At 65.2% G+C, this 62,056-nt stretch overlaps 4 protein-coding genes across 4 annotated transcripts in view; 1 reads left to right on the top strand and 3 right to left on the bottom strand.

The window, feature by feature from the left end:
• Nucleotides 1-1,379: 1,379 nt before the first annotated feature.
• On the top strand, nucleotides 1,380-27,454 carry LOC119245760 (uncharacterized). Its single transcript, XM_037511718.2, has 25 exons — nucleotides 1,380-1,383; nucleotides 2,061-2,154; nucleotides 3,980-4,122; nucleotides 5,572-5,698; nucleotides 5,788-5,917; nucleotides 6,892-7,076; nucleotides 8,100-8,233; nucleotides 9,186-9,209; nucleotides 9,880-10,015; nucleotides 11,084-11,186; nucleotides 12,246-12,327; nucleotides 13,215-13,288; nucleotides 17,572-17,670; nucleotides 19,709-19,806; nucleotides 20,808-20,929; nucleotides 22,786-22,909; nucleotides 23,491-23,623; nucleotides 23,709-23,887; nucleotides 24,731-24,846; nucleotides 25,398-25,424; nucleotides 25,573-25,709; nucleotides 26,076-26,269; nucleotides 26,627-26,744; nucleotides 27,023-27,101; nucleotides 27,186-27,454. Exons 2-25 carry the CDS (start codon nucleotides 2,079-2,081, stop codon nucleotides 27,246-27,248), a joined length of 2,703 nt encoding a protein of 900 aa, XP_037367615.1. The 5' UTR covers nucleotides 1,380-1,383; nucleotides 2,061-2,078; the 3' UTR covers nucleotides 27,249-27,454.
• Nucleotides 27,455-28,086: 632 nt separating this feature from the next.
• Nucleotides 28,087-30,815, bottom strand: SLC25A6 (solute carrier family 25 member 6). Its single transcript, XM_037512757.2, has 4 exons — nucleotides 30,627-30,815; nucleotides 29,279-29,765; nucleotides 28,803-28,943; nucleotides 28,087-28,580 (listed from the first exon to the last, which is right to left on the bottom strand). The coding sequence occupies exons 1-4, from the start codon at nucleotides 30,735-30,737 to the stop codon at nucleotides 28,423-28,425; spliced, it is 897 nt and encodes a 298-aa protein (XP_037368654.1). The 5' UTR covers nucleotides 30,738-30,815; the 3' UTR covers nucleotides 28,087-28,422.
• Nucleotides 30,816-37,934: 7,119 nt separating this feature from the next.
• On the bottom strand, nucleotides 37,935-50,701 carry ASMTL (acetylserotonin O-methyltransferase like). Its single transcript, XM_037511717.1, has 13 exons — nucleotides 50,606-50,701; nucleotides 48,580-48,711; nucleotides 46,139-46,186; nucleotides 44,956-45,020; nucleotides 44,727-44,788; nucleotides 44,448-44,556; nucleotides 43,788-44,082; nucleotides 41,980-42,142; nucleotides 40,625-40,791; nucleotides 39,366-39,498; nucleotides 38,848-38,991; nucleotides 38,362-38,484; nucleotides 37,935-38,146 (listed from the first exon to the last, which is right to left on the bottom strand). The coding sequence occupies exons 1-13, from the start codon at nucleotides 50,696-50,698 to the stop codon at nucleotides 37,935-37,937; spliced, it is 1,746 nt and encodes a 581-aa protein (XP_037367614.1). The 5' UTR covers nucleotides 50,699-50,701.
• A 7,145-nt stretch (nucleotides 50,702-57,846) lies between these two features.
• The window catches only part of P2RY8 (P2Y receptor family member 8), a 12,107-nt gene continuing 7,897 nt past the window's right edge, over nucleotides 57,847-62,056 (bottom strand). Inside the window, exon 2 of the mRNA XM_037511716.2 lies at nucleotides 57,847-58,971. Coding sequence (XP_037367613.1) covers nucleotides 57,847-58,923 — 1,077 coding nt within the window. The 5' untranslated portion in view covers nucleotides 58,924-58,971. The remainder of the gene's footprint in view (nucleotides 58,972-62,056) is intronic.

Raw genomic sequence — 62,056 nt, 5'->3', positions numbered from 1 at the left:
TCCATTTTGGATATATTGATTATCCATCTAATAATCACCTAGACATCGATCTGTCCATCCATCATCCATCATATGTCTGTCATCCATCCATCATCCATCATCCTCCATCATCCATCAATCATCCATCATCTATCACCCATCCATCATCCATCCATCATCCATCCATCATCCATCATCCATCCATCATCCATCCATCATCCATCTATCATCCATCATCCATCATCCATCCATCATCCATTCATCATCCATCCATCATCCATCCATCATGCTCCATCCATCATCCATCCATCATCCATCCATCATGCTCCATCCATCATCCATCCATCATCCATCTATCATCTATCATCCATCCATCACTCATCCATCATCCATCCATCATGCTCCATCCATCATCCATCCATCATCCATCATCCATCCATCACCCATCCATCATCCATCCGCCATTCATCACCCATCCATCATCCTTCATCCATCATCCATCATCCATCCATCATCCATCCATCATCCATCTATCATCTATCATCCATCCATCACTCATCCATCATCCATCCATCATGCTCCATCCATCATCCATCCATCATCCTTCATCCATCATCCATCATCCATCCATCATCCACCCATCAACCATCATCCATCCATCCATTATCATCTATCATCCACCCATCCTCCATCCTCCATCATCCATCCATCATCCTCCATCCATCCTCTATCCTCCATCCATCCATCATCCATCATCCATCCATCATCCACCCATCAACCATCATCCATCCATCCATTATCCATCCATCATCCATCCATCATCCATCCATCATCCATCATCCACCATCACCCATCCATCATCCATCCTCCATCCATCATCTATCCATCCTCCATCCACCCCCCCGTGTATGTATGTGTGTATATATCCATCTATCTATCCATCCACCCATCCATCTGTCCATCTCTCTATCATCTGTCTATCTTGTCCACCCTTCCTTTTTTTTAAGATCTATTTATTTACACACATAAGAACTGGGGCCCAGGCCAGAGGTGCGGGGGGTGAGAGGACTCCCCAGAGACAGAGTGGGGAGCAGAATAGGCAGACTGACTGAAATCCACTGATGAGAGGGCAGCAGGGAGACAGAGAGGTCTGCTGCGCCCTGTGAGTAGCTCCCTGGCCGGGGATTAAACTCGTGCTGCAGCGGCTGTGGAGAGCCTCATAGGTTGCATCTTAACCCCTTGCACCACCAGGGATCAGCTTCTGGCCTAAAGTCAACACTCATCCAGAACTGCACCCCCTCGCTCTTCACTAGAGGACACCCAGGCGCCTCCTGGACCATCTGATATCGCTCAAGCGCGCTCGGTGGCTACGAGGCAGAGAGGAGGCTGGGGACAGAATTACGAGTAAAAAGCAGAAGCTCTTGTGATTAGGGTGTGATATGTTCCGCGTGATAAGGGCTCGGGGTACCCTCTGGAAGAATCCTTGCAGCCTAGCGACGCACGTTCAGATATTTATGGCTCATCGTCGGCCTTGGCATTGGCTTCAAACGTGTGTGGGCGCCAGGAAAGTGCAGGAAACAGAATGGGGGTGAATCGTCATCGTTGCATGGAGACTACGGGGTCTACACAGCCCCCACGGAGACTCCAGGGCAATGCCCATGTGCTCTCAGACCCCTCAGAGCTGGGCACGACACCAGAGCATCCAGGGCACGAGACCAGGAGCTTCCCGGTCATCAGAGGCAGGGAGAGGATCAGCAGGGGTCTCTGGAAAGACCCCAGGGGTTCCCAGGCCCCCAGAGAGGGTGATTTGGCTAAGCCACTTTGCAACTGGCTCCGTGTTGGAACAGACTCGCCCCCAAAAATACTTGACCCCATCATTGCTTGAGTTGGAGACCAGGGACCCCAGAGGGTGATGTTGGCTGCAGTGAGTCAGCAGAGGTGCAAGTGTCCAACACCCCGATCTTCTTGATCCTGGAGGAGAGTTGGGTGATGCTTTCCGGGAGCCCCAAGTGCAGTGGGGTCGTGGTGCAGGTCAGAGGCTGGTTCTGCCTCTGACCCCAAGTCTGCCTTTCCACGTGCAGGAGCCGCTGGGCTCGGCCATGGTGACCCTGCTGGACGTGGCCTGCTTCCTGCTGCTTCTGAGACCGGGGTGCCGCGGAGGACACCCACAGCCGGGTAGGTGTGGGGACACCCAACACAGGGGGCTTCAGGGGCCGCAGCTCCAGCCCTCAAACAGGAACGCACCACACCCCAGCCAGGGGAACTTGGGTACTTCAGACCAAGCCAGCTTTGGGGTGAGGAGAGAGCTGAGCACGGGGCCCCAAAGCAGCTGGGGTGTCTGCTCTTCTGCCTGTATTGGGGACAAGGCGTTGCTAGTAACAGAGTCTCTTGGAAAGCAGGGAAACCTCCTCAGAGGGGGAGGAGACATAAAATGGGGAATGCTCTGGAGAGGTGGCACAGGCAGGAGGAATCCCAGGGGTGATGGGGCACCCCCTTCCCGCAGATGCAACCAGAGGCTGGGAGATGGCCCCACTGCCTGGCGTCTCCTCTCACGGAAACTCCAGGCCCCACATATCACCCCCTGGATCGTGACAATTGCCAAAGAGGTTGTGCAGGTAGAAAAGGACAGACGTGAAATCTGCAGGGAGAGGGTGTCTGCAGGTCTCCTCTTATCCTCCACGCCCTCTTGGGGACGCCCCTAGAGGGGGTCTCACAGAGCTTGTCTGCACCCCCCGCCAGCTCAGAGAGGACCCCCAGAGGACACCCCCCATTCTGAATGCCTTGGAAGGGGGAGCTGTCCCATTCAGCAGCCCAGAAGGACCCTCTTTTGTCCCCACCAGCAACAGAGTCACCCGTCTCTGCACGGCTGCTCCAGCGATTATGCTGCGGCTTCTGCTTCGTTATCAGAGCCGAGCTCGTGGGGGACGTGGGCGCCCCTCGTGGTTTTGATCCGCTTGTTCCCTGCCGGCCGGTGAGGCTCCTGCCTCTCTCCACAAAGCTGTTAATGTCCCTGAATGGTTCACCTTAAGATCAAGTAAACGGTCAAAACTCAAAACCCTCAAAATGGATCCGCCATGTGACCCAGCAATTCCGCTCCTCGTAATCTACCCAAAGGACACAAAAACACTCATTCAAAGGGAAACCTGCACCCCTATGTTTACTGCAGCCCTAGTTACAATAGGTACGACTTAGAAACAACCCAAATGCCCCAAAATAGAGGACGGGATCAAGAAGATGCGGTCTGTATACACTTTGGAATACTACGCAGCCATGAAAAAGGTGCGCTCTTGCCATTTGGGGCCACGTGGATGGAGCTGGAAGGGATGCTGCTCAGTGGAATCAGTCAGGAGGAGAAAGGAAAATACTGGATCGTCTCACTTACAGGAGGAATGTAGGGAAGCCCAACAGAGGGTCAGGAAAAGACAAAACCTGTAGGGTGACCACCGATCTGAGCAGGGAGAGGGGTCATAGCAGGGGAGGGAAGAGCACCAGGGACCATGGTGATGGGTCACGGGTGATTTGGTGGGAGATTCCTGGGGACCACACCTGAGGGGAGAAATCAAAGGTTGTGCAAACACGAACAAAGATGGAAGAACATGAAAGAAAAGAAACAAAGCGTCTTGGCCATCCCTGGAGCCCCCACCTCAACCCCAGAAGCAAGGAACCCCCCACAACAGCAGAGGCCAGTCAGCCAGCACCTTCTGGCTTACTTCACGGCGCCCAGGCCTTTCCAATTCCACCCACGTTGCCGCAGATGCCAATAGTTCGCCTTTTTCATAGCTGCGTAGTATTCCACACCTGCCTCATAGACTCAGAGGATGTGGATTTAGTTCAAAACTCAAAGCCTCCAAGTGGGAGGCCAAGAGCCGACATCTTGGACCCGTAGAGTCTCAAGAACGCGTTTCGATGCATGCTGGAGGCTGCTGGTTCTGTGAAAATCAAAGAAATCAGCAGGCGGGGGCCCCTCGCTCACCACTGCTGCATTGCTCTGTCCTTCCAGCCCCAGGGAACGTGTCCCTCATCTCAGACATGAAGCTGGACGCACGGAAGAAAACCCTGACCTGGACCAGCCGCTGGAATGTGACTCAGCAGAAATGCAAAATCGACACCCCCCAGGACCCGCCCACCTGCGCGGACCCCCAGGTGAGCCAGCCAGGTGGCACCCCGGCCCCCCGGGAGCCTCACACTCGCTTTCCGGTCCTTGTTGGGCGCAGGGATCGCGTTACTCTCGGGGCCGAGGGCCGCAGCCAGCTCCCTACCTGTCGGGGAAGAAACCCACGTCTCTTGTATACGCTTGGGCTCCGTCCTGGGGACCCCCCAGACCCCGTGGGGACAGAGTCACAGCTCTCACGTGGGGGGCAGCCTTCTCCGCGGCATGGAGCGTGGGGGTGCTTTAGAGCGAGCCAGGGGCGCCCTCCTGGATGCATTTGGGGCCGAGCATCCCAGCCCGTGTTGAACAAACCCCAACGGGCAATTAAAAGTCCTGGGTTTCCCAGAACGGCCGCCCGTGGGCGCGCCCGCCGGGAAGGAAGTCACCAGGCCGGTGCCCCGTAAAGCGCCCCCCAAGGGGGACCCCAGGGCCTGTCAGAGTCATTCCGGGCAGCTCCAAATTGTCTTTTCGCATCCGTTCATCTTCGTCTCCAGCTCAGAGTCTTCTTTGTTCCAGAGTCACATCTTGGGGCGCATTGTTTGGGCCTTGAGTAGACAAAGGGGGCTCCGCTGTGCCCCCTGCACAGGATGTGACCCCGGGGGCGGGAGCTGCCTGGAAGCGGGGCCCCGCGGGGGTGATCGGGGCGCCTGCTGGCTGCCGGCCACCCCACAAACGTGGCCTTTCTCGGATGCCCAAGGGCTGCCGCCCTCTGGCCTGTTCTTACGGGGCAGGAAGTTGCCGCTTCCCCTCCGGGCTCCGGGCGTCGGGCAAACCACCCAGCCGCCGAGTCCAGCTGCTTCCGTGTGGACAGCTGACCTGCGTGCGGGTTCCAGTCAAGGGCTCAAGGGGGGCCTGTGTCCGGGGCTGGGACGGGGAGGGCCCGGGGCCTCATGGGCACAGAGAGGGGTCCCCCCAAAAGGAGGGGCCTCCCAACTGAGACCAGGTGCTCTGGGCGGCTTCTCCATGGAAAGCTCACTTCTGGTCAGAATTCAAATCCTAGGTGAGGGTCCCCCAAATTTCATTCTTCTAGGTGACTTTGGGGTGTCTCACGAAGTCCTGAGACTCCCCTGAGTGTCCAGGGGCTCGACTGAGTGTCCAGGGCTCGATATGCCAAAGAGACAGGACTTGGGGGGCCTGTTCTGAGCATCTTGGGGATCTATTCTGAGCATATTTGGGGTCTGTTCTGAGCGTCTTGGGGGGCCTGCTCTGAGCATCTTGAGGGGTCCATTCTGAGCACCTTGGGGGGCCTGTTCTGGACATGTTGGGGGTCTGTTCTAAGCATCTTGGGGGTCTGTTCTGAACATCTTGGGGTCTGTTCTGAACATCTTGGGGGTCTGTACTGAGCATCTCGGGGGCCGTATTGAGCATCTTGGGGGCCAGTTCTGAGCATCCTGGGGTCCGTCCAGAGCCTCCCTTGGACTCGCTCCTGGCCGTCTCCCCAGGACTCCGGCAACAACACCTTCTCCTGCGCGTTCCCCAACTCCGTGCTGCACGCCGGCGCCACCCTGACCGTGACCGTGTCCGCCGACGGGCAGCAGTTCCAGGAGGTCCTGCCGTTTCACAACCCAGGTGCGCCCCCGCAGCCCCGCATCCCGCCGGCCCGCACGTGCCCCTCGCCGGAGCCCGCGGGCGCGGCCGGTGACCCCCGGCGTCTCCAGGCAGGGCGGGCTCCGGCGCCGAGAACTTCTCCTGCCTCATCTACGACACCAGCGCCATGAACTGCAGCTGGGCCCCGGGGCCGGCCGCGCCCGCCGACGTGCGCTACCGCCTGTTCGTGTGGGCGTCCCGGTGGGTGTCCCGGGCACCGCGCGGCTGCGCCCCTCCTCCGCCTCCAGCTCCGGGGTCCTCCTCCGGCCGGGGACCTTCCAGGGCCTCAAAACTGAGAGAACTTCCCCAGGCTCCCGCCTCGGGACGCCACAGATCAAAGGGGGAAATGCTCTCCCGGCCCCAGATCACAGCCCTGGGGTGCTGACTCCCCGCCCAGCCGTGGGGTCCAGGCCCGGTGCGCTCGGACGCCAACCACGACGGCAGGAGGAAGAGAATTTTCAGGGAGTCGAGTGCTGGGGAGGCCGGAGGAAGGGTCACCTCTGCCTCCCTGGCTAGCAAAGAAAGGGGTTGCCCTGATTTGGGGGAGCAGGGCTGCTTTGGGGGAGCAGGGCTGAGCACACAGCACCGATGTTTTATTGCCTAAAACCCAAGTCGGGCAGAGGCGTGCGAACCTGGCTGAGGCCACGGCCTGCTTCCAGGGAGACGGGTGCGAAGCTTTCCTGCAGATTAACGGGGCGACCGAGCCTCTTGGGTGCACCCCCGGCCTCTGGGGAGCCCCCTCCTCTGTGTCTCTGATCTCCCGGCTCCGGCCGGCCCGGGCCTCAGCTCCAGTCAGCGGCTCCCGCGCCTTCCCGGGCCCAGCCGCGGTGACGAGCGGCGGACTCTGCCGTGTGCTGAGCGCCAGCCTCGGGGAGTTTAGGTCCGTTGCCGGGGTGTCCTCGGGGACCCCAACTCATGTCGCAATGAGCTACTTCGTCTTCCGAGCGAGAGCACCGCCGCGGTCCCCCCCGTGCTGTGCGCGCGGCTGAGAGGCTCCCCAACTTTGCAGTCGCTGAGCTGATCCCCGGGCTCTGCACACGCTGCCCACGTTCCCGTGACCCCCGAGTCTGTCTCCTGCCGTCGAGGCGGGTCTCCCGGGCGGGCCGGGTTTCCCCGGGGGGCCCTCGCCCCCAGGACACCGTCCGGACTCCCCGGCGGGGTCTCGCCTGCTGCAGGGACGAGGCGGAGGCCGAGTGCCCCCAGTACCTCCTTAGCCCCGCGGGCACCCCCGTGGGCTGCCATTTTGGGGAGCTGGCCGCGCCCACATCCGCGGACAACTACTTCTTCCTGCTGAACGGGACCAGCAACGAGACAGACGTGCGGTTCGTGGACTTCCCCCCGTTCGTGGCCACGCAGATGGGTAAGTCGGCTCTTCCCGCCGCGTCCCCCGAGGGAGCCGCCTGTGGCTGCGGCAGAGCCGGCCGGGCCCTCGGCTGGTCAGCAGGAGAGAGACACGCGGTTCCGGGCTTGGACAGGTTGTAGAAACCAGACTCGCGGCCCAGAAGACCCGGCTCGGTCCCCAACGAGGACCCGCCGACGAGCCGCCGGCCGCGCAGACGCCGCCCCGGAGCCCAGGGGAGGGGCCCGGCCGAGCCCCCAGCCCGGGCAGGGCGGGCGAGGCCGCATCCTGACTGTGCAAGCCCGTCCTCACGCTTTCCTGGCGCCCGCGTGTGCACAAATCACCCCGAGAGCAGCCTGAGGGCGGTTTGGGGCCCCAGGGAAGTTTCGGGGCGCAGGCAGATTTGCAAGGGTGGAATCTGGGCGAGGAAGGGTCTACCCCGGGGGATCTGTGCCGGGTCTCCAGGCAGTGCAGCTGTGACCTTGGGCACGTGGGGACCCCGCCGGGCACCCCGTTCGTCCGCAGGGGTCCTCCAGTCCCGAGCCTCGGCCCCCCACTGGGCACCGAACCCGCCCCGTGTTCCTGGGCCCCGTGAGGGCGATTCCCGGAGCCGTGTCCCCTGCGCGCGCCGCGTCCCGTGGCCCGGGCGGCACCTGCTGGGTTGGGATTTTTATGCAGCCGGACACGCCAGCGACTTGGGGGTGACGGAGCACGTGGGGCACCCATGCAGGTGCTGGGGGTTCCTCGCCTCCGCTGTTGTGGGGGTTCAGGTGGGGGCTCCAGGGGCGGCCAGGGGTAGACCGAGGACTCTCCCCCCTGCTGGCGTCTCCGCCTGCAGCGCAGAAACGCCACAGAATGGCGCCGGGGGAGGCTGCGTGGCCGGGTGGGGGCTCCCCAAATGCACACTCACCCCCAAAGCAGGGACTCCTCCTCCCGCAGCCAAGAAAACAGACCCGGGAGGCGCCGTCTGCTCGGCCCGGCGGCCGCTCCCGGGCGGGGTTTCTCGCCTGGCGCGTCGTCGTGGCACCGTTTTCCCTCCCGCAGAGAAGTACAACCCCCCGGCCAACCTCTCCGCGCGCTTCAACGGCTCCCACCACCTGGTCCGCTGGGACAACCCCAGGACGCGCTTCCGGCTGAGCAGCCACATCCTGTGCTACGAGCTCCACCTGCAGCGCGAGGTGAGACCCCCCAGGCTCCCCCTTTTCAGCTCATTTTGCCCTTTTATTTTTCTGTGATTTCTTTGGGGACCTCACGGGCGCCTCACACGGGCCATGGGCGCCTCACACGGGCCACGGCCGCCTCACACGGGCCACGGGCGCCTCACACGGGCCACGGGACACAGGTGACCCCCACAGGCGCACACTCAGACTGCGTGCAGGGGCAGGTGACCTCATGAGGTCTCTGCACACGGGAACTTCTGCACAGGTGGCCTCACCTGGGTGGCCTCACCTGGGTGGCCTCACCTGTGGCCTCACCTGGGTGGCCTCACCTGGGTGGCCTCACCTGTGGCCTCACCTGGGTGGCCTCACCTGTGTGGCCTCACCTGGGTGACCTTACATGGGCAGCTGTGCGTAGGGGACCCGGCACAGGTCACCCTGCCCAGGCGTGTCCCCACAGGTCATTACACGCAGGTGACCCCACACAGGCAAGTCCCCGGGAGTCACACAGGGGGGTCGCTCGGGGGAGCTAACCCTGGAGCTCAGCTCCGTCCTGGGCGGGCGGAATCGGTGGACACAAGACAGAGCAGCAGGAGGAAAAGGTCGGCTCCTGCCCTGGGGAGCTCGGAGTAGAACGGGGTGCCCGATGCCTGCCAAGCTTCTCAAGGAAGTGGGGTTCCCTTGGAAGAAGGACCCGGGTTTCTCTGACAAAGACAAGCAGGTTCCAGGGGACCCACGGGGTCGAGGAATCTGAGCTGTTTCCTTGATGCAGCCCCAGGGAGCTCTCAGCCCTCCCTGGGGCACCCCAAGTGGACAGTTCCCCCTTCCCAGCAGCTCCCTGCTTTCCGCTTCTGTGGGCCCCAAATACCATCTGCTGAAATCCCCACCTTGCCAGTTCTGGGGGCCCCACGGGCCCCGCATTTGCACCACGGCTCAAACAGGCCAGTGACCACTTCCCCGCTCTCTCCTGCAGGGCAGCCTGGCCGCGCGAGACCCCGTAAGTCGCTGCTCCCTCGCCCTGGAGCCTCGGTGACGGTCACGCCTCCGTGGCTGCTGGGGGGCTCGGCCTGGCTCCCGGGCCTGCTCCCGGGTGGGGAGTCCCATGGGCGGAAGCCCCACTGGAGGTCACTTGCGGCCCCCCAGGACACCATCGAAGCCCCGCGGAAGGATGAGCCGGGCCAGGGCCGTGGAGTCCCCCAGCGCCCACCCTCTGGAGCTCTCCAGGCCCCTCCAGCCCCATGTCCACGTGGGGGACCCGCCCGGGCCACCAGAAAGGGGTGCAGGCGGCAAGAGAAGGGACCGCACTCCCGGGCAGGGAGCTGAGTGGTGCCCGCTGGGCCGAGACGAGGTGCCCTTTCGCGAGTGGACAGGACAGGAGAGGACACGGCCCCTGTGCATGTCCCTAGGCCCGCTGACCCTCTCCTTCGGGGACCCCCGCCCCTCTGCACGCTGCAGGCCCCCCAGTGCGGTCAGCGCCCCCTCCTGAGCTGGGAGCCAGGGCCGCAGGCTCTGCAGAGCTCCGAGATGGACACCGTGTCCGGCGCGGGGGGCGCGGGAGGGTGGTGGCCGCGGGGCGCGTGCAGAGCCCCTGGGGCGCAGCGGCGGGTGAGGACGGGCGGCCCCGAGCCCCACGCACGTCAGGCCCCTGCCCACAGCTCCCCCCGCAGATGTACCGGAGGGGACAAGACGAGAACGTGCTGCCGCTGCCCGCCGCCGCCGTCCCCGCGGGGAGCTTCCTCCGCGCGCGCCTCAAGCACGCCTACGCCGGGGCCTGGAGCGAGTGGAGCTCGCCGCTGCACCTCGGTGAGCCCCCGACACCTGCGCACCCCAACACGCAGCCCCCCTGGTTTGCATCTCGCTGCGTGAGCTCCTCTGTCCCTTCTACGGGTCCTGGGGTGCAGACCCGTCTGGGGTCCTTGTTGCGCCAGGCCTGCCCGAGCCGAGTTTGGGGTTCAGGACAGGGACATATCTTTGGGGGGGTCATGGAACATTGAGGGGCCCTTGCAGCAGGGGGGACATTGCACAGTTCTCTATGCTTCCCCTGCCCCCTCCCCCAATATCTGAGGGTCACCCCATGAGGAGTCCCCTGGAGTCTCCGGTCACTCTGGCCTCCACCGTCCTGGGGTGTATCTAGGATCCAGGCTGCTGAGCACCCCCATCGCAGCAAGGTCACTCCCAGGGTCAGCAGGGACAGATGACTCCGCTCCACACTGGGGCTCCCTGACTCCCCAGAGACCCCGCCATTCCCTCCTCCTTTATGGGGGTGGCGAGGGGCTCCCCCAAGGGACTGCCCTGCAAATGGACAACCTCATCACCCAGAAGAGTCCAGTAGGGAACCCAGAGGCTGCCCCGAATCTGGGGTGACGGACTCCCTGCTGCTCCCCACTCACCTGCTCGGCAGGACGGGCAGACACCTCACAAGATCGGGGTTTGCCCAGTGCCTCTCCGGGGGCCCCTCCTCACAGTCCACTTGGGGACGGCCAGGACGTGAGTCTAAGTGAGCCCTGGCTGGACGCCTGAAGCACCCAGGCCGCCCCTCCCCGAGAGGAGCAGCTGAATCCACGGGTTCGCGGCTCCCAGAACCAGCCCGGACGGACGGGTCAAGCCTGCGACCCCAAAGGGAGCCCCCTCTGCAGTATATGATGCAGCGAACCCAACTGCACCCCCTTTCACATTTCACAGTCACGCATTCGTTCCTTTGGCTGTGCTGATGTCGCCTTGGAAACAGCACCACGGAAATGGCCTTGTGGGTCCCCTCTGGGCCGCGGGGTGTAGAGCAGACGGGCCGGGGCCGAGGGGTGGGGATGCAGCTTCCAAGTGGGAGCCTGGTCAGCAGGCCGGTCACTCCTGAGCCCATGCTCTGCCCACCAGGTCTCCCCGAGTCGGACCCCAGCGGCTCCTGGGTGCACCGGGCGGGCACGGCGGTGGGGGCCACGGCTCTGCTGGGCACGGTGCTGACGCTGGTCTGTAGAAGGTGAGAAGCGGGGCCGGCTCGGGGGGCCAGGGCGCGCGGCGAGGGGTGCACAAGAGACCCCACGCGCAGGGCTGTTGTGAGGGCAGGGCGGGGCGAGGCGGTGCCTGCGGTGGGGCGGGGGGCGCCTGCCTCGCTGTGCACACCCAAGGGTCGCCCAGGGGCAGCTGTTCTGCAGCTTGTTGGGCCAACTGGGGTCCAGGAGTGAGAGGGGGGCTGGTTGGGGCTGTGGAACTATGTGTGGGTGTGTGGGGAGCCTGGGGTGCTTGGATAATCTCAGGCTCCTTAAGGAGTGCTGGGGTGCTCAGAGAGTAGCCTAGAGGTTCTCAGAAACTCCCAGGTTGTCCTCAGAGAGACTGGGGGCCCTTGGAGAGGTTGGGGGCCCTTGGAGAGATTGAGGGGCCCCTGGAGAAGCAGAGGGGCCCTTGGAGAAGCTGGGGGCTCTTGGAGAAACTGGGGTCCTTTGGAGAAGGTGAAGGCCCCCTGGAGAGGCTGGAGGCTCTTGGAGAAACTGGGGGGCCCTTGGAGAGGCTGAGGGAGTCCTTGGAGAGGTTGGTGGCTCTTGGAGATGTTGGGGGCTCTTGGAGAAGCTGAGGGGCCCTTGGAGAGGCTGGGGGCTCTTGGAGAGACTGAAGGGTCCTTGGAGAAGCTGGGGGGCCCTTGGAGAAGCTGAGGGGTCCTTGGTGAGGTTGGGGGCCCTTGGAGAGATGGGGATCGTTTGGAGAAGGTGGAAGTCCTCAGGGAGACTTGAGGGGTTCTGGGTGCTTGGTGAGTTCCGGAGAGCCCTGGGGTGCCTGAGCACCTCCTGAACTCACATGAAGGGTCCTGAGGACACAGCAGCCCCCCAAGGCTCTGAGCAGAAAACAGAGTCTCAGGGGAGCCCTCCAGCACCCGGATGGGGGGCCGGGGGCCTGCCGGGCAGCCGGGTGGACACCCCGTTTTCCCCACAGGAGGCAGAGTCTGTCCCCTCCCAGCCAGCTGCAGGCACTGGCGTCTCCCCAGGGGAGCTGCTCCCCACCCCGGCCGCGAGCTCCCCACCTTCCCTCCCTCTGTCTCCGCCAGGTTCTCCCTGCAGCAAAGGCTGTTCCCGCCCATCCCGCAGGTGAGCAGCGAGGTCGCCTGCAGCCTGGCGTCCGGCCCCCAGGTGAGTGTCCCCGGCCCTGCCGGCGGGGAGTCCGGCCTCGGCCAGGCGCTGCGGGGACCGACACCGGCCGGGGCTGGAAGAGGGGTTCCCTGTCCCCGGCAGCCTCCCCGCCGGCCCCGGGGAGATCACTGAACGCTGCAAACACGGTCTCTGCTGCCGGAACATTCTCCTGCCCGGAAAAGCAGACCCGCCCCGTGAGCGGCCACCCCAGCCCGAGCACCGCAGGCCCCTTGCCATCTGCGGACTGGCCTGCTCTGGACACTTCCTCCCCGCCCGCCCGGTCCGTCCCTCTGTGTCTGCCTCTGTCCCTGGGCCGTCCGGGAGGAGCAAGCGGCGGGCCCTCCTTGTTCGGGGCTGTGTAATAGTCCCTCGCGTGGCCAGACCGCGTGTCCCTCTGCTGGTGGACACGTGGCTGTGTCCCCGGCCTGGCTGCTGTGAACTGAACTGTTCTTTGCTGCAGATTTCAATTTTTGAAGGTTTTTAGGACACACCATGGATTTCAGGGGTGCAGGATGCAACGTGGCATTTACAGACGCCCCCAAAGCTTCCACCCTCCGCCAGGAGTCGGCCCGTCACCCACTTACCCCACTGCTGCCCCCTGTGGCCACTGCCGAGCTGGCCCCGAGCCTGAGACTGTCCATTTTATCTTCGTTTCTGCCTCTTGCCCGAGGGGTGCACCTGGCGTCTGTCCCGGGTCTGCTGAGGCCACTGAGCTTCAGCCTCGGGGCGCGTGCACCCTCTGCCCGCGGCGGGATTTCTGCTTTCTTGTGCTCACCTGTACCCCAGGGTACCCCAGATGTGCCGCACACCTGCGGGTGTTTTCTTGATGGTAGGACTCCATGGGGCATGGGGGGTGCTCTCAAATCACCCCATCTTTTCTCTTTTAGAAGCTCTGGGATGGGGGATCCCCACCAGTGGGCTGGCTGGACCCAGAGGAGGTGCTTGTGGTGCAGGAAATGTGGTGATTCTGCAGCGGAGGCCCGCAAGTCCAGGCCGCTGCAGCAACCCCCCCAGACTGCTCACACAGACACCCCAAGATGCTCACAGCAGGCTCCCCAGATGCTCAGAACAGACCCCCAGATGCTCAGAATGGACCTCCCGAGATGCTCAGAAGGGCCCCCCAAGATGCTCAGCGCAGACCCCCAAGATGCTCAGAGCAGACCCCCAAGATACTTAGAACAGGCTCCCCAAGGTGCTCAGAACGGACCCCCCGAGATGCTCAGAATGGACCCCCCAAGATGCTTAGAACAGGCTCCCCAAGGTGCTCATAAGGGCCTCCCAAGATGCTCAGTACAGACTCCCCGAGATGCTCAGTACAGACCCTCCGAAATGCTCAGAAGGGTCCCCCAAGATGCTCAGTACAGGCTCCCCAAGGTGCTCAGAAAGGACCCCCCGAGATGCTCAGTACAGATCCCCCAAGATGCTCAGAACAGACCCCCCAAGATGCTCAGAACAGGCTCCCCAAGGTGCTCAGAATGGACCCCCCGAGATGCTCAGAAGGGCCCCCACGATGCTCAGTACAGACCCCCCAAGATGCTCAGAACAGATCCCCTGAGATGCTCAGAGGGCCCCCCAAGATGCTCAGTACAGACCCCCCAAGATGCTCAGAACAGGCCCCCAAGACATGTCACCTGGGCACATGCATTATTTTGAGTGAGATCATTCGAGGGTCTCATAGAAGGAAATTGGGGCTCCCCCAGAATCGGGGTTTGCACCAGAAACAGCCCTTCTGTGGGGAACCTCTCCCTATAGCAGGGAAGCATCTCACCCCAGAGCACCTGGTCTTGGGGGCGAGCCCCCTCCTGCGAGCCCCCCACCCCACGAGCCCCCCTCTCCCCAGGAAGCCCCACCCCCCTCACCCAGAAGCAGGTCCCCACACTCCTGAGCCCCGTGCAATTAAACCGGCTCTTTTCTCCTCAATCTGGTGCTGAGTCCTCTGTCCGCTGCTCCCCAAGCCCCTCCTGCACCCCGTTCCAAGGTTGACCCCCACCCGGGGCTCCGATGCGGGCGGGTGTCGACAGCGCGGGTGTGGACGCCGGGGTCAGCGCTGGCCAGCAGGCGGCCTGAGCTCCGAGGACACCGTCCCGGGGCCCCCAGGGGAGGCGACAGGCCTCAGGACACCCCCGGGGCCGCCTCTCCCGGGCCTGGGGTCCACCCCAGAGTGTGTCCGGGGTGCAGCCCTCCCGAGGGGGGCCAGGAGCCACATCCCGGGCGTGGCAGGGCCCAGCTGGCGGAAACCACTGGGGAAAGAGGAAGCTTGGGGACATGGGGTACACGGGCGGGGGTGAAGTCCCAGGGCCGTGGCCCCCAAAGGAGGCTGTTTCCCTCCGGCCACCTGTGCTCCGGGGCGACCCCCCCAGGCCGCAGCCCGTGCCCTGCTTGGGGTTCGCTGCAGTTTCTTTTCCTCTCCCGCCGGGCAGCTGCGGGACGGAGTGTGGGCGGCGCCCCATCACCCTGTGACCCGCGGGGAGGGCCACGCGGACTCTCGCTCTGTGCGGGGCCTGCTCTGGTCACCGGGCTGAGGAACGCGGGGCCCTCAGGTGGGAGCTGGAGTGTGTCCCCAGGACGCTCAGGACACGCGGGGCTGGGGTGCAGCGGAGTGCGGGGCCTGGAGATGGGAGAAGCTCTGGGCTCCCCAAGTTCTCCCCTGGCCTCCCCACAGCTGGGCTTCTGCCCTTACCCTGCCCAGAGACGCCTCCTGAGAACAGGCCCCCAAAATGCTCAGAACAGGCCCCCAAGATGCTCAGAACAGACACCCCAAGATGCCCAGAACAGGCCCCCAAGATGCCCAGAACAGTCCCCTGAGATGCTCAGAATGGGTCCCCCAAGATGCTCAGAACAAGCCCCCAAGATGCTCAGAACAGGCTCCCAAGATGCTCAGAACAGGCCCCCCAAGATGCTCAGAACAGGCCCCCAAGATGCTCAATACAGGCCCCCCAAGATGCTCCAATCAGGCCCCCAGGATGCTAAGATCTGACCCCCCAAGATGCTCAGAATAGGACCCCAAGATGCTCAGAACAAACCCCCAAGATGCTCAGATCAGACCCCCCAAGATGCTCAGAACAGACCCCTCAAGATGCTCAGAACAGGCCCCCCAAGATGCTCAGAACAGCCCCCCAAGATGCTCAGAACAGGCCCCTCAAGATGCTCAGAACAGACCCCCAAGATGCTCAGAACAGGCCCCCAAGATGCTCAACACAGGCCCCCCAAGATGCTCAGATCAGACCACCCAAGATATGCAGAACAGGCCCCTCAAGATGCTCAGAACAGGCCCCAAGATGCTCAGAACAGGCTCCCCAAGATGCTCAGATCAGGTCCCCCAAGATGCTCAGATCAGACCACCCAAGATATGCAGAACAGGCCCCCAAAGATGCTCAGAACAGCCCCCCAAGATGCTCAGAACAGGCCCCTCAAGATGCTCAGAACAGACCCCTCAAGATGCTCAGAACAGGCCCCCAAGATGCTCAACACAGGCCCCCCAAGATGCTCAGATCAGACCACCCAAGATATGCAGAACAGGCCCCCAAAGATGCTCAGAACAGCCCCCCAAGATGCTCAGAACAGGCCCCTCAAGATGCTCAGAACAGACCCCCAAGATGCTCAGAACAGGCCCCCAAGATGCTCAGATCAGGCCCCCCAAGATGCTCAGATCAGACCACCCAAGATATGCAGAACAGGCCCCCAAGATGCTCAGAAAAGACCCCCAAAATTCTCCAAACAGATCCCCCAACATACGGAGAACAGACCCCCCCAAGATGCTCAGAACAGGCCCCGAAGATGCTCAGAACAGGCCCCGGGGCGTCCTCTTGACCCTCAGACTGAGGCCGAGCTCCCCCACCGTGTCTCTGGGTCCCCCCTCTGGGTCCCCCCTCTGTCTCCACACCCCAGGCCCCGGAACAGCAGCCTGCGGGGTGTCTCACGCGCCCCACGTCTCCTGCTCCCCTGCCGAGGAGGCTCCGCATCCACTTCCAAGTCCACCCGTGGCGTCCAGGGGCCCCCGTCCTGACTCCTGTCCCCCCGCCAGGCCCCCCTCCGCAGGGCGGCTGCAGACGAGAGTCAGGGTGTCTGGGGGGAGCTGGTGCTGCCCTTTCTGGGGTCCCACCGTCCAGCCCGTGTCTGTCTCTTCTCTGCTGAGCCCCAGGTGTGGGGGTTTTGTGCGGGACAGGGAAGTCCTCTGGGCTCCTGCACCCCCACTTCAGGCATGCCGGGATGGGGGTTCCAAGCCGCCTGGGCGCCCCATTCCTGCTGCTCCCCATGGCCGTGAGGACCCAGTTTCTGGGGTCCCCTGGTGATTAGTCTTCTTCTGCCTCCAGGGGAGTCTGGGAGCTGGTTTGGGGCCCTGGGAGAAAACAGAGGAGACGGGAATCTCCTTTGGAGACCACCCCAGAGACTTGGGGGGCCCCGGGGGGCCCCGCCTGGTGGGGCCGGGGGCTCAGTCAGTCCTGGGGTCCAGGCCATGGACTCAGCCTCCCCGGGAGCCCGTCGGGCCGGCGGCCACGTCCCCCAGCTGCCCTCTGAGGCCCCGGGGCTGTGGCCCCATCTGGCAAGGGCGGTCGCCTTATACGGTCCCCCCCAGGCGTCCTGGCCCGTCTGGGTCAGTTGCCACGTGCCCAGCTGCTCCCCAATAAAGTCACGTGCTGGGCCCCCAGCTGGACGCCCACTGGGGGGTCGGGGGGATGCAGTTGAACCCCGAGGTCAGTCCCGGAGAAGGGGCTGCCCCCGGGGAGGGCAGAGGACGCCGGAGCCAGGCCGGGGCTGGGGAGCAGCGGAGACCCCAGGCCTGAGGCCGGGCACCCCAGAAGTGACCGCTCAGCGCTGGGGGCACAGGGCCGCTGCCGGGCGCCCGGAGCGTGGGACAAGCCGGGCAGCGCCCATCGGGGCCGGGGTCGGCCCCGGGGCCTGTGGGACTTTCCGAGGGGCGCTGGGGGAGCTCGGGTCACTCTCGGGGGTCACGTCCCGGCTCAGGATGTTGCTCAAGGACTGGGCAGCCCGGGGGAGCAAAGAGGAAGGAGCTGGTGTGAGCAGAGGAAACGGGGTTTGGAAAGCGGGAGGGGGGGCCGGGGCCGGGCAGAGACAGACAGAGAGACAGACAGAGACAGAGACAGAGAGACAGAGGCGGAGGCGAGCGAGGGCTGGGGAGACCCCGGGTCCCCCAGCGGCCCCCCCAGCCTGACCCCCGGCTGGGTGCCGGGTGGAGCCGCCGCGGAGCAGCTGCCGGAGGAAACAGCCGCTTTCCCTTCCCAGCCCCGCCGGCATCACGCGCCCCGCGGAGCCGCAGGGGCCCCGGACTCGGGCCAGCAGGACGGCAGCCGCAGGGGCCCCCCGCCTGGACGGGGCGTCCAGGTAAGACCGGCCAGGAGGGGGAGCCGCTGGGGCCTCCCCAAGCCCTCCGGCTCCGGCGGCAGAGACCCAGGGCGCCCAGCTGCTGCCCGTGCGGGGCCCGGCCGGAGGGCGGCGGGGGTGTCCACTCCGGGGCCCGCTGGGGGCTGCTGGCCCCAGGGTCCTGCCGGCGGCGGGGTCCCCTGCGAGGCGCCCGAGGCCACCCACGTCCACGCCGCCCCACCTGGCGCTGCCCCTCCGTCCCCACTGGACGTCCCCAGAGGTGCCTCCCGATGGACACCCTTCCGCTGCAGCAGCCCAGGGTCTCACTGCTGCGTGGCACCCCCCGTGCACCCCGAGAGCCTCAGCCTGTGGGTTTGGAGCCCCCGGTGTGGGGGGGTCTCGTGCGGGGAGGAGCCAGGGGCAGGCTGGGCTGGTCAGGCAGCTCCTGCCCCCGGGATCCCAGGACAGGCCCCCTCACCCCAGGCAGGCGGGGGTCCTGAGCCCCTCTGCTGACCCCATCCCCAGCCTCAGGGGCTTCTCCACGGCACCCCCCACTCAGAATTTGGGGTGAGCAATTGGGGATGGGGGGTGAGGTCCTGTGAAAAGCTCAGGGCCTGGGGACGTCCACTCTGGACGGGGGGGGGACCCCGTTCAGCCCACGGTTCAGGCCTCCGAGCCCCTGACCCTTTGGGGGTCCACTGGCCAGACTCCAAAGCCCCTGGGGCTGCAGGGCAGGGCCGGGGAGCAGCGGAGACCCCACTGTGTAGGGCAGCACGGCCCCGAGGGACCAGAGAGGCTGGGCCCCTCGCCCACTCCCAGCCCAGCTTCTTCAGGGGACCCCTGGAGGGGGCGTGATCCGTGGGGCTCAGTGACCCCTGCGCAGGGGCTGGCCCCAAGGCTAGGAGGGGTCGAGACTTTGCTGGGGCGGCCGCCCGCTGGCCCCCGAGGCACAAGCACAGTCAGCACCCCGAGTTTGCAGCTGACGACGGGGAGGGTCCATGCGGGCGCCCGCAGCCGTGGGTGGAGACGGTGGGCCCTGGGGGGCCCCCAGAGCTCCCCAAGGGGTGGACGCAGACAGAGCTGGCCGCAGGGACCCCAAGCGGGGCCCGGGGGGGTGTAGGTTTCCCCCCTTTAATTCAACTTCCTTCCAGGGCCTGCTCAGGGCATTTCCTCCCGCTGACCGCGGCCGGGGCCAGAGCCAGGCCGCGCACACGCCCGGGAGCTCGGACAGCCAGTCTGGCCTGCACACGCGCGCACACACGTGCACATGGACACAGGTCTGCGCGTGAATGTGCATGTGTGTGCAGAGCGCTTGCATGCTTGCAACGTACACAGGCACACGCTGACACATGCACACGTGTGCACATGGGTGTGCACACACATCCATGTGTGTGTCCAGTCGCCTGCAGTACCTGTGAGCTCACATGTGTGTGAGCTGACATGCAGCGTGAACACACATGCATGAGCCTATGAGCGTGGCAGACACATGCTAACACGCAGGCTCAGACACAGTCACCCGTGTGCACGCGGGCCTGCAGCTCAGTGTGCACACATGTCATGCACACACGTGCCCACACAAAGACACAGCTCTTAGCAGGCACTGATACCAATGCACGTGTGTGCACATGTTTGCAGACATGTGTGCACGCGCCGGGTTAGGACACGTGTCATCACACATACACAGGGCTGGCTCACGTGAGAAGCCGTGGATCCGCACATCACAGACACGCCAACATGAACGAACACTTTTAATGCACGCATGTGCACTGCAGCCACATATACACACCCCACACAGCTGTGTGCACACACATGCAGGCTCGCGGAAACCCATGTGATGCAGATGCACGTGCACCCAGAAACATGCGCACACTCGTGCAGACACGCAGGAGCACGACACTTGCAGGCGCGAGTGCACACATGGGACACGCATGGCAGCCCGGACGCGTGTGCACACACGGGCTGCAGGCGCAGGGACCCTCCCTCCTGGGGGCGCCCGGCCCCTCACGGCCGCCCGAGAGCTCAGCTCCCCCCTCACCTGCCGTCCGGGCTTCTCTTGCAGCTCCGTCTCCGCGGGAGCAGGGAGCCGCCCGGCCATGGCCGCCCTCTGGCTGGCCGCCCTCCTGACGCCCGCGTGCTGTCTGCTGCCCACAGGCCCGGGTAGGCACCTGGGGGGCCCTGGGTTCCCAGTGCCGACCGACAGCCCGCAGGAGAGCCCGGGCGTCCCGCGGGCTCGTCCGGCAAAGCTGCGCCACCCGCGCCGGCCGGGGGTGGACGGGACGCCGCCGAGGGTCATCCCCCCGCCGGGACATCGTGTGTCCACCTCGTCTGTCCCCGGTGGGGACAGGCCAGGAGGCGGCAGCCGCGGGGGCGGGAGCTGCGTGCGCTCGTGGGTCACCGAGGTCCTCACCTGCAGAGTCTGTGCAGGGGACCCACATTCTGCCGCCCGGGGGAGGCGAGGCCATGCGGGTGGCTGCCGGACAGGAGGGGAGTGTCCTTGGACGCGTGGGCGGAGACGCACGGGGAGACCCAGCAGAGACGGGGGGACGTGGCCACGGCTGGGGCCCCCGACGGTGCTGCCCCGTGGGGACACGGCGGCCACCCCGGGTCTTCACCGGGGAGCCCATCGGGACCCGGGCTTGCTCTCGGGGAGCTCCTCACTCGGGGTCGTGCGTCTCGAGTGCTCGGCGGGCTCCGCAGCTTTTCCACGTCTGTCCACGCTCGGAATTTCCGTCTCTGGAGACGTTTGTCCCGTTTTCCTTGGGCGCGAGCTTCTTCACGAGGCTCCTTGCTCTCGGGGTCCGGATCTCGGCCTCTGCGGATCCGAATCTCCGTCCCTCTCATGGCAAACGGGCCCCGTCCTTCGCCGCTTCACCTCCCCGCGGCAGCCGCGGGGTCTCCCGGTCCAGCTTCCACTTCCCGGTCGCCGCAGGACGGTCTCTCGTTCCAAACGCTAAATTTTGCACAAACAGGGAAAATGAGCTGATTTCTGAGATTCTGGGGGGTGGGGCTGGAAGGGTGAGCCACAGAGATCAGCCCGGCAGTCGCACATGAGACTGTTCTCAGGGCATCGTCCGGCCGGGTGGCCAGGCCTCTCCCCCACTGCCATCAGGACATACGGGCGTCGCCCGGCCCCCCTAACTCTCCCCTCCACGCGCCAGATCCCCGCTCGCCGCCCATCAAGAACTTGAGGGTGGAGCCACGTGAGGGGAGACTGACCTGGGACCTCAGCGGAGGCGTCTCTGGAATCACGTGTTCTGTCGACGCCAGCCCTGACATGCAGGTGAGCCGCCGGCGGCTCCGTGTCTCCCGTCGAGTCCCCACAGAGCCCCGGCCCGGGTGGAGCCCTTGGAACTCAGCACAGCTCGAGGGCAGGCTGTGGCGAGAACCCAACCTACTCATGACCAGCCCTTGAGACCCTCCACCGTGGGTGCCCCGAGTTATTCTTGGGTGACCAGCATCCGGATCACGGCCTCGTGTCAGTCTACACGGGAGGTTTTTTCAGGAATCGCAGGATGGAGCGGGATTTGTGGTGGGGGTGCAAGGACGGTTCGATACCCACAGGCCAATCGATACACCACAAGAGGGCTGATTCCTACCACCACTTACTCGGTCAAGAAAAAGTTCCCCAGGGCCTCCCTGGGGGTGCAAGGGGTTAAGATGCAACCTGTGAAGCTGTCTCTGCACCCCGAGTTTGATCCCCTGGCCAGGGAGATACCCACATGGCACAGCAGACCTCTCCTGTCTCCCAGCTGCTCCCCTCAGCAGTGGGTTTCAGTAAATCAGCCTTTTCTTCTCCCCACTCTGTCTCTGGGGAGTCCTCTCACCCGCCCCCCCACCTCTGGCCTGAACCCCAGCTCTTGTAAGCATCAATAAATAAATTTTTTTTAAAAAAGAAAGAAAGGAAAAGCTCCCCACAAATGAATAAAAAATAAGTAACGTGGTTGGTTGACTCTTTCTGGAGACAGGAGAGAATATTTGGGGAACCCTAGATAGCCCCCCTGTTTATCAATTGATCTATTAATTTCGTTATTCAGCCCTTATATTAACTGAGCTATTGAGCTTGACGACATCATGACTTGGGTCCACACCTTTCCTTGCGTTTCCTCGCATTTTGGCTTCCTCTGAGTCTCCATCGTCATCCTCTTATTTCCCGGGGTTTCCCGTGGCAATTGGGTTTCTCATTCTGGCCTTCGAGATGGACCCTCTCCCTCTCTTGACCCATGTGTGGAATTAGGGTTTACAAAAATTTCCTGTACTTACAACCTTTTACTCTAGTTTCTATAGTTTATTATATTATATTATTTATACATTATTTATATATTATTTATATATTATTTATATATTTATATTATTATTTATATATTATTTTTTTAAAGATTGATTTATTTATTTATACGAGCACTGGGTCTGTCAGAAGCACAGGAGGGTGAGAGAATCCACCAGAGCCAGAGCGGGGAGCAGAGCAGGCAGAAGGACCGAGGTACACTGCTGAGGGGAGCAGCGGGCAGCAGGAGAGGTCTGCGCGCCATGTGGGACCGTCCTCTGGTGGCCGGGGAGCAGCCGGGGATCGAACCGGCACTGCAGAGGCTGCGGGCAGCTTCGCAGCCCAGCGCTCAACCGCTGCGCCACCGGGGAGGCCCAAAATCCATTTTATTTTTTAGAATAAGTTTAGCAGCCAAAACAGGGCAAGATACAGAGATTTCCCAAACCCCCCACACATGCACAGTCTCCCCATTATCAGCACCCCCCCCTGCAGGGACACTGATTACCATCGAGGAACCCACATATCGATACCACACTGTCACCCAGAGCCCAAAGCCCGTGTTAGGGTTCAGAACGGTGCGGACATTCTGTGAGTTCCAACACGCGTATAATTGCACGCACCGAACGGAACAATCCCGCTGCCTCCCACCCCCCCAAAAAAATGCTCTGGCTCTTCACCCCATCCTGACCCCTCAGCAATTTCCCGTCTCCCTGTTACCAACATCGCTAAAGAACTGCTGGCCGGGGGCTGGGAGCAGCTGCTGTCCCTGCAGCTCAGGCTGGGAGAGACAGATCCAAATCTGTCAAGAGGAGCAAACGTTGCCAAGATCAGACTAAATTCTCTCGGCACCAATCACGACTCTGTCTCCTCAGGCGACAAACAACCAGTACTGTCTGGTCAAGCCCTACCTGGTTGAGAAATGCAAGGCCAAGAACTTCACGGTCACCGTGAAGAGTCCGCAGAGGTTCTCCACATCCATCCTATATCCTCCACAAGGTGAGGGCCCCCTCCTGCCCCGCGTCGTCGCCTTGGGGATATCGAAATAAGGACTTTGAGCCCACATAGACCCCGGAGATGATTTTAAATGGGTGGGTCCACCCTTTAGAGGTGGCCATAACTTGGGGATAGGGGGGCTGGTCTCCAGCGCGCTCCATCCGGGTGCCCTCCACTCCCGCACCCAGCAATATCCCTGTCCAACCCCTGGGCCTCCCCCTGCGCCCTCGGGCACCCAGCCTGCTTGGCGCTCCTCTCCAGCGAAGACCCTCCCAGAGGAAGCCTTGCCTTGAGAGGTCAGAGCCCCAGGAAGGGAGACAGAGGCCGGCAGGATGTGCGCAGGGAGGGTCTGCAGCCTCAGAGGGTCCCGGGGGGCCTGCGCGGTGGACACGCCCCATCCCCAGTGGAGCGAGTGAGCCTGGGGCGCACGGGCTGCTCCGGATTTGCACCGCGTCGTCCTGGGGGCACAGGCACCGGCAGGGCCCCTCGGGGTGACTCCTCAGGCCGCGTGCGCCCTCGCCGGGGTGTGGGGCGGCCGAGGGCGCGCTGACCGGGTCCCTGTGTCTGCTCCTCTGCGCACCCAGAGGGGACGCCCGGGGCGGAGGCCGCGGGGCTGGAGTGCTGGGTGCACGACGGGACCGTCCTGACGTGCCGCTGGGGCGCAGGCCCGGCGGCGCCCCCCGACGTGCGGTACCGGCTCTACTGGGAGGACCTGGGGTAGGTGCTGGGCTGGGGGCTGCGGGGGGCGCCCGGGGGGCTGCGGCCGAAGCCAGCGCTCCGTGGACACCCCGTCCGCCCCCAGGAGCGGCGCGGAGCGCGAGTGCGCGCGGTACCAAGTGGACGCGCGGGGCGCGCGCGTGGGCTGCAGCTTCGGGGACGTGTCCCGGGCCTCCGCCCAGCTCCAGCGCCTCCTGGTCAAGGGCCGCGCCCAGGGCTCCGCGGTGCCCTGCTCTGAGGTCATCGCGTCGCTGAGAGAGATTGGTGAGGTCCGGGGGTTCCTGGTGTGGGGAGCCCTGAGCTCTGGGCTCCTCTGAGAGTCCTCCCGCGCCCGCGGGTGCCGCTGGGGACACGATTTCTCCCCGTCCTGGAGCCGGGGAGTTGGGGCGCAGGGTGGGGTTCGCTGAGGGTGGCTTCTGGCCTCTGATGCCCCGGCCGTGTCCCCCCCGGTGGACGTAGGGAGGGTCTGATGCCTTCTTAGAAAACCAGAGGAGGCTGGAGGAGGTGAGGACAGGAGAGGAACAGAGGGGCGGGCTCTGGGGATCCCCACGTGAGCTCAGCCTCCTGGGGGTGCAGGCAGGGGCTGCGGGCTGGGATCCTGGGGTGCACACCTGAGCAGCTGTTCCCAGATCACCCTGTAGTCAGAGGAGCCGGAAACTGGGGGGCCAGAGCACTCGGGTGGGGCTGGGCTCTGCACCCACAGGGTTGTGCAGGATCAGGAGGCCCTGGGGCGACTGGGAGGCCAGAGCAGGGATCTCTGAATCTGGGGAGACCAGATTCCAGCTTTAGGGGTTCCCCAGCACCATCAGCTGTGGCACCTTCCAGGGTGGGGACCGGTGAGCTGCCCGGGGCTGAGCATGCTCCTTGGGGAGGACGGAGAGGCCTGGCCCTTCCCGCCTGTGCCCCCCCAAAGCAGAATAAGTGCCCCCCTGAATGTGAAGGGGCAGGAACGGCCCGTCCTGCAGACGCGCGGCCAGGACAGCGGCCGCCGCCCCTGGACACTTCCAGAGGGACGCGGGGCGGCGGGGAGGGCAGCGTCTCCTGGGGGTGTCTCCGGGGTGACCCCACATCGGCTGGACTCACCGGGTGGGTTCCTTGGGGTTTCAGAGAGACTGAGCGCCCCCAACCTGACCGGCACGTGCAACCACTCCCACGCCGTCCTGCGGTGGGAGCCGCCCAGCCGCCTGCAGAACTTGCTTGTCTACGAGCTGCAGCTGCAGAAGGTAGGGCTCGGGGGCCCGCGGCCGTCCCTGCACGTGGGGTGCGGGGTCCAGAGGACACAGCCGGGGACAGACGGGACGCAGGTCCCGACACCTGCTGGTCGGCACCCTCGGGGAGGTTTACTTCCTTACGTGCGCCTTGTCTTGGTCGCGGAGCCACTTTTCCTTTATCCCTAAAATTGCTCCAAAACCAAATATATTGTTGAAAGGAATTTTTGAGCGAATCAGAATAAATCAAGACCAAGAACTTTTGAGCTAATCAGAGTATTAAGATATATAATCTGTGCTCACTGCCTGCGCCCCCACAGGCTCCCCCCAGGAGGCTCATCCCCTTGCGGCCAGGAGGACCCCAAGGGGCCCCGGCCCCTGTGCTGGACACCCCCAGGGCCAGCTGCGTGTCCCGAAGCTCCTGCTTTGGCTGCTCACGGGCCCAGGGTGCCCCTGCAGAGCCACCTACTCCGCGGGCCCCGCCGCAGAGAACTGGGGAGCCGGGGGGCTTTCTTAAGGGAGGGGAGCAGACCCCCCACCTGCCGCCTCTGGCTTTTGTCTTGCAGGAGGCGCATCCGCCTGAGCAAGTGACGGTGAGTGCCCACCTGCCCTCACCGGCCGCGCCCCAGGAGCTGGGTCAGGCCTCCCGCCTGTGAATTGGGGAGCCCTCCCTGTCCCCCGCAGGTCCCCTCCCTCTCCCCGAACTTGGGAATGGCTGTGATTTATTCTCTCCTTGTGCAGCTCACGGACAACTGGGTGGTGCTCCCCAACCCCGGGGACTTCGTGCTGAGGATTAAAGCCCAGAGTTTCCTCCCCAGAAACATCTCCAGCGAGTGGAGTGCTCCCCACCGCTTCAGTGAGTGGGGACACCCCGCTGGGTGCGGCCCCCCGGTGCTCCGCCGGCACAGGAGGGGGCTGGCCCTCCCCTGCGTGACCCCAAAGAGCGGACCCTGCCCCGGAGGGCGGGGGGAGGGAGCCGGCCGCTGAGCCCCAGGGCCTTGCTGTCCGCACACAGTGGGTCTGCGTGTCCAGGGGGGCGGAGTTGGGCTGTGGGGTCCCCCGCCCTCCGGGAAGGAGGTCACCTGGGTGCCAGCTGCGATTTGGGTCTGGCCTGGTCCCCGTTCACGGCCTCGATGACCTGGGAACGGCCCTTTCAGGGGGTGGCCAGCGGGTAATTTGCTGTGAGCCCGATTGCACCCCTGAGTGGCCGTCGGAGCCACTGGCCCCTCACCCGGGCTTCAAAGCCAGGAGCTGCCCGTCTCCACCTCCCTGTGCCCGTGGCTGCTGGGGCTTCAGAGGGGGCCAGGCTCACACCCAAGGCCCCTGCGTTCTCCGGACCCGGAGCCAGGCTGGCCTGTCCCCCTCCAAGCTGCACCCCTGAGCCGCTTCTGGGTCACGGTGGCCGAGTCCATGTCCTCCTGGTCTCGGGAGGCCCTGGGTGACCCCTGTCGGCCTGCAGGGCGCGTCCCAGCCCACTCCCCGTGGGCCCCAGAGGGAGACTTCTGAGAAGCGCCCCAGGGAGCCCCGAGGCCGCCCCCCCGGCCAGGCGCACCTGCAGCAGGTGCTCGCCTCAGGGACTGGGGTGCTGGGGCGCTCTCCCCGTGCAGGACTCAGTTTCCCCGGCCCCTGCGCGCTGCCCGGGCGCTGCCCGGCCTCGGCAGCCATAAGCTTCCCTTAGCGCCTTAGTGAGAAAGAATTGAACAAGCTGGGGGCGCGCGCACGTGCCCTCGCGCCAGGGCCCAGCCTCCCCGGGGCGCAGGCGCCCCCCGACTGTGCTGCGCTCTCTCCCCCGCAGGGTGCAGGCCCGAGGGCGCGCGCACCGGCGAGTCCGAGGGCGCGCGCTCCGGCATCCTGGTGGCCTTGGCGCTGGGGACGCTGCTGCCCGTGGGGGTCGTGCTGCTGCTGTGCTGGAGGTGAGCGCCCCGCGGGCCGGCTGCGGCGACCCTGCTCCCCAGCCCCGTGCGTCCCGGCTGCGCCCCTCCCTGCGCCCTCCGGGCTGCGCGCACTTGGGGAGACCGCGCGCTTTGCGCCCAAGGTGACCGGCTGGAGAGGGGCCCGGGGCCGCCTCCGGACCAGGTCTGGGCGCGCTCAGGGGCGCACGCGCCTCCTCCCCGTGGGCGGGGGGCAGAGACCCGGTCCCCGCGCCTCCAAGGGGCCGCCGCGCGCCCTCAGCTCACTTTTCTCCTCCCAGGTACTCGCTGGCCCAGAAACTGTTCCCTCCCATCCCCGGGGTGAAGGACCCCCTCAGGGACCTCCTGGAGGAAAAGATGGTGAGTTGGGGGGCGGCCCCCGCTGGCGAGGCCTCTGGGGTCCTGCTGGGCTCCGCCCCTCACCAGAGACCCGGCCCCTCGCAGGTGGTCTCCAAGGACACTGAGGACTGCCCCGTGGCCCAAGTGCAGGTCGTAGGGGAGACGTGAAGCTGGATGTTCGGAGACCCTGGTTGCTGGGTTCTGGGGATACCTGCACCCCCAGTGGTGCCCCAAAGGTGGGGCAGAGACCCCAGGGCCAGTGTGAGCTGCTGCTGAGGACCAGGCGCCGTGCTCCTTCCCAAATAAAGAACTTTCCACCCACCCAGGGCTGCGGAGAGGAATGCAGCTGCCAGCCCAGCACCCCGGGACCCCCTCCCCAGCCCCCTGAATGGGCTGCACCCCAAATCTTGCTCCCCCAGGGATGGCACTGCTCCCCAGGGCTGCCCGGCCTCCCTGCCCAGGTGTCAGCCCTGCTGGTGCTGGATTCCCGCTGCGGAGCTCACGTGCCCTGGGGCCGTGGCCAGGACAGTGGCCCAAGCAAGGCACAGGCCCCAGGGAGGCAGGAGGGATGGGGGCGGGGGGCAGGCTGCCCCGTGCGGGGCCCTGACAGCCACAGCACTGTCTGCCAGGGGTGGGACCCCCAAAGCCCAGCCTGAGGACTCGGCTCTGCAGAGCCGAGGTCCTCAGGCAGGAACCTGGCTCACTGAACACCCCCAACAGCCCCCCCAAATTGTGAAGCTGACCTGCATGCAGCTCCCTGGGGGGTGGGGAGTGGAGGGGAGGAGTCCTGCCTGTGAGGCCTGCTCTGGGGGGCGGGGTGCTGGCCCAATGGCGGGGTGAGTGTCCCTCCTGGAGAGGCCAGGCCGGCACTGGCCATACCCCCCCCACCCCCGGAGGGGGAGCAGGCCCTGGTGGGGCTCCAAGCCGTCGGGACACCCCCCTGGGGCCCAGCCGCGGGACAGGCCCGCCCCAGAGGGACGCTGGGGCCAGGGCTGCGCCTCCACGGGCGCCTCGGGGCAAGAGACAGCCACGCCCGCCGTGTCCGGTTTTTATTTTCGGTGGCGGGACGCCCGGCGGCGAACATGATTGCAAATCTCGGTTGTGCAAAAGAGGCTAGTGCTTAAGTACAAATGGAGACATGATCGTTCTGTTAAATAAATACCTAAACACGCGCGGCCCCGCGCCTGGACGCCGGCTGCCCCGCCGCGGCCGAGCCGGGGCCTCCCTCCCCCCGAGCGGAGACGTGGAATCAGGTGCCGATGGTCGTGATCGCGATGAGCCTTCCCCGGAGCCGCGGGCGGGCCGGGGCGAGGCGACTGGACGCTGGCCGGGGCCCGGCCGGCTACAGCACCTTCTTGAGCTCGTCGTACAGGACCAGCACGAAGGCGCCGCCCATGCCGCGCAGCACGTTGGACCAGGCGCCCTTGAAGAAGGCCTTGCCGCCCTCGTCCTTGAGGATCTTGCGCCAGCAGTCCAGGGTGCCGGTGTACATGATGTCAGCTGCGGGGAGAGCGCCCCTAGCAGCCTCCTCCGGACAGGGCCGAGGGGCCGCCCGGGGGACGCGGGCTCCACCCTGTGCCCAGACGCAGGGAGGCGGGACCCGGCCTTAGAGGCGACAGGTGCCACGCCGGGGGCTGGCAGAGGCGGGACAGGGTCACCCGCCCGGCTACGGGCCCCGCTGGGCAGCAGTGCCCCCCACCCCGGAGCGGAGCCCCCACTCACCTCCCTTTCGGCCCGACTGCATCATCATCCGTCGCCGCACGGTGTCGAAGGGGTAGGACACCACGCCGGCCACGGCCGTCACGGACTGGGCGATCATCCAGCTGACCACGATGTGCGTGTTCTTGGGGTCCGGGAGCATGCCTGCAGGCGGGCGTCACGTGAGGCCCAGCACCCCAAACCCGGCCAACCCAACCCCCCCCCCCCACATCTCCTGTCTGCAGCGACCTGCACGGGCCAAATGCAGGGGCCACCTGGAGCCGAGGACAGCAGGCGTGGACGGGCCTTAGGGTGTGGACACTGCTCGGGCCGGGGGGACCCCATGAACCCTGGGCCCTGACCCGTGGGGTGGCCTGCTTTGGGCACCCAACCATCACCCCAAGTGCACAATGGACCCCAAGCCCTCGTTTGTGCCACCACGAGCAGGGCCCGTTCCGCGCGCCCCCACCCGCCCCGCCCCGCCACGGCCGCCCACGCACCCTTGGCCGTGTCGTAGACGCCGAAGTAGGCGGCCCGGTAGATGATGATGCCCTGCACGGACACGCTGAAGCCCTGGTACAGCCCGCGGATGCCGTCCGACTTGCTGATCTTCACCAGGCAGTCGCCCAGGCCCTTGAACTCCCGCTCGGTGCCCGACTTGCCCACGTCGGCCGCCAGCCGGGTGCGGGCGAAATCCAGGGGGTACACGAAGCAGAGGGAGGTGGCGCCGGCCGCGCCGCCCGAGGCCAGGTTGCCCGCGAAGTACCTCCAGAACTGGGTGTGCTTGTCCACGCCGCCCAGGAAGACCTGCTTGTACTTATCCTTGAAGGCGAAGTTGAGCGCTTGGGTGGGGAAGTAGCGGATGACGTTGGCCAGGTTGCCCCGCCAGAAGGACAGCACGCCCTGCTCCTTGGGGATGCGCACGATGCAGTCCACGATGCCCTTGTACTGCTTGTCGGCCGCGATCTGCTTGCTGGCGTGTTGCACCTGCGGGGGCGCGGGCGTCAGGCCGGGCCACACGTGCCCACCCCGGGCACCCCCTGGGGGGCCGCCCCCCAGCTCTGGACAGCAGGCATAGCGGCCGGCCTGCACCGGGAGCTGGGACGGAGCCTGGCAGAGCCGCCAGCTCAGAAATGGGGGCGAACCCATGGTGCCACGCTCCACAGTGCCACGCGACGGGGACTCGGGGACCGCATGGGGGGCTACCCTGGCCCGCGCCAGTGTGCTTTGGATCTTGATGTGCCTCTTTTATGCTACCCTGGGGCGCAAGCTACCCTGGGGCATCACGCTGACCCGGGCTGGGTGGGCCCTGGGGGAGTCTCATGGACACCTGTCATCTGCGCCGCGCCCGTGCGCCCCCATTCTACACAAAGGCTCCCCAAGGGGAGTCTGCAGGTCTCTGTGCGCGGAGCGGCCTGCCACGCGCTGCGGCTATGTTACAGGGGCGCGCTCTATCTGGGTCCCGGGCGTTTGTGCCCGTTTTCCGAAGGTTTATGCCCGTTTCCCGAGCGTTTGTGCCCGTTTCCCGGGCGTTTCTGGCCGTTTCCAGCCCGTCCTGGCGCACGTTCAGAGGGTGCAGCGTCCCGGAACGGCGCGGCGACGTCGCCCCGGGCGCCCAAGGTGACCGCGCACCCGGCGCGGGGGTCCGTCCACGCGGGCGCCCCGCGCGCATGCGCGCCCCTCCCCCGCCCACCCCCGCGCACGTGACGCGCGACGGCCGGCCCCGCCCCCGGAAGCCGGCAGCGCGCGGACAAAGCGGCGCGGCCTCGTACTTCCGGCGGCGCCGCGCGCGGCCACGAGACCCCCCGCGCGCGCCCCCGCCCCCGCGCGCGCCCGCGCCCCCCCCACCTGCAGCAGCAGCTTGACCCGCTCGATGGGGGCCACGGCCGTCTTGGAGATGGCGGCGGCGATGCCGCCCGCCAGGAAGTCCTTGGCGAAGGAGACGGCCTGGTCCGTCATGCTGGCAGCGCGGCGCGGAGCGAGAGCCGGACGGAGGCGCCGCTGGCCGAGCCCTGCGCGCCGGGAGGCTCCGAAAGGACGGGCGGGCCCGCGCGCAGCCGCTAAGGCGCCGACGCCCCGCCCCCGCCCCCGCCCGGCGCGCCCATTGGCCGCCGCCGCCCGCGCCCCGCCCCCGCCCGCCGCGCGCCCCGCCCCCGCCCGCGCCCGGCGCGCCCATTGGCTGCGCGCTCGCCCGCGCCCCGCCCCCGCCCCCGCCCGCCGCGCCCATTGGCTGCGCGCTCGCCCGCGCCCCGCCCCCGCCCGCCGCCGCGCCGCGCGGGCCGCCGGGAGCCGCGCCGCGCCCATTGGCCTCCCGCCGCCGGGCCCCGCCCCGCGCCGCCGCCCGCCGCGCCCATTGGCCGCCTGCAGCCGGGTCCCGCCCCCGGCCCCGCCCCGCCGGCCGCGCCCCGGGGCCTGCCGGGAGCCTGGCCCCGCCCATGCGCCGTGCGGGCCGGGGGCTCGCAGGCCGCCGTGACCTTGTGAAGGTCACGGGGGGCCCGGGGCGCGCGGGCTCAGCCGTCGGCCGCCTTCCCGGCCCACAGCGGCCCCGGAGACCCCACGGCCGGCGGCGACCCCCGGGGTCGCCCCGCAAATGCCACGACCCCCGGCCGCGTGCCCGGGGTCGCCCAGGCCGGGCCGGGCCCCCCGGCTGCACGGACGTCCCCCAGCCCGGCTGCGACCCCCAGGGCCCCCCGATCCCCGGCTGCGACCCCCAGGGTCCCCCGATCCCCGGCACCGACCCTCAGGGTCCCCCGATCCCCGGCACCGACCCCCAGGGTTGGCCGATCCCCGGCTGCGACCCCAGGGCCCCCCGATCCCCGGCTGCGACCCCCAGGGTCCCCCGATCCCCGGCTGCGACCCCCAAACTTGACTGCAGGTCCCCGAGTCCGCGCTGCGCCCCCAGATTCCCCCCGATCCCCGGCCGCGACCCCCACGCTGGGCTGCAGGGCCCCGATTCCGCACCGCGCCCCCAGAATCCTGGATTCCTAGCCGCGACCCCCGGGTTCACCCCAAGACACACCCCCCCGGCCGCACCCCCCCACCCGGGCTCGTCTCGTGTGAGGAGCGCCCAGTGGGGCGCCCCCTGTTCTGGGGACACGTGGCTCGATCCCCACCCCCGCCCATCGCGACCCCTTACGGCAGCCCCGACCCCTCCCGTGTGCGCCCGCGGGGGGCTCCACCCGGCTCGGAGCCCCCAGACCCGCGTCCTCCCTCGCCCAGCTCTTGGGGGCTCGCGTGCCGGCCGCCCCCACTTCTGCTCCGGGGCTGGGGCGCGTGGCAGCCGCGGCACCCCCAGGCTCAGCGCACGGAGAAGCTCTTGGGGTTTTGAAAAGTGACGTTTTTATTGAACTGCAGCAAGTCGGCTCCTCGGGGCATTTGCACAAACGAGCTCCTGTGAGCTGCCCCCCAAGGTCAAGGAGCCGCCTCGGTGGCCACAGTGGCCGCCCAGAGCCAAGCCTCAAGTCCCTCTCGGCCCCTCCTTTGTCTTCCCTGCAGCAGGTAAAGTCCGCAGGCTTAGGGCAGTGCCCGGTGTCCTTGGGGACTCCTTCCTGGGCGCTGTCCTGACCTCCCCTGGGGCAGGGGCGGGGCTGATGCCCTCCTGCTGCCCGGGCTGTGGGTCTGGGACTGTCCTTTGACAGCTTTGGGGGGGGGGCGGCTTGGGGGTGCTGGCACGTCCCCAGGCCTCACAGGGACAGCAGCAGTGTCCATGGGAGCCGGCGTTGAGGGCCAGGCAGCCAGGGAGTCCTCTGGGGGTTGGGCTGAGACTCGGAGGAGCAAATACCTGGACCAGCCCAAGGAGCCTGGAGGGGCCCTGCAGGGGGTGGCCACCGCCCTGGGCTCAGACACGCCAGCTAAAGCTGCCCCTGCAGGATCCAGCTGGTGGGGCCGGGAAGGCAGCGGCCTGGGAGCAGGATATTCCTCTCGCCCTGTGGGGCTGGTGACCTTCAAGTGACCCGTTCCCATTCCCCAGGCAGAGGGGGCCGCTCTGGAATGGACAGTGGCCCCTCTGTCAGCGCTTCTAGGCCTCCAAGATTCCCTGGTTGCCTGGGCCGGGTACCTATTGTCTCGGGAGATGCTTCTGGAATGAATGAGTGAGTGGATGAGCGAGAGAATGAATGAATGAGTGAGTGAGCAGATGAATAGCAAGTAAATGGGCGGATGGATGAATAACTGAAGGAGTGGGCGGATGCGTGAGGGGAATAAACGGTTGAGTTGGCGAGTGAGTGGATGAATGAATGAATGAATGAACGGTTGAATACCTGAGGGAAGGAATAAATCAGTGAGGTGACAGAGGAGGGGATTAATAAGTGAGTATGTGAGTGAATGAATAAATGAATGAGTAGCTGAATCAATGAGTGAGTGGCTGAGTGAATGAATGAATGACGCAGTGAGTGCGTGAGAGAGTTGATGCTGGAAGGGATGGTTGACTGAGTTGAGTGAATGGCTGAGAGAATTAATGAGCTGGTGGGTGAATGAATGAATGAGTCGTTGAGTAACTGAGTGAGTGGCTAAGTCAGGGGAATGGATGAATGTGTGTGAATGAATGAATGAATGAATGACAGGTTGGCTGAGTGAGTGGATGAGTGAAGGGAATAAGTCAGTGGGTTGAGACAATGAGTGAAGTAATGAGTGGGTGAGTTGACGCATGAATGAATGAATGAACGGTTGAATACCTGAGGGAAGGAATAAATCAGTGAGGTGACCGAGCAGGGGATTGATAAGGGAGTATGTGAGTGAATGAATAAATGAATGAGTAGCTGAATCAATGAGTGAGTGGCTGAGTGAATGAATGAATGACGCAGTGAGTGCGTGAGAGAGTTGATGCTGGAAGGGATGGTTGACTGAGTTGAGTGAATGGATGAGAATTAATGAGCTGGTGGGTGAATGAATGAATGAGTCGTTGAGTAACTGAGTGAGTGGCTAAGTCAGGGGAATGGATGAATGGATGTGTGAATGAATGAATGAATGAATGACAGGTGGCTGACTGAGGGGAATGAGTCAGTGGGTTGAGACAATGAGTGAGGTGATGAGTGGGTGAGCTGACGCATGCATGAATGAATGAATGGCTGAATAAGTGAATGTGTGGTGAGGGGAGTAAATGAATCCATGTGTGAGTGAAGGAGTGGATGAGTGAGTTGAGTGTGAATGAAAGAGTGAGTGGTTGAATAACTGCCTGAGGGGAATAAATGGGTGGGTGAATTAATGAATGACTGAGTGAGGAATAAGTGAGCGGGTCAGCGAATGAATGATTGAATAACTGAGTGAGTCGATGAGGGGAATAAATGATTCGATGCATGAATGAATGAATGAGTGGAGGAGTGAGTTGACATGTGAATGAATGAATGAGTGGTTGAGTAACGGAGTGGATGAGGGGAGTAAATCGATGTGTGAATGAATGAATGAGTGGGGAATTGGTAAGTGAATGAATGAGTGCAATAAATGAATCGATGCATGAGTGAGTGAGTTACTGAGTGAGGGGAAGAAATGAATCCACGTGTGAAGGAATGAGTGGTGAGTGTGAATGAATGAATGGGTTGAGTGTGAATGAATGAATGAGTGGATGAGTTGAGTGAGTGAGTAACTGGATGAGGGGACTCAATCGATGGGAATGGATGAAGGTCTGAGTGGGGAATAAACGAGTGAGTAAGTGAATGAATGAATGGTCGAACAACTGAATGAGTGGGTGAATGAATAAATGAATCGATGAATGAATGAATGAGTTGCTGAGCGAGGGCGATAAATGAATGCGTGCGTGAGTAGATGAGTTGATGTGTGAATGAATGAATGGTTGAATAATCGAGTGAGTGCAGGTAGGGTGTCAATCCCTCAATGTGTGAATGAATGAATGAATGCGTGAGGGGAATTAATGATTGGGCTGGAGGGTGAATGAATGTGAATTAATGAGTTACCAGGTGGGTGATGAACGCAGGGGAATTAATGATCAGGCGGGTGATTCAGTGAATGAATGAATGAGGGGAATTAATGATTGACCTGGTGGATGAATGCATGAGGGGAATTAATGAGGGATCAGGTGGGTGTATAAATGAATGAAGGGAATTAATGATCAGGCGGGTGATTGAATGAATGAATGAATGAGGAGAATTAATGAGTGACCTGGTGCATGAATGAATGAATGAGTGAAGGGAATTAATGATTGGGCTGGAGGGTGGGTGAATGCATGAGGGGAATTCATGAGTGATCGGGTGGGTGATGAACGGAGGGGAATTAATGATCAGGTGGGTGATTGAATGAATGAATGAATGAGAATTAGTGAGTAACCTGGTGGATGAATAAATGAATGAGAGGAATTAATGATCAGGCGGGTGATTGAATGAATGATCGAATGAATGAGGAGAATTAATGACTGACCTGGTGGATGAATGAATGAACGAATGAGGGGAATTAGTGACTGAGCTGGTGGATGATAAACGGAGGGGAATTAATGATCAGGCGGGTGATTGAATGAATGAATGAGAATTAAGACTGACCTGGTGGATGAATGAATGAATGAATGGGGGGGAAATGAATGAATGAATGCATGAGGGGAATTAATGAGTGATCGGGTGGGTGATGAACGGAGGGGAATTAATGATCAGGCGGGTGATTGAATGAATGAATGATCGAATGAATGAGGAGAATTAATGACTGACCTGGTGGATGAATGAATGAATGAGGGGAATTATTGACTGAGCTGGTGGGTGATAAACGGAGGGGAATTAATGATCAGGCGGGTGATTGAATGAATGAATGAATGAAGAGAATTAATGATTGACCTGGTGGGTGAATGAATGAATGAGGGGAATTAATGAGTGATCAGGTGGGTGATGAACGGAGGGGAATTAATGATCAGGCGGGTGATTGAATGAATGAATGAATGAAGAGAATTAATGATTGACCTGGTGGGTGAATGAATGAATGAGGGATTTAATGAGCGATCGGGTGGGTGATGAACAGAGGGGAATTAATGATCAGGCGGGTGATTGAATGAATGAATGAATGATCAGGTGGGTGATTGAACGAATGAATGAATGAATGAATGAGGAGAATTAATGATTGACCTGGTGGGTGAATGAATGAATGCATGAGGGGAATTAATGAGCGATCGGGTGGGTGATGAACGGAGGGGAATTAATGACCAGGCGGGTGATTGAATGAATGAATGAATGAATGAATGAATGATTGAATAACTGGGCTGGGAATGAATGAATGAATGACGCACGGACGCCAGCGCGTTCACTCCCGTTGCTGCCCCGCGGCCACGTCCTGGGACGCCACGTCCTTGGACAGCTGGGCCGAGGGCGCACGGGCGGGCGGTTTGGGGGGGCCGCGCCCCTGTTCCCAGGAAGCGTCCAGGGGGAGGCGCAGCCACACCCGCGAGCCCAGGACACCGTGTCCTCGGCCGGGCGGCCGCGCTCGGGCGCGGGGGTGGGGCAGGGGTGCGGGCGGGTGGGGCGGAGGCCGCGTCCGCGGGGACCCCCTGGACGCCCGGCCCTGCCCCAGGATCTCGCCGCGGGGGCCCCGCCTGGCCTGCACCCCAAAGCTCGCAGGCAGCAACGGGTGTCTTGGAGACTTGGGGTTCCAGCTGGTGCCTGCGAGCGAGAGGGAGCGAGCAAGGCGCGCTGGGAGTTTGGGGGCGCGGCTGTGCGCCGGCCTGCGTGCTGGGGCCCCGCGGAGGAGGCGCCCCGAGGCCGAGAGGGCCCCCCAACTCCACCATCAGGCGCCCTCGGCAGCGGCGGGCAGTTCCAGGTCGCGGGGGCGCGCGCGCCCCAGGGGGCAGCCCCTCCCGCCGGGGCCTGAAGGTGACTCCCCGGGGACGCGCGCGGTGTCGGGTGTCCCGGGACCAGGAGGCGGCGGGCTCCCCGCTCCGGCCCCCCCCACCCGCCGCCCCGTTCCGTCCCGTGTTTGCTGCGACTCCTCGGGCAGGCAGAGGCCGAGAGTCTGTTGTCCGGCGTCCTCTCCCCGCGGGGCGCCCCAGGGCATGAGGCGAGTAGGGACTGGGGGGGACACCCCGGCTCCCCACTTTCCCTCTCGCAACCCCCCCACCCGCGCGCGGGGCCATGCCGGGAGCGGCCCCCAGGGGTGCAGAACGAGCGGCGCTGGGGTTCCTGCTGCCACCGCCCCGCGGCCCAGGGCTGGCCCCGCGCCAGGATCACAGCGCGCACCCCCTCTCCGTGTCCCCCAGCCCTTTCTCTGGGGAGCAGCGGCTGACAGATCAGGGTCACAGTTCCCAGCCCGCCTTGGGGCGCTCAGAGGGGGGCGCTCGGCGGAGCGCACAGCTCTCCCTGTGCGCCCCATGAGCCGGGGCAGGGCCTGCGCGCACCCCACAGCCCCGTCACCGAGGCCCCTCCTCTGCCCGCCTCCCCTGCGGACTCTTGCGACTGCAGGGCCTTGAGGGACAAAGTGGGGGTGCTTGGGTGGGCGCGTGGACCCAGCTTGTCCTGCGTGGCCAGCGCTGTGCTGGGACACAAACACCAGGACACACACGCGGGTCCCTGGGTCACGCGTGAGTTCCAGTGTCCACGGAGCCCCACAGGGAGCGGCCCCGGGCCCGGGCACTGCCTGCCCCTCCGATTTCCCCGGGGACCCCAGCTGACTTGGGGCGCTCTTTCTTTCCCTGAGCTACACAGACGGGGGAGCGGCCACATGGGCCGGGACTGAACAGGCCCCATCTGCCCTGGGCACCGCCGCCGGAGAGGAAGCCAGTGCCCTGGACACCCCACTCCTGACCTGGGGACCGGGTCACACCCCTGAGCGGGTCCTCACCAGCCCCCTCCGCGCCCAGGGGCCCAGGTCACACCCGCGCGGCCCAGCAGTGGGCAGCCGCTGCCCTCCAGGCAGGCGGGGAGCAGGGGCGCAGGGGTACCGAGGGGCGGCCTAGGCCTGGCAATTTGGCGAGTGAGGACGCAGGTGTCCGGGGCCAGGAAGGTCCACCGCGGGCAGCCCCTGCCTGCCTGTGAAAGCTGCGGCTATGGGGAGCTGTGCCCTCGCCGGAGGGCGCCGCTGACCCGGCGCAGGGTCCTCTCCAGACGCGCCCTCTCGGCTCTGCGCGCGCCCTCCGCCCTGGGCCCCGACGCCGGTACTCTGCGAGCTTCTCCTTTGTTTAATGCGCGCCCCCAGGTCCCCCGAGTGCGCTGCGGCGCGCGGGGCCGGCGGGCGTCACGCGGAGGCTCGGATGCCCAGGAGCACGTCCAGGAGGCCCCCCGCGGAAGCCGCGCGCACGTCCCCGAAGCCGTGCGCCCTTAGCAGGCGCTCCAGCTCCGCCCGCGGGCGCGCCCCGCCCCGCGCCTGCAGCAGCACGTCCAGGGTCCGCAGCCTCGCCGCGCGCTGCTCGGTGTCCAGCGCCGTCTCCACCAGCAGGAGGCCCGCGCCTGCGCGACAGGAGGGTGTGGGCGCCCCGCGGTGCCGCGGGGTCCCCCAGGGGCTGGACAGATCAGGGGCCGGACAGGCGGGAGGAAAAGGCACCGACGGAGCTGGTGGAAGGGACGGGCAGGACTCGGGGAGAGAGATGGGGCAGCGGAGCCCGGGCTCGGCGCGCGAGTGTGAGGGTGCCCCTTCCTCTCCCCTGGGGGCGGCGGGGTCTCACCTGGGGGGCAGCGGCCCGCGACGCGGCTCAGCAGCTGGTGCGCGCGCTCGTCCGGCCAGTGCTGCAGGACCCCGCTGAGGACATACAGGTCGGCCTCGGGGAGGTCGTCTTGGAAGAAGTCCCCTGGTTCGGGGGGAGACGCAGTGGGTGCCTCGGGGCCCTGGGACGGGCGCCCGAGTCTCTGGGAGACCCGGCAGGCTGCTGAGGGCCTACGCGTGCCCCCCAAACAGACTCGAGCCCTAGCTGGGCCCTGGGGTTCACGCTGGGGAGCTGCGTCCCCAGAAGGCCTCAGGCGGGCTCCGCGGCTGTCCAGGGCTGCTGCGTCAGTGCGCCCCTGTGGGTGCAGGGTCCCCCCCGCGCACTGACGCAGAAGCAGGGTCCTCTCCGGACACCCCGCCCTTCCGCCCCCTCCCGCGCCGGCCCCCGCCTTGGTGCGGAGAAGCTCTCGGCGCGCAGCTGCTGTGCCGCCCTCCGGGACGCGCGTACCTGGCACGAAGCGCACGCGCCCGGCCGGGCCCCCGCTGGGCTGAAAGCGCGGGGCCTCTTGCACCACCTCGGGGAGGTCGAGCACCGTCACCTGCAGCCGCGGGTACGCGCGGGCCAGCGCGTGGGCCAGGGCGCCCGTGCCGCCTGCGGAGACAAACGCCGCTGAGCCCGCGTCTCCCCACCTGGCGCCCGCGCCCACCGGCCGGGCCTGGGCGCAGCCCCTCACGGGGGGCCACGCTCCCTGTGCTTTCTGCCGTGGGGAGCAGACGCGATGGCTGGTGCCACGCAGCCACCTTGCGCCCCGAGGAGGGAGGGTGGGCGCAGGGCGCAGGACCTGACGCGCGAGCTGGCGGCTCAGAGGCGCCCGGGGCTCCCACTTGGAGACGCCTGCGCCTCTCTGCACTGTGCCGGGTGAGGACCGGCCCGGGTGCCGCGGGGAGGACCAGGCGGGCGCCTGGGGGGCAGGCGGGACAGGAAAGGCCGGGGTTCCGGGGCCACGCCCGGTGGGGGGCGCGCACCTCCCAGGTCGCAGGCCGAGGTGAAGCGGGACAGGTCGAAGGCCGTGGCCACCTGGGGCGCGGTCAGCTGGGCGAGGCTGTGCATGGCCTGCAGGAAGCGCAGCTGCGTCTCCGGGCTGCGTTGGGAGGGGTCCTGCAAGACACGGGGGTCAGGGGACGCAGGCCCTGCCCAGCACGGGGCGCCAGCAGGGCCGCAGGGGCGGGCGGGGCCTAGGGGCAGGGTGCCCGGATGAGGTGGGTGGGGCGGAAGAGGGGTGGGCGCAGCGCAGGAAGGGGCTGGGCAGAGCGCAGAACGGGATGGGGGGCGCAGGAGAGGGTGGGCAGAGTGCAGGAGAGGGTGGGGGGCGCAGGAGAGGGTGGGGGGCGCAGGAGAGGGTGGGGGGCGCAGGAGAGGGTGGGCAGAACGCAGGAGAGGGTGGGGGGCGCAGGAGAGGGTGGGGGCGCAGGAGAGGGTGGGGGGCGCAAGAGAGGGTGGAGGGCACAGGAGTGGGCGGGGCGCAGGAGGGGGTGGGCGGAGCGCAGGAGAGGGTGGACAGAGCGCAGGAGGGCGTGGGCGGAGCGCAGGAGAGGGTGGACAGAGCGCAGGAGGGCGTGGGCGGGGCGCAGGAGAGGGTGGGGCGCAGGAGAGGGTGGACAGAGCGCAGGAGAGGGTGGGGGCGCAGGTGAGGGTGGACAGAGCGCAGGAGGGCGTGGACAGAGCGCAGGAGGGCGTGGGCGGGGGCGCAGGAGAGGGTGGACAGAGCGCAGGAGGGCGTGGGCGGGGCGCAGGAGAGGGTGGGGCGCAGGAGAGGGTGGACAGAGCGCAGGAGAGGGTGGGGGCGCAGGTGAGGGTAGACAGAGCGCAGGAGAGGGTGGACAGGGCGCAGGAGAGGGTGGACAGAGCGCAGGAGAGGGTGGACAGGGCGCAGGAGAGGGTGGACAGGGCGCAGGAGAGGGTGGACAGAGCGCAGGAGAGGGTGGACAGGGCGCAGGAGAGGGTGGGCAGAGCGCAGGAGGGCGTGGGCGGGGCGCAGGAGAGGGTGGACGGAGCGCAGGAGAGGCTGGACAGGGCGCAGGTGGGGGTGGACGGAGCGCAGGTGAGGGTGGGCGGAGCGCAGGAAGGAGTAGCGGGCGCTGGAGGGGGCAAGGGAGCGCCGGAGAGGGTGGGGGGCGCAGGTGAGGGTGGAGGACGCAGGAGAGGGGTGGATCGCAGGAGGGGCCGGGGGGTCAGGGAGTGACCGGGCCGCAGCTGTCCCCGGAGCTCGGCCGCCAACGCCCACCTGGAACGGGCCGTCCCCCGGGTCCTGGCAGGCGCCCTGGCGCACGGCCGCCTCCAGCTGCGTGAAGAGGGCCCAGTCGTGCGCGTCGCGGTGCAGGACGAGGCTGTGCAGGGAGCGCTCGGCGTCCGACACCAGGTAGAGGCGGGCGGGGGCCGCGTTGCTGTAGCCTGCGGGGACGCGCATCGGTGACCACAGCGTGCCGGGGCCCCCGAAAGGCCGTAGGGTTCGCGCGCGCTGCGACACCCCGCTCCTGCCCCAAGCACGAGAGAAAGAGAGAGCACCGCGCGGGGACGGGGGGCCTGGTCCGATCAGTCGAAGGACACAGACGTGAATGGGGTTCCTCGAGGAGGAAGGGATCCTGCACCGGCCACTACGAGCCCACGACGCGGGCGAGGGTGGGCCGCGTCTAATCAGCGGAAGGTGGTGGCTGTGAACGGGGTTCCTCAGAAAAGGACGTCTGCACAGACCCCCTAAAAGAGCGGCTCTCTGGCAAAGGTGGGCCGCGTCTAACCAGTGGAAGGTCACCGACACGAGCGGGGTTTCTCAGCAAAGGAAGATCTGACCCAGCCTCGAAGAGAGCACCTCGCCGGGGAGGGTGGGCCGCGTCTAACCAGTGGAAGGTCACGGACGTGACCGTGGGTTTCTGGGGAAAGGGAGGAACTCTGACCCAGCCCCTAAGAGACAGCCTTTCTGGTGGGGGTGGGCCGCGTCTAATCAGGTGGAGGTTGTAGCTGTGGAGTGGGTTTCCAGAGAAGGGGTTCTGACCCGCCCACGAGGAGAGCGCCTGGCTGGAGTGGTCGGCCTGGGGTAATCAGGTGAAGGCCGTCCATGGGAATGGGGCTTCTCAGAGCAGCAAGGGATTCTGCACCAGCCACTGAGCACCTTGCTGGTGAGGGTGGGCCTGGTCTCATCAGGTGAAGGTCATAGAAATGAACGGGGTTTCTCCGAAAAGGAAGGGATTCTGACCCAACCCTAAGAGACAGGGTGGGCCGCGCCTAATCAGGTGAAGGCCGTACCTCGGAGCAGGAATTCTACACAGACCCTCTAAAAAAGCGCCTTGCTGGTGGAATCAGGTGAAGGGCGGGCCTGGTCTAGTCAGGTGAAGGTCATACATGTAAATGGGGTCTCTCAGGGTAGGAACTTGGGGCCACGTTCCTGTCTACACAGCTGTCACCTGCGATCTACACTGGCCCACACCCTTCCGTCTCATCTTCTACCGCCCTCTGCGTCTCGTGTGTAAGGACAGACGCCTTCCGAGGACAGAGGGATGGCTCGCGCCTCCCTTGGCGGGGGGCATACCTGCTCTCGGGGGCTGCCATCTGCACCCCTGCCCGGGAACGCCCAGGGCCACTCACCCCTCTCTGTCTTCTCCAGCACCCCCAGGGCCACACAGGCGTCCAGCAGCCGCTGGGTCCCGCCCAAGGAGGCGTCGATTTTGCCGGCGATGGCCCCAGCCTTGAGGGGGGCTTCGTCCCTTAGTAAGTCAAACACCTTCATCCTGCAGGCCGTGAACAGGGCCTGCCAGGGAGAGCAACACCCCAGGGTTATTACATGACCCGGGGAGACCCGCTACTCCCCCAGACTCTGCAGGTGGAAGGACCTCGGGTGGAGCCGTGCCTGTCCTCAGCCCCCGCTGGGTCGGACACTGGCCGACGGGGCACCGCTGTGCAGGCCTGGTGGGACGGGTGGGGGCATGGATGGATACAGCCCACGGGGACAGGCAGGTAGAGAGATGGACACATGAAGGACCAGAGAAGGCAGAATGATGCATGGATGGACAGACAGAGGGGCAGATGGGGCAGGTAAGTCCATGGGTGCATTGGCAGGGAGGTAAGCAGAACGGGAGGGAGGTAAGGACATGGAGGTAGATGGAGAGACAGGTGACATGGACAGGTAGGGAGGGATGGAAGATACACATGGCAGATGATTGGCAGGTGGGTAAGTAGGCAGACGGACAGGTGACAGACCAATGGAGAGCAGGGAGGGAGATACAAGGATATGTAAATGGAAAGATGGTAGGTGGGTACATAGATGGATAGTCAGGATGGAGGATGGATGGATGGTGGATGGAGGATGGTTTATGGAGGATGGATGATGGATGGACGATGGATGATTGATGGATGATGGGTGGATGACGGATGGATGATGGATGGATGTTAGATGGGTGATGGATGGATGATGGATGATGAATGGATGATGATGGATGATGGAGGATGACGGATGATGGTGGATGACAAATGGATGATGATGAGTGATGGATGGATGATGATGGATGATGATGGATGGATGATGGATGGATGATGATGGATGACGGTGGATGGATCATGGACAGAGGATGGATGGATGATGGACAGATGATGGATGGATGATGATGGATGATGATGGATGATGATGGATGATGGATGGTTGATGATGGATGACGGTGGATGGATCATGGACAGAGGATGGATGGATGATGGACAGATGATGGATGGATGATGATGGATGATGATGGATGATGGGTGGATGACGGATGGATGATGGATGGATGTTAGATGGGTGATGGATAGATGATGGATGATGAATGGATGATGATGGATGATGGAGGATGACGGATGATGGTGGATGACAAATGGATGATGATGAGTGATGCATGGATGATGATGATGGATGATGGATGGTTGATGATGGATGACGGTGGATGGATCATGGACAGAGGATGGATGGATGATGGTGGATGATGATGGATGATGGATGGTTGATGATGGATGACGGTGGATGGATCATGGACAGAGGATGGATGGATGATGGTGGATGATGGACTGATATGAGAATCCCCATCCCTGCCTTCAGCACCTTGGAAACAGGATCCCTTCAGGGGTGACGAGTGAGGCCCCGACAGGCCGTGGCCCAGGTCAGGGCCCCGCACCCAGGACCGCGTCCTCACAGGGGACACATGAGGAGACGCAGACACGGAGGAGGAGCCCCGGGCACCCGGAGTTAGATGGGGACTCGGCCCCACCCAGACCCGCCTGGGGCCCTGGAGCTGGGGGCGGCAGGAAGGGGTCCCCTGGAGCCTGGGGTGCGCAGCCCTGGGGTGGGCCCCTGGGCTCAGGCCTGGACAAGCGGGGGCTCCCGGGGTTTGGGGCCAGCTGCCCAGCCGCCGAGTCCCCCCTTCGGGTACCTTGGAGGCCTTGAAGCCGTCGATGAGCTCCAGCAGGTCCTTCGGGTGGACGCCCGGGCTCTCCGGCGCCCCGTTGCAGTCTGCGTCCTGCGCCCCCGCTCCGTCCAGGCCGCCGACCCCCTCGCTGGGCGCAGGGGCAGAGCCGCCGCCCGCGGGGCCGTCGGGCGGGTAGAGCCGGGCCAGCTGCTTGCAGAAGCGGTTGAGCGGGAAGCCCACGACGTTGAGGAAGTCGCCGCGCACGGCCTCCACCAACATGCCGCCCAGCGCCTGGATGCCGTAGCCGCCCGCCTTGTCCCTGCGCGGGAGACCGGGGCGCTGGGCGGGGCCTCACACGCGGCCAGGTGGGGCTCGTGCCGCCGAGGCCCAGCGCGGGGTGACCCCGGGCCCGCCCCACATCCTGCGGTGTCGCCACACGATGACCACCTTGGCCTTCCCGGGGTCCAGAGCAGGGAGGACCTGGGCCTGCACGTCCAGCCTCCCGCCGGGGAGACTCTCCTGGCGGCAGCCTCAGCAGAAATACTGGGCACCCCGGGGGCTGCGGGAGCAGGAAGGGCCCTCCCGGAGCCTGGTGGGTGGGGCGCGTGGCCCCGGGACGGCCAGGGGTGACCACACACCTCCGTCCTCTGCCCCCTGCGGCTGGGACCGGCCACCCCCACTCACATGGGCTCCCCGCTGTCGATGTACTCCCACAGCAGCGCCTCGGACAGCTTGGAGAAGCACACCCGGGTCTCCTCAAAGAAGGAGGACACCTCCGTGTCCAGCTGGCCGTCTGCAAGGGCAGAGCCGCTGAGGTCCCCCCGGCTGCAGGCCAGCAGGCTCCTGCCGCTGCCGCCCACACTGGCCTCAGGCTGGAGAGCCTGCCAGGGTCTCCCAGGGGCAGCGATCGCGCCACAGCGACAGGGACTGGCCAGGACGGTGACCAGGGCAGGGCGGACGTACCTCTGCTGGAGCAGTGGACGATGGCCACGCCCGTGAACACGCTGTGCTCCTTGCCGCTCAGCCTGTGGAGACACAGCCCCCCGCGTGTCCCCTGGTGTCCGGCTGTCCACCCAGAGGGAGACCCCGGCTGGGCGAGGGGTGTGTCCACTCCAGGGGCCGGGGCCGGGGGGGAGGCTCCGGCCCGCTGGCCCTCAGCGCTCACCAGCTCGAGGCCCCCCCCAGCGCCCACCTGGACAGCATCCTGTAAGCGTCCTGCTTGTCCACCGGCTTCTCCAGGATCAGCCCGTCCACCGTCTGAGGGGACACAGGGCACAGAGGGTCATCTCTGGGGGGATGGCCGCGAGACCTGACCTTTACGCTCCACAAATCGCAGGTGGCTCTGCAGCCAGCACCCCACTCCCGTCCCTCACCACCTCAGAAAACCCTGCCAACGTCCATCCGCCCGGCCCAGTGCCAAGTGTCCACTCCCTGTCCCTGTGGACCGGCTGGTTCTGGACATTCCCTATTGAGGACTGGACACCGTGTGTGCTTGGCTCCCTGAACATCGTGTTCTCAAGGTCATTCACGGGGCTGGGAATGTCAGCTCCTCCCTGTTCCTGGCCGAGTAATATTCCCCCGGCGCGTGGATGGGCCCCATCCGTGTGCCCATCATTTTCCCGTGGACTCTTGGGCTATGTGCACTTCGCGGTGAGACTTTCCTGGCGTGAGCTGGCGTGTGCAAGGCTTTCTGGGGACACCTGCCTTCAACACCTTTGGGGGGTGCACCCCAGGCGTAATGCATTGATTCTGCTGGGGCGGCCATTAAGAAAATCCCAGACTGGGACTCACATCCCAGAAGGGTCTCCCCGCCCTGGGCTGAGGTCCGGCCTGGGTGGGGCAGGCGGCTCCTCCTGGATGTGGCCCATCCTCTCCCCTGTCCCCCCAGGGACACCTGTCTGTCCTCACCTGCGCTTCCTAGTGGCCCGTCCTGTGGTCAGGACCCCCACCAGGCCCCCTCACTGTTCCTCGAACTATTTACAGACTTGGCTGTAAGCATCCTCGGGTGCTAGGAAATTTGGGGGACGCAGCTGAGCCCCCGATAGTGGACGCACAGCCGGGCTTGCCGCAGTTAACCTCCACGTCGGAGCAAGCGGATTGAGAGCAAAGGGCCCCAGAGGCTGGATACACCCCGGCGGTGCCACCCGCAGGTCAGGGGGTACAGATGGGCTCCCCAATGTGGCTTGTCTGAGTGCCGCCCCCCACCCGGGGGACCCTGTGTGCAAACAGGGTCGTGTGCAAACTTCGGACGAGGTGTCTGGGGTGGGTGTGCGCCGGTCCATGCACGCTCGGGGGAGGCCCGGACGCCAGGACCCCGCTGCGGCCGCTCCGTGTCCCTCACCAGGGCCGGGACGCGCGAGGCCCTGGACACTCACCACGATGGTGTCGGCGCCGATGACCACGTCCGGGGTCCGCAGGTCTTTCTGCAAGAGACACAGACGCTCGTTCAGGTGGGAGGGCCCTGGAGTCTGCACGTCTTTGTGTCAAGATGGGGGACCCCGAGACATCTGCAGACCCAGAGGGGCCCTGGGGTTCACGCTAACGCCCCTGCAGACGCACCTGAGCCCACCTGCAAGCTGGGCTCGGCCGGAGAAGCACAGCCCCTTGGGGTGCATGTCCACTGGGGCTGGGGGTGACAGGTCAGGACGCAAATCCCCACCCCCAAATCATGCAGTTCAGGCCGGCGACTCTGACCCTCTCTGAGGGACTTGGGGCGTCACATAAATGGACGAGGAAGATGCAGACGCTTCTCTGAAATCTGGGTGCAAAAGTGAACGTCGGGGGCATTTAAAGATCAAACTTGGGGCGTCCCTGGGGGCGCCAGGGGGTAAGTCTGAGCACGATGACGCTATCGGCAGCCTCCGCTGCACGGGTTCCATCCCCGGCCGGCCAGGGAGCTACCCGCGGGGCGCAGCAGACCCCTCCTGACTCCCCGCTGCTCCCCTCAGCCGTGGATTTCAGGGGATGCACCTGTCCTGCTCCCCACTCTGCCTCTGGGGAGTCCTCTCACCCCCCGCACCTCTGGCTGCACCCCAGCTCTTGCGTGCGTCAATAAATAAACCTTACAAAAGGGGCGAGTATGTCTGTCAAACGCCGTGTGCTACAGTGGCGTGACGCCCGGCAGGCCGCTCACGCCGTGTCATGGGCGCGACGTGGCGGGCCTGTCGAGGGCGACGCGTGTAGGGGCGATAAGGACGAAACCATGATGACGTGAGGACGATATACACGCCCGATTCCTCATCCAGCGAGAGCGTCACGATGGCCACACCCGAGCTACCCGGGGAGACGGACGATGGCTCAGCCACGTTCACGCGCCACCACGCGTGAGCACGTCAGTCATGGCCGGGGCTGGCGCGGGGACCCGGACTGACAGCCACGCCGCGTGGGTCTCCGTCGCAGGAGACGGTCACGTCAACCGTCGTAGTCTGACGCGTAGCAGCCGTCACCAGAGTTCCACGCCAGACGTGACGGGACGTGCGATGGTGTGTGGTGGTGTGTGATGGTGTGTGATGGTGTGCGATGGTGTGTGATGACGTGACATGCAGTAACAGCTTGAGAGTCACGTGAACGATAAGGGTCTGTTAAGGGTCACACAGTAATCGCAGGTCAGCTGCGCTAATTTTACAGCATCATGTATGTGTCATGCATGTCTGTTACATAGCAACGTGCAGGACTAGGTCAGCCGCGTTCATGCTCCATCATACATGACAGGGACGTTAATTACGGCGGTTATGTGCTCACGTGTGACAGGCCAGCTACGTTAACTACATACCATGTATCACACTAACATGTCATGCCACACATTAACATACAACACGCGTGTGGTTGCATAACATACACAACACATGCATGATTCCATCACGTGTACATGTGACTGTGTCACAGCCAAAGGGCCGCATTCGTGACCAGGGTCTGTTACGTGGTCACACGCGGCAACAGCTCAGCTCCGTGGATCGTCCATCCTCCGTGATAGTGACACTAGTTATAAGTCGTCACGACGCCACACGCAGTGCCACGCGGGCCACGTCGGTCCCCCTCGGGGCTGAGTGTTCGTCACGCCCGCCTGTTCGCTGGCCACGGGAAAGGTCACCCGCCCACACGCCGCCGCTGTGGCCAGCAAGTCCCTCCCGCAGCCACACGCAGAGACGGCTGGGCGCCCCGTCTTCCCGCGTGAAGCTGTCACGGGGGGACAGTCCGGCCTCGAGGTTACGCGCAGGGACAGACCCTGCCGGGCTGCGTTGCCCAGGTTGTGTCCCTGCGTCCCCCGCGCACCTCTGGCCAGTCCCTGGGCACCGCTGGTCTGTTCCTGCGGACTCCTGGCCAGTCCCTGTGCACCCCTGTCCCGTCCCGTGCACCCCGGCCAGTCCCTGTGCACCCCTGTCCCGTCCCGTGCACCCCTGGCTAGTCCCTGTGCACCCCCGTCCTGTCCCGTGCACCCCTGGCCAGTCCCTGTGCACCCCCGTCCTGTCCCATGCACCCCTGGCCAGTCCCTGTGCACCCCCGTCCTGTCCCGTGCACCCCTGGCCAGTCCCTGTGCACCCCCGTCCTGTCCCATGCACCCCTGGCCAGTCGCTGTGCACCCCTGTCCTGTCCCATGCACCCCTGGCCAGTCCCATGCACCCCTGTCCTGTCCTGTTGCACCCCTGGCCAGTCCCTGTGCACCCCTGTCCTGTCCCTGCGCATCTCCGGCCCAGCCTGTGCACCCCAGGGCAGTCCCCGCACACCCAGGCCCGGTCTTCTGCCTGCGGGGGGCAGCCCAGCTGGGGGCCAGGCTGGGGGCCAGGCTGTGTCCCCCGTCCCCGGGGCGCGGCCCTACCTGGTGCATGCGCGCGGCCACCTCCAGCGCCTTCTGCCGCGCGGTCTCCATGGCGTAGGCGTCGGGGCTGCGGAAGGAGGCCTTGCTGAGCCTTTCCTTGAACCTGGACGGCACCACCTCGAACCTGAGGCCCTGCGAGTGCACAAGAGGGGTCCTGAGGCTCGCGGGGAGACCGGTCCCGGGGAGGCGGAGGGTGGGCCACGGGCGTGGGCTGAGGGGGCGCCCCCACCGGCTGGTGCACCTGCTGGACTGCGCTGTAGGGGGGCTGCGGGCCCCGCTCTGGGTGGGGCTGGGGGCAGAGCGCACAGACCTGGGGGCTGGGGAGTCAGGGGCTGGGGTGGTGGGGCCTGCGCAGAGGGATCTGGGGAGCCAGGGATTAGGGGGACTGGGGGCAGCGCTTGGGGTGGCTGGGGATGGGGGAGGGGTCCAGATATAGGGTAGCTGGGGTCAGGAGGCAGGGATTGTGGGGGCTGAGTGGCCAGGGATTAGGGGGGCTGGGAGTGTGGATTAGGGTGGCTGGGGACTAGGGTGTAGGGACTGGAGGCAGAATTAGGGTGGTTGGGAGCTGGGGGGAGGGGGCCTGGACTGGGGGTGCTGGGGAGCCAGGGATTAGGGGGACTGGGGGCAGGGCTTGGGGTGGCTGGGGATGGGAGGAGGGAGGGCCAGATATTAGGGTAGCTGGGGGCTGGGGGCAGGAGGCAGCAATTGTAGGGGCTGGGTGACCAGGGATTGGGGGGCTGGGGACTAGGGTGCAGGGACTGGAGGCAGGATTAGGGTGGTTGGGAGCTGAGGGGACAGGGCCTGGAACTGGGGGTGCTGGGGACTGGGGCTGTGGGCTGGGGCCTGGAGGCAAGGATTGGGAAGCTGAGAATTAGGGGGCTGGAGACGGGGGGCCTGGAAACTGGGGGGCTGGGGGTGAGGGGGCTGGAGGCAGGGATTGGGAAGCTGAGAATTAGGGGGCTGGAGACGGGGGGCCTGGAGACTGAGGGGCTGGGGGTTAGGGGGCTGGAGGCAGGGATTGGGAAGCTGAGAATTAGGGAGCCAGAGACGGGGGGCCTGGAGATGGGGGACCTGGAGACTGGGGGCTGGGGGCTAGGGGCCTGGAGGCAGGGATTGGGAAGCTGAGAATTAGGGGGCTGGAGACGGGGGGCCTGGAGACTGGGGGGCTGGGGGTTAGGGGCCTGGAGGCAGGGATTGGGAAGCTGAGAATTAGGGGGCTGGAGATGGGGGGCTTGGAGATGGGGCCCTGGAGACTGGGGGCTGGGGGCTAGGGGCCTGGAGGCAAGGACTGAGAAGCTGAGAATTAGGGGGCTGGAGATGGGGGGCCTGGAGATGGGGGGCCTGGAGGTGAGGGGGCTGGACGCGGGTATTGGGGGGCAGGAGACCAGGGCAGGCATGTGGAGGGGGCTGGGGGGCAGCCAGCCAGGCCAGCCGTGCACCTGCGGGACCCACAGAGGGGCCAGCAGGGCGGCATCGATCGGGCCGGGGCCGTGGACACTGGTCAAGGGTCAAAGGGTCCGGGAGCCGGGCTGGGCCCAGGTGGTGACCCGGGGGAAGGCTGTGCCCCGAGGGTCAGAGGTGACCGGCGCGGGCCAGGGCGGGGGCTCCAGAGTCCAGGGGACAGGTGGCCGTGACGCAGGGCCGCCTCGCAGTGGACACTGTCCCCCCATGTCTGGACGCCCACCCGGGGGGGCCCCCCAGACCCCCAGGGCCAGCTGCCTCCACCCTGGTCCTGACACGTGGCCCCGGGGGCAGATCGGGGCACGCAGGGGTCGCTAGGGGCCCCCATGAGCTGGCCGGGGGGCACCCGGGTCCCTGCGCTGCCCACTGACCCCTGCAGGGCCGGGGGCGCTGGGCCCTGTTCGCAGCCCCCAGACCCACGGCCGGTGGGGGGACGCGGTCAGCAGCTGACCCCCGGGCTCCCGCGCCCAGGCACCGGGCCTGGGGGCCCCGAGGCCCGTCTGTCGGCCCGGGGTGACCGGCCCCCCCAAACCCCCCCCCCGCCCCGAGCAGCCGGGGGGCTCACCGCATTGCTGAGGATCTCCCGGCGGCGCGGGGAGGCGCTGGCCAGCACCACGCGCTTGCCCTGCAGCTTGCGGAGCACCGGGCTCAGCACCATGGCGCCCCCGCGCCCGCGCCCGCGCCCGCGGCCGGACCCCACCGCGCTGGACCCGCCGGCAGCCGCTGCTGCGCCCGCGCACAAGCCCCGCGCCCGGCCCCGCCCCGCCGCGCCCGGCCCCGCCCCGGCCCCGCCCCGCCCCGGCCCTCCCGCCTGCGCGGGCGCCAGGCCCCGCCCCGGACACGCCCCTCCGCGCGGAGCCCCGCCCCGCCCCGGCCCCGGCCCGTTGGCGCAGCCCCGCCCTGACCACGCCCCGAGCCGCGAGGCCCCGCCCCGAGCGGCCCGAGCCGCGAGGCCACGCCCCCCGCGGCGCCCCGCCCCGGCCCGCGCCTGCGCAGACCCCACCGCCCCGCCGCGGCCTGGCGAGGCACCCCAGAACCCCAGGCGGGGGTCCCGGCTGCCGAGGGCGGCTGTGCCTTCCCTGAGGGCGGCGCGCGGGGCACGCGCGGGGCGTGCGCGGGGAGGGGGCGTCCCCGCCGGCAGAGTCTCGCACTTGGGGTGCGCCCTGTGCTTTGGGGGGGTCCCAGAGGGGCCGCGGGCACGGGGGTGCATCCGAGACAAATGGGAGACGCGGGTGCTGGCGGCCTGGGTGGGGGAGAGCACGGAGGGGGGGTCCCCGCGGGGGTTTGGGGGTGATACTCCCAGCGAGAGGGGTGGGGAGGGTTGGGGGGCAGAGACGGGGTGTGGGCCCTGGGGGTGCAGAGATGCGGGGTTGGAGCAGGAGCCATACCGGAGGGGTCCTCCATAAGCATCCTGGGATCGGGGCGTGGTTGCGCCCTTTCTGGGGTCTGGGGGTGCAGAGATGGGGCGTCAGGTCCTAGGGGTGCAGAGACGGGGGCGTGGGCCTTGCGGGTGCAGATGGGGCGTCCGGTGCTTGGGGGCGTCCGCTTGTGCCTGCAGTTGGGACGGAGGCCCCATCATTTCGGGGAACCCAGGAGGTGCACGTGGCATGTGTACCCCTGGGGGGCCCCCCAACTTCTGTGCGTCCCAAGTGATTTCAAACTCAAGCGCCCCGCACCCCACGGCCCGCGCGCGCGAGCCCCGCACAGACGCGCCGGACCTGAACGGAGAATGGAAACGCACGTGGAAACCATTTTCTGCTCAACTTCTCGGGTTTCACGTTATTTTTGGAGCCGCAACTTTCGGGGTGGCGACTTGGGCTTCTGATACTGCCCAACCCGTGAGCTCAGCGGAGGGACAGGGGCTTGGGGGACCCCCAGGCCTGAGCCCTGAAGTCCGACCTCATCCGGCGGACTTGTCGGCCTCGGCCCTGCGGGGACGGGTCCTTCGTTTTAGGGGGGGGCGCGGGGTGCCGGAGGGGCCAGCGGCACCCCAGGATTCGCCACTAGATGGCAGCGCCGGCCCGCGCGTCACGGCTGAGAAGCCCGGAGCCAGGCGGAGGGCGGGTGTGCGGGCGCTTGATGGACAGGTGGCAAATAGGCCAGAGGGAGGGTGGATGGATCGATGATTGATTGATAGATAGAGGATTGGTTGGATGGATGGATGGATGGATGGATGGATGCATGATAGATAGATCAATAGAGGGTTGGTTGGATGGATGGATGTTAGGTACATAGATGGATAGATAGAGGACTGATTGGATGGGTGGATGGATGATAGATCAATAGAGGGCTGGTTGGATGGATGAGATAGTTAGATAGATAGATAGATAGATAGATAGATAGATAGATAGATAGATAGATAGATAGATAGATAGATAGATAGATAGATACATCGATAGAGGATTGGTCAGATGGCTGGATGATAGATTGATCATTAGAGGATTGGTTGCATGAATGGATGATAGATACATAGATGGATGGATGGATAGAGAATTGGATTGATGGATGGATGATTAGATACACAGATGGATAGAGGACTCGGATGGATGGAGGATAGAGAGATGGATACATCCATAGAGGATGGTTGGATGGATGGGTGATCAATACATAGATAGATAGATACATGGATGGATGGATAGAGAATTGGATTGACGGATGGATGATAGACACATAGATGGATAGATAGAGGATTGGTTGGATGGATGGATGGATGCATGGTAGATAGATAGATCAATAGAGGGTTGGTTGAATGGATGATAGATAGATAGATGGATAGATCGATAGAGGATTGGATGGATATACATAGATAGCTAGATAGATAGATGGATAGCTAAAGGATTGGTCGGATGGATGGATGATAGATAGATTGATCATTAGAGGATTGGTTGCATGGATGGATGATAGATGCATAGATGGATGGATGGATAGATGGGTGGATGGATAGACAGAATTGCATTGAATGATGGATGATGATAGATACATAGATAGATGGATAGAGGACTCGTTGGATGGATGGATGGATGGATGATAGATGGATAGATCAATAGAGGATGGTTGGATGGATGGGTGATCGATACATAGATAGATAGATACATGGATGGATGGATAGAGTTGGATTGACAGATGAGTGATAGACACATAGATGCATAGATAGAGGACTCGGATGGATGGATGGATGATAGAGAGATGGATAGATCAGTAGAGGATGGTTGGATAGATGGGTGATCGATACATAGATACATGGATGGAGGGACAGGGAATTGGACTGACGGATGGATGATAGACACATAGATGGATAGATAGAGGATTGGTTGCATGGACGGATAGACGGATGGAGGGATGATAGATAGATTGACAGAGGAACTGGATTGATGAATGGATGGAAGGACAGAAGGATGCAATAGATCCACAGATGATACAGAATGATACAGATACGATAATGTATTTATAGATAGATGATGAAAATACTAGGTGGATACAAGGTGAATGGGTGATGACAGAATAGAGAGAGGAAAGAGACAGACGACTAGAGGTGACAGATGACAGGCAGATGGAAGATCCGTGGAGAGGAGAGGGATGAGGTGGACAGATGGACTAGATAGGGTCACATGGGTGATTGATATACAGATATCACCTATGATATCTGTGATATGGCCTATCAATATCGCCTATGATATTGATTTATTGATATATAGATGGAGGATTATGGGTGATGGATGATTGATGGATGGGTGGGAAGATGGGTTGGATGGTGGCTGCCTGGTGGATGGATGATGATGGATGGAGGATGGAGGATGGATGGATGATGGATGGATGATGGATGGATGATGGATGGATAATGGATGGATGGATGATGGATGGATGGATAATGGATGGATGGATGATGGATGGATGGATGATGGATGGATGGATGATGGGTGGTTGATGGATGGATGATGGACAATGGATGATTGATGGAGGATGGATGGAGAATGGATAATGGATGGATGATGGAGGATGGATGCAGGATGGATGATGGATGCTGGGTGGATGATGGACAATGGATGATTGATGGATGATGGATGGACGATGGATGGATGATGGGTGGATGGAGGATGATGGGTGATGGCTCGGCGCGAGGTGGGTTGGATGCTGGACAGATGGCCAGGTGGGTGGAAGATGGATGGCCGGGTAGGTGGGCGCACGGACAGGCAGGTGTGCACACAGGTAGACGCATCTACAGCAGCCCCGCATCCCATTTACTCCTCTTCACCTGGTGCACCAGGCGGGACCCCCCCGGGCATCCCAAGGTCATTGTTCCCAGGTTGGGGTGCTCCAGTGTGAGTCCCCACAACTGGCCTCCAGCTCTACCCAAGAACCAACCACCTGCGTCCTGTACCACGAGTGGGAGGTTTGTTTCGCGATGCTTTTAGACCCACAGAGAAGCTGCCCCAGTCACGCCGCTGCTGCCTGTCGGGGCCGGTTCCCGCGGTGCCAAGCTGAGGCTGTCGGCCCCGGGACCCCCTCCTGCGTCTTCCACCCCGAGGGGCCCAGCCCCAGGGACCCTCCCTGGTGCCACGGAATCACGCGCTGGATTCCCGGCCACCGGGAGGGAACATCTCGCAGGCCAGCCGGCGCTGCAGCCTCTAGCGGGTTGAACAGCCGAGAACCCCCAGTCTCGGTCAGCCTGGACCGTCCTCCTGGACAGCGGTGGGTGCTGGAGACAAGCGGGGGGAGGGGGTGGGCCCAAGTGCGTCTTGGGGACAGAGTTTCTGGCGGGAGAGATGAGAAAGTTCTGGAGACGCGGCAGGAGGAACGTAACAGCCGCACGGTGGCCTCACAGGGAGCGGGACGGCCCGTGCCGACCTCGGCGCGTCTCGGCACAATTTAAAAAAATGAAAAATACAAATCACGGAGCAGCGAACCCCAAGGAGCCGGGGCTGTTGCTTCTTCCCGACCGCGCGGCGGGACAGGGCTGGTCCCAGGGCCGGGGGTGCCCGTGGGACAGACCCGAGGCTCCTGCTGCCGCATCCCGGGGAGGACACGCCTCTCCAAGGCAGCGTCTTCACCAGCTCCTCCGTGATCCCTCCGTGATTCCTTTGCCCCAGATACACGCTCGCAGCAGGCGTGTGCACACGCAGGATGGCATGTGCAAAGCACAGACGCGCGATGGCATGTGCTCACGCAGGCAGCGTTTTTGTTTGTAGAGGTTTATTTGTTAGTGCATACAAGAGCGGGGGTGCAGGCCAGAGGTGTGGGGGTGCGAGCAGCCCCAGAGACAGAGTGGGGAGCAGAGCAGGTGGATCCACTGAAATCCACTGCTGAGGGGAGCAGCGGGGAGAGAGGAGAGGTCCGCTGCGCCCTGTGGGCAGCTCCCTGGCCGGGATCGAGCTCGTGCTGCAGGGACGGCCTCATAGGTTGCTCCTCAGCCCCTTGCGCCACCAGGGAGACCCGCAGGCAGCGTTTTTAAGCCGACACCCAGGCTCCCAAGATGCTCAGGAGAGCCCCAAGACGCTCACGTCCCCTTCAGCGGGGGGGGGACCCTGCGCACAGCGCGCGCCCTCATCACGGTCCACGCGCCTCGCCCAGCAGCGCGCGTCCCGGGGTCCGTGGACCAAGGCAGGGCGCGCGCTGGCAAGCGGGGTGCGTCCTTGGAGCCTCTGAGATCCGAGGAGAAACAACGCGCGCGCGCTCGGTGCGGGGGAAGGGCGCGCCGTCCTGCCGGTCCCCGGGGCGCCCACATCCTGCAGGAGCCCGCGCCGAGCACGTAGCGGCTGCGTGCGTGTCTTCGCGCGCCCTGCGGTGTCTTATCTCGTGGCTGAGGCTTCACAGCTCAGCAGATCGCGCGCAGCCCCGGGGAAGCGCGCACGCACCTCCACGAACATGCTGAGGCAGGGCTGGCGGGGGTTTCCGGGAGCCACAGAGGCGCAGCGGCACCCGTGGGTGCCCTGAGGCTTGGGCGGGGTCGGCCTCTGTCTGGGCAGCGCCCGGGGCGCGGGCAGTTGCGGCGTCCAGGGTGGACGGTGCTGGGGACGCGGGTGTCCGGGGTCAGCGGCCGGTCTGCCCTGGGTCGCAGGACGCACAGGCTTCCTCCGAGCGCCCCTCCCCTGACCCACAGCCCCGGAAGCCGTGTGCGTGGTTTGAGGCTTTTCACACCGGCTGCTGCAGAGCCCCGGCCTCCAGGGCGCCTCTGGCTGGCTGGGGGTTTCCCAGGCGGGGGGCTGCGCCCCCTGCTTTCTAGGCGCCGGCTTTGGGAGCGGACAGCGAGACCTTGGGTTATCCCCGCGAGGCTGGCTTTTGGGGTCGTCCTGTCCGCGTGGAAGGACGCCTGGGGTCTCTCTCGAAGGTCTGGGGACACGGTGCCCTGAGTCCACGCAGCCTCGGGGACGAGGCGCGGCCGTGTCCGGAGTCCGGGACACACGCTGGCCGCGCGCCCCTAACCGGCCAGTTGGGGATTCAAACTGGGTGCTGGGGGGCGACCCCGCAGGCAGCCAGCTTGGGGTGACCCCAGGGTCAGCAGCCACAGTGAGGCCCGCGCGCCCCGGCCTGCCCCGGCGCCCGGAGGAGCAGGGGGCCCCCGGCCAGCACCCACAGAGACGCAATTTCCAGGCCTGAGTGTGGGTGTGGGTGTCGCGCGTTGACCAGCACCGTGTGCCGTAAACGGGCGACTTAAAACCGCCATCCTGAGCCCCGCAGGCCGACTCCAGGGGTCCCAAGGCCACGCTCCCCTCCCCAACCCCCACCAGGGAGGCCCCTTTGCGCCTCTCCCAGCTCCGGGGCTGCAGGATTTCGGGGTCTCCAGCATGGCACATCCAGACGTGGCTTTCGGGGACAGTCTTCGCCCAAAGCAAAAACAGCAGGAATCGGGGTTCCCAGGGGCCCCTCCAGGCACCTCAAGCCCGCAGAGAGGGGGGCCGCCTGCCCAGGGCCGTCCACCCAAGGCCCCAGTCCGGCCCCTCCCATGTCTCCAAGCCAGGCCGCTCACCCCGTGGGAACTCCTGGAAAAGCGCTCTTGAGGCAGCCCCTCCCCCGCCCTGCCTTGCTGGGCGCCCCCAGGGAGCCGAGGGGGTCCCCCTGGTGCGCGCCGCCCCACCCCGGGGTCGGTGGGCGGGGCTTCCTCTTCCAGCAGAGGAAGCGCAGGAGCCAGCGCTGGGAACCCCGCCTGGGCGCAGGGAGGGGAGCGCGTCGCCGTGCGCGTCTACAGGAGGTCGGCGCAACTAGGCGCTGCCCGGCCCTGGCCCCACGGGTCCCTGCGCCCCTCTGGAGGCCAGGCCTGGACCTGCTGGCTTCTGGGCTCCTGCTGAGGTCCTCGCGGGAGGCACCCCCGAGGCAAGCTGCACCCCGAGGGTCTAGGCAGCCTTAGCGGTTGGGGACACTTGACCCGGCCATCATGCAGCTGGCCCCATCTTTTTCTCCCCCGGGGCCCTTGCTGCGCCCACCTCCCGTGCCAAGGCCCTTGACACACACCCCCCCCCCCCCCCCAACCTTCTCCTCGCCCAAGTTCCCTGGCCAAGGAGCCTAACGCGGACCCCAGGGGGGGCCTCTCAAGGTTCCGTGCGCAAGGACCGGTCTCTGGAAGTCCCGCTGGGGGGCGCGCGCGAGCTCCCAAGTCCTCCTGGCTGACCCAAGGTTGCCGGGCGCATCCCAGCGCCCTGGATGGCCAGTCCAAGCCGTGAGGCTGGCCACGGCGCAGAACGCAGCAGGAGGGACGCCCCCCAGGGGTCGCCGCTGGAGCGCGGAGCCGGGCCAGCCTGCGCCTCTGTCCTGGGGCGCGCGGCCTCTCCAGGACCGTCTCCGGCGCGCTCCTGCCTGGCGAGGGGGGCCAGCTCAGCACACGCTCTCCTGCCTGTGGAAGCCCGGCCGCGCGGGCGCCCGGGGGCCCTCGGGGGCGCTGCAGGACGCGGAGCGCGCCGAGCACGTCCGGCCGGACCAGACGCTCTCGTTGCGCGTGTCCAGGCTGTCCACCGCCAGCTGGCCGTAGCCCAGGTAGCCGCGCAGGCGCAGCTGGAACTCGCGCGAGGCGAAGTAGTACACGAAGGGGTCCAGGCAGTTGTTGAGGCAGCTGAGGCACAGCGTGAGCTTGTACACGTGGTAGTAGCTGCGGTCGAAGAAGAGGCGCGCCACCATGTGCACCAGCAGCACGAAGTTGTTGGGCGCGAAGCACGTGACGAACGCCAGCAGCACGACGGCCGCCAGGTGCACGGAGCGCCGGCGCTGGGCCGGGCCGTGCCGGTCCTGCGTGCGCAGCAGCTTCAGGATGGTGGCCGTGTAGCAGGCCACGGTGACCACGAAGGGGATGAGGAACAGCACCACGAACAGCGTGAAGAGGAACACGGCCCAGGTCACCAGGCTGGGCAGCATGTTCCACTTGAGCACGTCGAAGCAGGTGATGATGCCCAGCGCGCCCACCTCGTAGGTGAGGTCCGTGCGCGCCAGCGGGTACAGGGCGGCCAGCAGGAGCGCCCAGGTGAGGGCGCAGGCGCCCACGGCGTAGCGGCGGCGGCGCCAGCGCTGGGTGGTCAGGGGGTGGACCACGCCCAGGTAGCGCTCCACGCTGATGCAGGTCATGGTGAGGATGGACGAGTACATGTTGGCGTAGAAGGCCACGGTGACCGTGTTGCAGAGCGCCACGCCGAACACCCAGTGGTGGCCGTTGCAGTGGTAGTAGATCTGGAAGGGCAGCACGGAGGCCAGCATCAGGTCGGTCACGCTGAGGTTGATCATGAAGATGATGGAGGGGGACTTGGGGCCGATGCGGCAGCACAGCACCCACAGCGCGAACAGGTTCCCGGGGATGCTGACCAGGGCCACCAGCGAGTACACCACGGGCAGCACCACGGCGATGGCGGGGTCCCGCAGCATCAGGATGGTGGCGTTGTCGGGGCCGCTGAGGTTCATCTCCATGGTGCCGGCCGGGCCCTGCCGGGCGTCTGCCGGGGTCTCAGGGCGGGTCTGCAAGGCAGGGGATGGACACGTGTGAGCTGCACACGCCACACTCACACAAGCAGACACTCCGCGCACCCGGGCGCTACTGGGCCTGCAGGGAGCCCGCTGCGGGGTCCGGGGCACTGGGGCCCTGAGGTTGCTCCACTGCAGTGATGGCCTCAGGCACATTACACGGATGGCCTCGGGCTCGTTACACGGATGGCCTCGGGCTCCATTACAGTGATGGCCACAGGCACGTTACACGGATGGCCTCGGGCTCCGTTACACGGATGGCCTCAGGCTCCATTGCAGCGATGGCCACAGGCACGTTACACGGATGGCCTCGGGCTCGTTACATGGATGGCCTCAGGCACATTACACGGATGGCCTCGGGCTCGTTACACGGATGGCCTCAGGCTCCATTACAGTGATGGCCTCAGGCACATTACACGGATGGCCTCGGGCTCGTTACACGGATGGCCTCAGGCTCCATTACAGTGATGGCCTCAGGCACATTACACGGATGGCCTCGGGCTCGTTACACGGATGGCCTCAGGCTCCATTACAGTGATGGCCACAGGCACGTTACACGGATGGCCTCAGGCTCCATTATGCGCATGGCCTCAGGCCCACCTCCTGCAGAGGAAGAGCTGAGGCTCCCCGGGGGCAGAGCACTGCGCTGGGGTTCGGAGGGGCCAGAGCAGCCCGACCCCGGGCTCTACTGCCGCGACGTCTGGCGTCCCCTGCACCCCGACCCTCGCCTCCCTCCACACTGACGCGCGGGCCACAGGGGCAGCCCCCGCCCCGCCTGGCCCCTGGCTCTGCGCCCCGGCCGCTGCGCCCCCTGCGTCCTGACTCTGTTCCTCGCACGAGGCCCCGGGGCCGGCTCGGGGCGCGGGCACAGCAGCTCTGCCAGGGGGGCCTGAGCTGCAGGCAGCAGGGCCTGGGCCCGCGGGGGGCTTTCCCCTGGGGCGCTGCCCGGGCCACGTGGAAGGAAGCCGGGCACCCGGCCTGGGCGTGACACCTGTTTCTCTCCCTCCCTTCCCGCTGCAGCGCCCCTGGCTCGCTACCGCCTTGCAGCTCTGCAGGTGGCTCCGTCCTTTGTTTGATCTCACTGGGGCTCTGGAAATCGGGGTGCGGGGCTCCGGCTGGGCCTGCTGAGCTGAGCCTCAGGCACCCCGGGGCACCCCAGCCCTCATGCCCGACTCAGGGCCCTGTGACGCCTGCAGCTGTCCCTGCAGCACGGCCTGCTCAGCCCCTGGCACGGGGTACTCCGCGGCAGGCAGTCGGCGGTGTGTGCACCCCAGACCCTGCCCTGGGGCCCACCCGCGCTTCAGATGTCACCCCCAGCCCGGCCGGCGGCTCTTCCTCGGAACCGCGCCACTTGCCTCTGCAACCTGCAGCGAGACCTTCCCCAAACCACTTTAAAAACGGCCCCGAGTTTCACTCTGACTGTGCGACTTTGTGCCCGCGGGGCACGCCCAGGTGGACCCTCGCTGCTGTGCGGGCACCGTGCCCGGCCCCGTGGGCTGCAGGGTGGAAGGACAGGTGCCCGGAGCTGAGGCGGCACCGTAAGGGGAAGACCCTTGCGCGGCTGCCCCACACGGCCTCCGGTGTGCTCGTCCCAGGGTGCCCCGGTAGGTGCCCGCGTGGGCAGCCCCGTCTGTAACAGCTTCGCCAAAGTGCAGGCTCGTGGTTGCGCCCGGCGGGGCCGGCGGGGGTGGAAAGTTTGTGAAATGAGCAACAGCCGTTGGCCTGCGGGGCGCCGGGCCGGGCGAGGGGAGGGTCCTGGCTGGCCAGGGGCCCTCGGGGGACGCGGGGGACGCGAGTGAGTGCGGGGCGTGGTCTCGGGGACACCGACGGCAGCTGTGACTGCGGGGGGCCCCGGGGGGGTCCTGCCCCCCAGGTCACCTCTGGAGGAAGAAGAAGTAAGAGGAAGCAGAGCGCGGGGACCCGAGGAGGGACAGAGGCCCCGCAGGCGCGGCGCCGGCCAGCAAAGCCCGCGTCCACGGACGGCCGCGAAGCCCCAAGACACTGCTCCGCCCGGGCCTGACCGCGTCCTCAGGGGCCCGTGGACACTGCCCGGCGCAGACTCACCCCGTCCTCCGCGCTGGCCCCGCTCCTGGACAGCATCTGAGACGAGGCGCCCGGGGAGGGCGGGCGCCCCCGGGGCTGGAGGCGATGGACTGAACAAGGGGGAGGGACACCAGTGACCCCCACCCCGGCAGGAAGCCCAGGACACCTGGGCTCGTGCCGGCCCCGCCATCCCTGGGGGAGGGCCAAGCACGTGACTCCTCGTGGTTTCCACCCTCGACCTCATCCGGGGGCCGCAGAGCCCGGGCGCCAGGTCCTGCGCCTCATCCGGGGCACCCTCACCTCCGTCCGCAGGGATCGTGCACCCTCAGCTCCGTCCGCAGAGGTCGGGCACGCTCACCTCCGTCCACACTGCGGTTGGCTGGAGGCCACGGCCCGGCCACGCTGGTCTGGCCCACTCGGCCACCAGGACCCCCCGGTGGCGATGGACGACCGCGGGGCGCTGTCCCTGCAGCTCCCGGAGTGCCCGGTCCTCCCGCCTGCCCCTCCCACGGCGGCATCCCGGGCGCCGACTCAGCTCCCCGGCCCCGGCGGCCACACATCCTGCTGCCTGGCGGCCACACATCCTGCCACGGCCCCTCCGCCGGCCCGTCTTCCCGAGCCTTGAGCTGCACAACGCTCACGGCGCCGGGGCTGGGAACCTGCTCATTCGCGCCGCCGGCCCCACACCTGCCAGCACCCCCTCCCTCCCCCCGGCTCGTGCCCAGCCCAGCAGCACTCAGCGGGGCGCACCTGCTCTCTGTGGAGGCTCCAAGACGGAGCCCAGGGGAGAGCTGCGGCCCGGACAGCACCCACCTGCGCTCACCCGGCTGGGCTTTGCCCTCCCCAAGGGCACAAGGTGGACACCTCGTGCACCCTCAGGACACAGGGCTCCGGCCTCACATGCATGCAGGCGACACGGGGCCAGAGGGGGCAGTGGAGCCAGCATGCTCCCCTCAATGCCGGGGTCAACGGTGACACCCCGTGTCCAGACAGACCCCCACGCCCTTCACAACTGGACATCAATGCAAATTCCAAA

This window comes from Talpa occidentalis, unplaced genomic scaffold, assembly GCF_014898055.3.
Source record: "Talpa occidentalis isolate TD23 unplaced genomic scaffold, MPIMG_talOcc4v2.1 talOcc4.15, whole genome shotgun sequence".
Lineage (NCBI taxonomy): Eukaryota > Metazoa > Chordata > Mammalia > Eulipotyphla > Talpidae > Talpa > Talpa occidentalis.
This window is presented reverse-complemented; position numbering and strand designations above follow the sequence as displayed.

What these genes read in the sequence shown, in the direction of transcription:
- LOC119245760 (XM_037511718.2), top strand. Translation starts at nt 2,079, where the DNA reads ATGGTGACCCTGCTGGACGTGGCCTGCTTCCTGCTGCTTCTGAGACCG. An exon ending in CCACCTGCGCGGACCCCCAG is followed by an intron (nt 4,123 to 5,571) that starts GTGAGCCAGCCA and finishes CCGTCTCCCCAG; the next exon opens with GACTCCGGCAACAACACCTT. An exon ending in ACGCCAGCCCTGACATGCAG is followed by an intron (nt 20,930 to 22,785) that starts GTGAGCCGCCGG and finishes CTGTCTCCTCAG; the next exon opens with GCGACAAACAACCAGTACTG.
- SLC25A6 (XM_037512757.2), bottom strand. Translation starts at nt 30,737, where the DNA reads ATGACGGACCAGGCCGTCTCCTTCGCCAAGGACTTCCTGGCGGGCGGC. An exon ending in CGTCTACGACACGGCCAAGG is followed by an intron (nt 28,944 to 29,278) that starts GTGCGTGGGCGG and finishes GCCCGCCTGCAG; the next exon opens with GCATGCTCCCGGACCCCAAG. An exon ending in GCAGTCGGGCCGAAAGGGAG is followed by an intron (nt 28,581 to 28,802) that starts GTGAGTGGGGGC and finishes CTCTCCCCGCAG; the next exon opens with CTGACATCATGTACACCGGC.
- ASMTL (XM_037511717.1), bottom strand. Translation starts at nt 50,698, where the DNA reads ATGGTGCTGAGCCCGGTGCTCCGCAAGCTGCAGGGCAAGCGCGTGGTG. An exon ending in GCTGGAGAAGACAGAGAGGG is followed by an intron (nt 40,792 to 41,979) that starts GTGAGTGGCCCT and finishes GCGTCCCCGCAG; the next exon opens with GCTACAGCAACGCGGCCCCC. An exon ending in CGGGGGACGGCCCGTTCCAG is followed by an intron (nt 39,499 to 40,624) that starts GTGGGCGTTGGC and finishes CGTGTCTTGCAG; the next exon opens with GACCCCTCCCAACGCAGCCC.